This window comes from Salminus brasiliensis, chromosome 2, assembly GCF_030463535.1.
Source record: "Salminus brasiliensis chromosome 2, fSalBra1.hap2, whole genome shotgun sequence".
NCBI lineage: Eukaryota > Metazoa > Chordata > Actinopteri > Characiformes > Bryconidae > Salminus > Salminus brasiliensis.
The window spans coordinates 44,172,982-44,245,070 of NC_132879.1; the positions used below are offsets into that span (position 1 = coordinate 44,172,982).

A 72,089-nucleotide genomic window follows, 5' to 3' on the forward strand; every position below is an offset into this window, starting at 1 on the left:
GCATGTTAGGCCCATGGGCATAAAGTGTGAAATGACATTCTCTGAGACAGGGTAGAATTCATACTTCCCTATTTCCAAGCCATCACACTACCACCGCTCCACTGCAAAAGCAGACAAGTTAACTCCTGAATTTTAACACTGAATAACTCAAATCATTGAGCTATTGAGCTAAACACCTTGACTTGAGTACAAACAAAGTGTTATATGTATTCAAGTAAGGTAAGTGAACAAATGAAGTTGACATTACCCAAATGCACAGTTTAGCAGAGGTCCTCAAACCTGGACCTTGAATTGAGTATCCAGTCCTGATCTGTGTATTCCTTGGTAGGTGTGACTCAACATGGCTAATGGACTGTTCCCGTAACTTCCAGCAAGAACAAAAGCCTGGACTGGAAACAGAATTCAGGGTCCAGATTTTAAGACCTGGGATTTAATAGTTATTTCCACAGTGGAGACAGTGAGTTACTGACAGTTAATAACACAGACTTTTAATAACTGACATTTTAACAATGGCTGTCTCCACGCATGTTGATGGCATAATTCTGCATTAATGTACACTATTGTGAATGCCATTCAGCCAAAATTAAAACCACACTTAGCAGCAGAGAAAGTGGTATTTTCAACATTGAAGCCAGGCACATGTCAACACAATACAGATTACAACTGAACACATAGGGGAAGGTAGCCTTGGGGGGATGACTAAGCACTGATGGTGAGTGAGAGGGGAAAGACATGGCCAATGTAAAAAAAAAAATGCTGTGCTCCTCCTAACGCCTTTGTGTTTTACTTTTTTCTGTATGCCCTTTTCCGGCTGTTAAGCTATCTGGCTCTGGATCCTCACCTCACTTCATTCTCGCCTGCAGGTACTTTACCATTACCCTTAAATTTTCTTCACATTTTTTTCTTTATGGCTTGATGTCACATTTGCCACAGCTCTTAATTTACTATTGTTTCTTGTTGTTCTGTTATTTTATATGCCATCTGCTGTCAATCAGAGGGGGACCAATTCCAGAAGTCTTGGTTCCTTAAGTGTCTTACTTTTGATCTGAGAGAGTTTTCCTTGCCACTGTTGCATGTGGCTTGCTCAGAAGAGGCTTGGACCCATATCTCTGTAAAGCTCCTTTGTGACAGCATTCATTGTGAAAAGTGATAGATAAATAGATGCCAGGAGCCAATGGTAAAGTTGTGAGATTTGCTCATCAAGGTTGCACTGCCCAAACATAAGGCACACCCTAAAGGTACTTCTCATTTCCCTAAAGGTAATAAACCATATTTAATAGAAGTAACTAATTTCACTCAGTCATTTCAGTCAACTCAATTGAATAAATTTACCTTAATTCAAAATATGCCAAATTGCTGAAACACAAATGTGTGTAGCAGTTAAAGTTAATTTATGAGTTAGTTTAAATGTTTTATTAGGTAGTGCAGTTAGGTTTTTTTTAAATAAAGCAGTGTCAGAGCTTCAAATCCCATTCAGTGTTATTCTTGGTTATTCTTATTATTCTTTGGTTCTTCCTGGATGATGTAATGCTTGCTTTCTTGGGGACATCATGCCTGTTAACCGTTTAAAGCTTTTAAACAGTATGGTTCTGATTGTAGTTTCGTGGAGCACTAGAGTCCTAAAAATGTATTTGTATGTATTTCCCAGACTGACAGGTGTATTTTTGATCATTCAACCCATAGCTATGTAACCAAAAATGATAATCATAGATAATTACATGATTTTGTCATTTTTTAATTTCTTGATCATAGTAATGTTCTACAGAACATACTCTATTTTAAAAAAGTTTTAGAAAGGCCAGTCTACAACCTCTGGATATTATCACAGCAAAAACAGTTGACATCTTATTTCATACAATGTCTGGCTGTTGCATGGAAAGTCATTCACAACTAGTGGTAAGGGGTAGCAGGATATCTCAATAAAGTCTGTAATCCTTTGAATTCAGTGTGTGGTTACAGTTCTGAGCACGCAATACATCTTGTGAAGTGAATACGCAACCTTTCTCTTCCTGCCAAAATACTGAATATGCCCTACAGTGCCGACAGATCAAATTTAGACTTTGGTATGTTTCTGCATAGAGTAATGTGCCAACAGAATTGAGAAGGAAAGATATGCCCAAAGGTGGTGAAAGGTCCTAACACCTCCATGTGCAAAGGTTATATGAGGATACTTGCTTTATGAAGTAGGAGGCTGAATGAAACATTATTCTAAGGATAGATACAAATTTCAGCCTTACAGTCACCTTAAAGGAAATATTTACAGACCCAAAAATGACAAAACCCACCAAATGCGCAAATCAAGCAGTTTTTTGACGCCAAATATTTTTTTCCACTTTAGCACAAGCATAGTTTATCAGCAAAACACCACACACTTGCCTTAAACCACATTGAGTTGTCTTGTAATTTTGGATACTGTATGATGTACTAAGGTCTATGAAATGTTTTAAGGCCTCTCCTACTTTTTTAGCTTTCTGTGAACTTTCCATGCATTAAAAAAAATAAATCTGACCAGCAAATTGTTTCCATTACAATGAATTCTAAATATAAAAATGCCTTATCCATAAAATTGAATGTTTTTGACATAAGTAGTGGGACACCAGCTCATGTATTGTTTCTTCTAAAATTAAATATATTAAAAAGTGTTCATCTTGCTTTTGTTGGGGTAACTACCTCTATTATCCAGGAAAGGCTTTCAAACTAGATTTTGGAGCAATGCTGTGAGCATTTGATTGCATTCAGCGACAAGAGTGTTAGTGAGGTCAGGATGTTGGATGATCACCACCCCACCTCATCCACAACTCCCCAGCTTATCCCAAAAGTATTGGATGGAGCACCAACTATCATTCCAGAGATCACAGCTCCACTGCTCCTGCCACACCTGGCATTAGACATGGTGCCAACAGGTTCATGTTTATCTGATCTTCCCTTTAAGAGTCTGGTGCGGCCAGACTTTGGCGGATTGCTATTTCAATGGGGGTGTACGTGCATTGTGCACACGCTTGAGTTGACAATTCACTGCTAAGATAGCAATGAACGTTGGACTGTTGACACCTGCCTAGGTTCTTTTCAGTCAGTGGCACAGCTGTCAAGATAGCAACATGCCAGCAATTTACCTAAACACACCTCATTTCAAGACCACCACCCCCTTTGGCATAGATATATTCGGAACCACCATTGCTAATTAAACGAAGCAGGTGGAAAGCATCGCACGCACTTTGCACAGGGTGTAAGATAGGGCCCATTATCACTACCTATCATCTACCTACCTAATGTTGTTACCTTCAACAAAACTAGAAGCGACCATGCGTTCCTTGACTGGTTGACATTTTGGGTAGGGAGAGGACAGTGTATTTTGGAACTTCTGTACAGACAGGTGGGGCTATTCTTTGGTAATAGAAGTTTGTAATAACACTTTTGGCCCACTGGCAGACCATAGGCTATTTAACAAGAGTAAAGGGCAACTCTTAAAACAAAATATTATCAGATCAGTTTACGTGACATGAGCTGATATGACATGTTTTGTTAAATGTCTCTTCTCGGACACATTTACAGACACTTTTACTGCTTATCTTTTGGGTGTTTTTTGTGTGTACAGTTGGCCAAATTACATGAGTCATACTTCCTCAAAATCTTGATGTTGCACAGATGTCTCTAAAAAACATTTAAATGCATTCATAAGGGGTTAGTCATAACCATAAGACTGTGAAACAGTTGTTAACATACTTATACACTATAAGGACAAATGTTTTGGTACATGTGTTCATTAATTGTTTCATCTGAAATCAAGAAAAAAAAAAAATAGTTTATCCTTTGTTGGGGTAACTGTTTCTACTGTCCCCAACTGTCACCCCAACTCATCCCAAATATAGAGTTGGATAGAGAGCTATCATTACAGAGAACACAGTTCCACTGCTTCACAGCTCAATGTTGGGGGGCTTTATACCCCTCTAGCCCATGCCTGGCATTAGGCATGGTGCCAATAGGTTAATCTCCAGAGAGTCCAATTCTATTGACTATACTTTTTTTCATTGACTAGAAGGCATTCATAAGAAGGGGAGTCCACAAACATTTGTCCATATAGTGTACATATCTTTTGCAGTAAAGAGCCTCTTGTGATGAACTGGCTGCAAATGTACAATGCTATGACAGCAAAGCTCCTACTGTGAGAATTTCATAGCATTTTTCAAAACTACAAAACGTGGTCTGTTGTTTTCCGTCGCTGGCTTCTGGCATGGCTGGTCATAGAACTCTTTTCATGAGGCCAAGAGGCACTTGGTGAAGGAAAAGTGAGTTACTGGCAGTAATATAGCCATTTGGCAGTGTGTGACTGAGGGCAATAAATCAAAACCAGACTGAACCAGAGAGACTTGGTCCAATTATCAATCAATGGGCAAAAGCCGCACAGTTGTTCTCGAACACAGCCACCAAACATGCTGAAGTGTTTTGTCTGAATCTGTGATTACAAATTTCCATGACTTCAAGCAGACCAACATTGACAACTGGGCATGTTATGGGAACATGAAATGATATGATAGAATTTAGGGTATAACATGAATTTACAATAAAACAGTGCATGACATGAAATATACACAAAACGAAGCTTGAGGTTGAAGAAATGAAGGCTTCTAGCTAAGGCAGGAAAACATGCTGTGTGTTTATTGAAGACCTATAACAGTCTGCCCTGAAGTCTTTCACACACAAGAACATTCAGGCTCATGGACAGACAACAAAGTGGACCTGGGACCCAGCCTGAGCTCTTTTAATCACTCTCATGCTGAGGACGGGAGGATACTCCGATTATAAAATCCACTTGTTTACATAGTTTGGAAAATCCTGCTAATAAAGCAGAGGCTTTGAGCCTTGCAAGCTGTGCATGAGAACAGATGGGTGGACACAAGGCCTATGACACTAGACTATCAGCAGTGGGCCTTTCAGTTCATTAAAATCTAGAATCTGAGTCATAAAAATGTTGAGGAACCAGTGCTGCCAAAAGTGTGTTCATGTGTAGAGGTGACCCATACATTTTAGATGGCTACTATACATTTTCCATTCCATATGGAATGTTAGGTATCTACCACAACTTGCCTAGGATCCACTGTGAATTGTACATTATCTACTATGAATTATTTGGTATCCAGTTTGGAGTATTCTCTGAAATGATGCAGTATCTACTATACATTTTTAGTATCTACTAGCAATTTTTTAGTAGTTGCTCTAATCTATAGTGTGTAGGTTATGCCATTTTATAAGTGAGTATAGCCAACTTACACACAGATCTTTAGTGTTAAAAGTAGGGATTTAAATATTTTTGGCTGGATCTGGTCATAATTTTTAAAATATTTGTTAAGCATGGGTTGGGTTTTGTACTAAGGGTTGTCACAGCCCTACATACATCATTTACGCCCCATGGGTTTTGAGGAAGCTTATAAAGCACTTCCTGCTCGGTGAAAACATGGAAATGTGAAATGTGGAAATGCTTCTGGTATCTTAACCTTTGCATAATCTCAGTATATCATTTTTAGTATAAAGTCCAAAATACAGTGAATCATGATGTTGAAAAGAAACACTTCTTATTCTCTTCTTATGGAATTTTCTGTTCCTCCTTAAATGATCCAGAAGCTACAGGTGCCACAAGGGAACCTGCAACCCCATGCTGTGGGGTTAGCAGATGGTTAATAGTTTTATAGTATCATCATGAAATTATATTTCACACATTCTCAGTAAATACAAGAATCAGAAGTCATGAAGTGTCACGTAATGTCACTATTTGATTAAAATATGCAGGTCCTGCTGATTGCCCATACATTCCAGCAGAAAATGTAAAGCCAAAGCTGTGTAATGGTGACATTCTGCAACTGCAGTTACACATGTGCTAAAACAACTCACTCTGGACAGACTGTTGCCAGAATTCACTTGTCAAAGGGTTAAACAAAAACACACACAAAAAAATAATGTATAATTACAGTAATTTAGTTGTAGGAGCACCCTCAATTTTGTCACATTATGCAGTACAATATGTAAAGATGTTGGCAAACACGGTGCATTCATTTGGAGAGTTTCCTATAGCAAATGTAACAGTTATGCATGGTGTGTTGTACTTGATAAACCTGACTGAGTTGTGCTTATGCTATAGATACAGCTTTTACATTTTAATGTGTTTTTTTTTTCAACAAAGCACACAGAACTAAACTCTATTACACTCTCTATTAAACAACTTTGAGGGCCCAATTGGCCCAGTGCTGTCACTTTAACCAGGGAATCCCTGGTTCAAATCCCGGTCATGCTGCTCATCCCCGAGAGAGCATAATTGGCTTTTCTCTCTCTAAGTGTGGGGAGCATTGCATGTGATAGGGAGAGAATATGTATGAACTGGGTAATTGGTGATCCAAATTGGGGAGAAAATGTAACAAAATCTGAAATAAAACTAAAAGTAAACAACAATTAAAAAATACAAAAAGTGACACAACAAGTCTGCCTCGAAAAATGATTGAGAAAACAGTTTCGGTGCAGCTACATTCATGCTGCTTTTTCCTACTATGTAACTTCTATAAAGGGAAGAAGAACTTTGCATTGTACTATGGCTGAGTTTAGGGTTAGAGTAAGCGAGAGTAAGAGTTCTTCAGGCTCTTCAGGTAATACAATTTTTAATAAAAAGCAAATTGGTTGCTTTTGTAACATTCTCTGTTCAAAAAGTTTAATTGCTTCTTGTGGCTGAGTTTAGTACTTTGTGTAAATGCAAGAATTGCTTGTTAAATTCCTTGAAAGACAAATCCAAACCCCCATTTGACCTTAAAAGATCTTCAGGAACCTTTGGCAAACTTGCAGCAGTGGTGGTGCACTATTCTACTGTGCAGCGAGGACTGCACAAAAATGATGAGATTCTATTTTATCTATTTTATCTTTATATGATATCATATTGTTTCATGTGAGCGGGCAGTAATCAAAGCATTCCAGTGCTAGTTGTACCGTATAACACTGTATATGTGACAAATAAACTTTGACCTTGACTTTGGCTTGAATTGGATGGTATAGAAGACCACAAAGCTCAGTGTCAGATGTTGTCTAAGGAATATCTAAGCCTGGAAGAAAAGGGTAAAGAAGTTTAAAAAAGAATATTTCTCCAACTGGTAAGCTCTGGAGTGGATCAATCATTCGTTGGGGTTGTGTTGCAATCAGTGGACCAAACTTTCAGACCCAGTTAAAGCAAGTTTGTGTTCTTCTCTTTCTAGTGTATTCCTGTTTACGTTTGTATTGCTCTGTCTACATGTTATCCACCTCTAACCTTAACATCAATGAGCAAAAGCCTGGTGACATTTGGGCTACAAAAAGAGCTCAGCACACTGCCACACACACACACAGATCTGTGTTTCACCACAATTCATCATTTGCATACATACTGAAGCTGTGTGTGGTGTTTCTTGGAAAATGCTGAGTCATACATGCAAGGTAAAAGTCTTGCTGATGAATGGAGCAGGTCAGACACAAAAAATAACACTCAGCTGGATTTGTGTGGTCAGACCTAAGAAAGCTTATTTCAAAATTAAAGAAGTGTATCTAATCCATTGTATGAACAAATCAAGCCTATGTACTGAATAAAGGCCTTCAGCCACAGGCTCTGTCTCCTTTGGGCAATGTGTTCTGCATCAGTAGCATGATTCTGCAGAAAACAGAAGACAAAAAAACAGAGAGATTCAACAGAAGGGAGATGAATCTGTGCTCTCAGTCTACAGTATGGATTATAAATTGCTGTTTAAAGTGTAATGGTGCAAAGCAGCCATGGGATTACTGACTCAGCTGACACGGTGCCTTTTTATATGTGTGAACGTACAGGGAAATCAATGTTTTTTTTTTCTCCCTTTTTCATTTGACCACCACAGACTTCAAAACCAAGATTTTCCAAAGAGCTGGTTTCATTGTCCCACTAATGACATAGTTGGTGCGTTTTATTTTGCCATAATGGTTTATCAGGCTGCTGTGTCGGTCTGTGAGAGCTAAACAGCGTTGTTGCGCAAGCACTGAAAAGACCAGACAGCCACATTGGAAGCGGTTGTCCATTGTCAAGAAATGAAAGATAAACTGAAAGCACCGGACCAACTGGACACAATTATTTTCCCACAGCGGTTCTGGCTTCAGATGGATTCTGACCGCTGTCAAACTCGTCTTTTTTATTTTATTGTTTTGAAACCCTTTAACCTTGGCCTTATTTTCCAATTATGTTATTACTGCAGATAGACATCAATCAGACATAACATTAGTACACAGGTGAAGTGAAAACATTGTCCTTATATACAGTGGCATTAGGGGTGGGGATATTAGGCAGCGAGTAAACAGTCAGTTCTTGAATGTGATGTGTTAAAAGTAGGAAAATGGGCAACAATAAAGATCTCAGACACTTTGGTTTGGGTGACAGGGTTGTACAATTTAACATGGACTTACCTGTTAATATCACAAGAATATCACAGAAAAACAAGCATGGGGTAAAATCTAATATGTAATTTTTCTTGACTGTGGTCATTTTCTTGTATTGCAAAGACCATTGCAAAGGCCATTGACACCATTAACAAAAATATCAAAAGTGTTTTTAAATGATTAAACGATGAATGATACTTTGTGTGTTTGGGTCACATTATTCACTCCAAATGTTTGGGCATCTCAGTTTCTGTGAATAGCTAAGCAAGTTAAAGAATACCTGATTTCCATTACATTTCTTTAAACTTTTAAGCAAGAGGCTTTTTTTTTTAATTTACAGCTTTTACAGTTTCAAAATAACAAAAAAGAAAATGCCATTACAATTTCCAGTCAGTACGTCTTGCAAACAAATCCTGGTTCTGTAACAATGGTGTTTAGGTCAGGGCACCGTGAGGGGCATGACAAATCCTTTAGCTTGATCCTATTGAGGTAGTATACTGTGTTTTGTTTAGTGTGTAGGATCATTATTCTGCTGTAGAAGTCACCTTCCTTTCATATACAGTGTGATATTTGCTGATCCTAATTGAATCCACTCTTCCCTCTCCAATCAAATGGTTTACCAGTGGCGCTAGCTGCAACACAAGCCCAAAGCATTACCAGTTCACCTAGAAGTGTTGCAACACCATTTATTCTCTAAACATACCTTTGGTCTTGATGGCTAATTTAAACATTATCAATACCTGATGTTTTGAAAATGCTTCAAACTTCTAATGCTAAATAGTGAGGTAACATGCAGGAAAGGTTTGTTTTCCCGACTCTTTCATGAAAGTCATATTTGTGTAGGTATGGCTGCACAGTGGAATAGTGCAACACCCCACTTTTAAGGTCAAATAGGTTGATTGGCCTTTCTAGCAATCTTATGGGCATTTTTTCACCATTCACAGTTTATATATACACTTACACTGTTTCTTGTAGAAGGCTTAGCTGTAAAACTGTATATAAATCCATGTATGTATATGTCCATATCTTAGTATATTAACAGAGAAAAGCCTTTGTACACAAAAATACCTTGCACAAAAAAATTAAGAAAAGAAAATCTTTTTTAACTATTATTTTAAACTTATTTAGCCAAAATCGTAAAGTGTAAGGCTGCTACTTTGGAATTTGTACAACTTATATAGCTAATACCAAGGACTTACGAAACTGTAGAGTTATGGTTTACCTCATGTTGAACATTGAACTGGCATGGAACTTATTTGTCTGTCTCACTCTGTGTGATTCAGTGGGTGGGGATGTTCACATTTTAGCTCCTCTGCTCTAGCGTTTAAGACTGCTCTTTACAAACAGTCGTTTCACAAAGATCCTGATGGCTCTAACAGACTCCATCTCAGCTACTGTCTCGAGCACAGAAGCCCCGTCAACACACATCTCTGCAGGCCTCACTGCAGGTCAACTTTCAGATCTGCAACCCTGCCAAGGCTCGAGCAGACATAACCGCATCACTCAGCCAGTGTTGTTTACCCCCAGATTGAATCCAGATTGTTTGCAGCAACTGAATCAGCAGGCCAGGTTGCAGACTCATGCTGTGCACCTAACCGCTGAGAGCTTATGGGCTCTTACAGAATGTGTTTGCGTAATAATGATTAGTAATTGGAAAGCACCACACTCATGCTAAGCTAAAGGAACGCATATTAAGTTCTGTAATATACACTTGCTGTCAGGCAAAAATCTTGTATCTCCAAAAACACTTTGCTCTTTGGAGTACTGGGACTTTTTCCTGTTTAACTGGACGTCTCGCAAGTTGCCAAGACCTTAGAAATGTGTAAAATGTCCAGGATTTCAATTTGCTTCCAATGATTGCTTCTACATTTTGTGTGATTTTACAGCTTCAAACAGTCCGTTTAAGCCCTGTCTTCTCGCCATCCTTATAAAGGGGAGTACCGGCAGTTTTTGTTCCCCACGTCAAGCACTGGACACAATGTACAAAAAAAAAGAGCAAATATTGAGATTTAAGGTTTGTATATTACAGCAATGATATAATACTGTATATTTTAAATGTGTACTATTTTAATATAAGCAACATAACACGTATTTTTCTAATGCGGATTTATTTGTTTGGCACCATAAGTACTTGATTTGTATCTGTTTCTGGTTATAGTATGCCATCCAGTGTTAACTTCTAGGGCAAAATATAATTTTGTCTCCCGTTGGTTTGTTAGAAAATAAAGTATAAACTATTTTTTTTCCAAATAATTACTATATATATATATATATATATATATATATATATATATATATATATATATATGCTTTGTTCTTGCATAGTAACCAAAGAGTTACCAGTTTCCTTAATGTGGGGTTTCCTTACCTTACCCCTGCAGTTCAACTAAATTCATGGAGGAAGCAAGGTATATTATATGGTTATTGCACATACTGACATTTTAAGTGTTTATAATAGCTTGGTTCATATGCAGTGAATAAGCACAAACACACACACACAAATACACACACACACATACACACATATATACATGCACCCACACATCCATTTATATAATTGCAGGTGTGATAACAGCCTTTCTTAAATGTAATGGCAAAACCACTGCTGTCTGTAGACCTGTAATATCCATGTCAGTCTTTGTTACACTATTCATTAACCTCTATGCTGTAGTGAAGATATGAACCACACAGCAACAGTGTGGAAGAGAGTGGTAAACCAAGGAAGGTATTCATGTGTGTAGTAATTTCCACATATAGTAAATAATCAGTTGTAACACAGCAATAAGTAGTTGCAGCTGATAATTCTGTGTACACATACACACACATCATTGCTGTCTAAAAGCTTTTCTACACAAACAAACAGAGCAGCACCCTTTTACATTTTTTTATTTAATGACAAGCAGACCAATATAAATGTTTATATATATATGAGATTGATAAGATTTTCCATAGTAACATCCTTTCTTTCTTAATAATATTACGGTATTTATGTCAATTATTGTATTTATTCAGAAAAAGCTAACAATTCACAAAATATCAATTGATTACCAAAATACTGCTCCATATTAACACTGGTTATGGACTGGAAAATCTGTTGCTTCAACTCTTAAAGTAGTGTTCTTTATGTATATGTTTTGACACAGAACAATCAATCCAGCTTAGCAGATCCCAACCATGGATCAGCCAAATCTCGCTGATGGGACCATACTTGCATAAAGTTTGCATTCAACATTTGCAGGTATTGTCTATGGAATCTATTTGTCCCTACACTCAACATTGTCACTGGCTGCAACACAACCCCTAAGCATGATAAAAACAGCACTAAAAACACAAAAGAGTGAATGTTATTAAACATCTGTGAGATGTTACTGACACTCTAGAACTGAGACTGCCTTTCAAGTTTGATAAATGGTGCGAGCTGGTGTAATAAAAAGCAGAACAGGCTGCAGAACCAGCGAGAAAAAGGAAGGAAAAATGAAGGGAATAAGTGCAATTGATGGAAAGAGGGTGTGATTCTCTCTCTCTCTCTCTATCTCTCTCTCTCTCTCTCTTCCCCCCTCTTTTCCAGTTCTTTTTAAGGCTTGTGTTTTTTGGAAGCTGGATTGTAGTTACAGACACGCTGGCAGTGGCAAGACTCTACCTGCCTGTTCTCATATAGACAGAGTCTTTGACTGGCAAATGATTTTAATTCATTCTGGCGTTTGGATTTACTCTTCGCTAAAACATGCTATGTGAATTTAGCTGTTGGCAAAGCACTTTGCTTTAAGCTGTGTTTATAAATGAGCCCTTTGAGAGATTCTTTAGAGAAGAGTCATTGTTAAGTTTTTTTTCTTTACTCAGAAAAAAAGGCCCTTCAAAGGTTCTTCAGTAAAGGAAATTAATAATGCAGAACTTTGGCATCTGAAAGAACTATTTGGAGGCTAAAATGGTGCTTTTCCTGGTTAAAGCATTCTTTAGATTGGCAGAATAAAAGATGCTTAATCATAGAATGCTTGAAAATGGTTCTATGTAGCGTCAAATAGCCCTGTTTCAGTACTAAATAGATTTACTTTTGCCAGGATGATCTTCTGTTTTTTTCTTCTGTTAATGTCTCATATCCAGTGTACCAATCACAATGAAGTCTGAACTGTAATTACCACCAAATTGGACAGCTTAAATATACTGAAAGGGTGTTTCTGGGAACATCTTATCATTACATTATTCCATGAGATTTGTGCATTCAAAGTTTCTCCATCCTACAAAATGCTTGTGAATGTTAGCAATTACAGCAAAACTGTGAATGCAAACAGAGGCAACCAGTTTGACTATAGGCTAGCAAACATGCAGCATAAACTGCCCTCAAAAAGACAAATCTACCAGCAGCTTTGTTTTGCTCAAATGGACGCCAGGCGTCCGAAATAAAACAAAAAACACGCTGAAAGCATCATGTGAGTTTAATTGCAATGTTTTGTTTGACATGCCGCTTGGGCAGACAGGAGCCACTTTGCTAGCAAGTTACCAAAAGAGTGTAATAAAAAGGCTAAATTGCTAAACATCTGGATGACATTGTAACAAACATTTAACTGTATTTTAATTTATGTAAGTATGAATATTGCTGGCTAGATAAGTAGCTCCCATAGCAATGTATTTTGTTTAGCATTGTAGCTTAAATGAAAGAACTATGCTAAGAAGGACTGGCAAAAGAGAAAAAAAAGAAAGTGCGAATATCCCAGAGTGCCAGCTCCTGAGCCACTGCTCTGATTTCTCAATGAACGGCCACTATCTTAGTGACCTAGCACGCCTTTTAGTGTCGAAGAGTTGGCGCCATGGCCTCTAGAATCAGTTCTCTCAGTTTCCTGCTTCTCAGTTCTTGGGGCTTCTGCACACCGCTGGCTGAAAGTTTTTTCAATGATTTACAAACATGTGCTAGATAAAGGCTTCCAAATTCCAAAATGTCCCAATGGCCTATATCTATTATAGACTTATTGATAATATTCCCCTTTGTTAACTCAGTGCTAATGAACACCTAAATCCTCATAGACAGGGTTGCAGAAAATTGCATTTCTGTAGCAGTAAAACTACATTTTTAGCAGATCTCTACTGTTTGTTTCCTGACATCAAACCCTTACAGATATGGAAAAAGAGAGATGTGGTTAACATATGTGGTTAATGTACATGTTTCTGAGGTCTGTTTCCCATATTTCACACTCATGTATACCATTACATGAAAATCTGAGTGTCTGGGGTGCAATTGTGACTTAAAACTTAAGTCTTTAGTAGAGAATTGAAGTTTGGTATCATTATTAGCTGATAAAGAATTGAATTACTAGCTAGCATACATGCTAACTAACGTTAGTTTTTTATTTTACCATGTTTTACTTTTTTCTTTAATGAAATCACTTTTATCTGTTTGTCCATAAGACCGAATATTTTTTTCTCTTCTGAACGCTAGATCTATTATTTAAAGTAGTATCAGTATCAACATTACAGCAATGGTGCATAATCGTAGGAAAACTGACAAGCAAAGTCATTTTTAAGATTTCATTCATTTACTGCATGAACGTTGACAGTCTCACCATACTCACTATCATTTTATGGGGTTTAGTGGACGTTTTTGATGGGAAAATCAACTGGTGGACAACAGGCCTCAGATACTGGTGTTTAAGATCCCTGGTCTACAGGAAAGGAAAGCTAAGGAATGCTACTATCATATTCCAGCATATATGGCACATATCTCTTCTGAATCTGCTTAGATGTGTTAAATAAAGATGTAGAAGCTTTCCTTGCAGGATCGTTTCATCACACCCAGGGGAAATTACCATGTGAAGATTGAGTCTGTGGTTTTCTTTTTATTCAGTGACAATTACCACTCTCAGTACCTCAGAAACAAATGGTTTCATCATGAACGCATTGGAAAAGCAGAGATGAACCAGCAGAACTCTGACATTCAGTCTGTTTAAGGAGTTTGAACCTTTGACTTTGTGGTTTTAGATTTGAGACAACTTGCCACAGTGCACTACTGCAGGCCAGACCACAGGATTCTTTTATAAGGGAATCTGTTCAGGAGTGTTTCAATGAGTACTTGTTAATACATGTTCTATCAAAGTGCATACTGAAGTTCATCTATGCTGGAAGTCAGGTTTCCCAAAGATGATTCCTTTTACTCATATCCCTCATAATTCATGACAGGATTGCTTTACTAGTCTCTACATCTGGCTTAATCCTTTCAACCATTTGGCGTAATCATTTTTAGGTTCAGCCCAACAAAAGAATTGTGAATCTTCTCAAGTTAATATGTTCACAATACAACATTCATCTCAACTTCTGCAAATCAATGCACAAGAAACTAATCTTCCAGATTACATATTAAGGTTCAATTTAGGAGCTGAGAAATAATCATACTTTGTATAATTAATACCATATGCCAAGACACAAAAATCATAGCCTAGCTGTAAGAGGAATTCTGAGAGGGGTGGATGAAGAATGGGAGGGAGATTAAAGAAAAAGCAGTTCACCATTCTTAACCTCCTGTGATCTAATGCTGGTGCTAAGTTTCTGTGCATTAAGCTGACTTAAAAATAGATTTTTAAGTGAAAGTGCTAATATTGCTGTTCTTAAAAACTAGAATATCCTCGTTAGCAAGAGGCAAATGAGGGTTGACCCCTCTAACTAGAGATAGGAACATGTCACTGAGTTGTGAAGGAAGAGTAAGTCTTAAATTAAGTTCCAATTTAGTAAAGGCAAGTCCTAAACTTCTTAATCTTAAACAGGTCAATATACATTTATCTGCAAATGTAATAATGCCATTTATAACACTGGATACCAAAACATGTAAATAGTATGAAAGTATATAGAAAATAAATAGTTAAAATGATTAACTTAAATTTTAAAGACTAGAAAGTGTTAGTTATGGTCATTTTGGAAGCCCTTTTAAGTTATTGATGCTCTGTTGAATTTTGCAAAAGGTTACTTTTTCCCTTTTTATCATTTAATTTGCATTGTTTAGTGCAGAGCTGATAATCAGTTTATGAAATCAGTGGGTCAGTACATGTTTTGAAAGCAGTGTTGCTTAATGATCTAAGTTAATGTTTTGACTCAAGTGTATGCTTTTGTCAGAAAGAGATGCATTATGGTAAATTAAGTTTTTAAATTTGTCTTTAAGGAGTTAGAAAACAGAGATGTGGCTTCAGAAAATGTGTTTTATCATGGTGAACTTCACTGTCATTTAGACTATACAGCTGGAGTGCATAGCTAAATGAGATTGCATTTCTCCAGGCTCCAATGTGCAAATATAACAAAAAATTATTATGCTAGACACGTAGACATATCACACAGCACCGACAGACATACAATAAAAATACATAGAATAGGATAAATAGAACCTACAAGGCAGAGTTACTGTATATATGAGTATGTAGACATCAACTGCATGACTGAATTATTGTGTATATGAATATGTAAACATCAACTGCATGACAGGGGTACAGTATTTATGAATACGTAAACATCAGTTGTCCGTGAAAGTTATTGTATATATGAGTATATATACAGTATAGACTGAGTAGACCAAGTGAACAGAGTACATAGAACTACAAGTCTAAAGTATTGTGAAGTTATCAGCATGAGAAGTACAAATCTGGACTCGCTAATGGCTCCTGGCAAGTAACAGGTGCTGGCAATACACATTCAACCAGTTTATATAGGAAAAGGTTGGCTTTGTCTTTGTGTTTGTATACCACACTAAGCATGTGCAAGAGTTTACAGTCCATGGCACTGTAGCTAACATCCCTGGACGTGGACAGAAAATAAAAATGAATGTAAAATTGCTACAATAGATTGTTCTTCCAAACAAATTCAAACTGACCTGTAGACCCAAAGTACAACAATGTCAGCAAGCACTATCCGTTGCCATTTGAATGAAATAGGACGCAAGAGGACCCCACTGTTAACACAGATAAATATTTTAAAAAAGGCACAGTTCTTCTGGAAGAAAGTCCTACAGACAGATAAGACCAAAATAAAGCTTTTTGGTAAAGCCCATCATTTAACCATTTGCAGAAAATGAATGAGGATCTCAAAGAAAAGAATATGGGCCCTTCAGTCGAACATAACTCAAACAAGGTTCAAAGATGTTTTTTTTTTTTTTGCTGCTTCTTGCTCTGAATGAATATTGGAATGCAATATATCCAATGCAATATATGAGAAAGCTGGGTCAGAGGTCCTGGGTCTTTCAGCAGCAATGACCCAAAGCATACTTCAAAAAGAATCCAGAAATTGTTGAATACAAAGCACTGGGGAGTCCAGATCTAACATAGAACATCTGTGGAGAGATCTCAAAACAGCAGAAGGAACCCCCTTAAATCTTAAGCCATGTTCAAACAGCAGGTAAAAATGGCTCAAATCTGATCATTATCGTCATGCGTGACACAGTTGTGTTATTTGTGTGGAGTGTGGACGGCACCAAACTAATTCACATTCTCAACCTAACAATCCGACATTCTCAAATCCGATTTCGGCTACTTTCATATGTGGTATTGAAAGCCTATCCATATCTGATAGATAAAAGTTTAAAGAAAACAATGACAAAAACCAAAGAAGTGGCCATGGGCAAATAACAAGCACTTTTTACAGCGATCTCAAATGCATTTTCTGTTATAAGCCCACCTGTTAGCTACTGGAACTCCTTGATAGCTCCTATGATGCTGTGATGTGCGTCAGTTTAGGAGCATGAACACTGTTCAGACTAATGGCAGATATAGGTCGCATTAAAAAGATAGTGTGAACAGCTTAAAAAATCTGATTTCTTGAGAAAATCGGATTTGGGAAACTTCTATCTTGCTCTAATCTGGAGCAGTTAGCAAAAGAATAGTGGTCCAAAATTTTGGTAGAGAGGAATATGAAACTCATTTATGGTTACAGGAGGCCAAATAATTTCAGTTATTGTGTACTTCTGCAGTTCTGCATGGAATTATTTTTATGAAATTATGTTGTTTAAACACAAGAAATTAACCCCTTTATGCAGAAAGACTTATTACAAACCATGATGTTTTATTCAGTAACTACAGGGTCTTCTGTGCAAACTGGTGGGGCTATTCTTTGGTATCAGATGTTTATAATAATGGCAAGCTTTTGGAATTGCACCAATGTTCTGTGAGATGTACATATTCTGGAAGCATTTCAAAGATGCCAATATTTTTGGCCATGCCAGGGAAGGATATGTGTTTTATGACTAAGGGCAGTCTATAGACTGTGATGGTGGCTGAGGTGGTCAGACTCCTGCACTGTTAAACTAACTGTGTTCACATGAGCAACCATCAAAAAGGCTTCAAAGCTTGAGGATAGGCAGTGATATTTTAAGAGGATTAAATTAAATCCATTATCCTAATCTCTCGATCTCGGTACAAAAACAAAGTGGAACAAAAAGAAACAGAGAACAGGACGAGGGTGGGGGTTGGGGGTGAGGGGGGAGGACTGTCGTAGCTTGAATGTGGGCCACAGCTTTGGTAACTAGTTTTGACCAAAAGCCAGTTTCTCCTCCCCCTTCATCTCCACTCACCTCATTTCCACATCAAATCGCTCCTGAGTTGTTCCTAACAGCAAGTAAATAGCTCTAATAATGATCTGGATCTCTTTCTCTCTCTTTCTCTCTTTCTTTCTCTCTTTCTTTGTGTGTGTTTGGTTCTCTGAGAAACAAAAGCACAACTGATAGGAATGTTTCCACTGCACAAAAAACAGGGTGCAGAAAGTAAAAGAGAGAGAGAGAGAGAGAGAGAGAGAGAGAGAGAGAGAGAGAGAGAGAGAGAGAGAGAGACTGTGCAGTATTGCTTTCTTCAAACGCAAAATTTAAATGTTGCTAACTTGAAAAGCCAACACAAGCCTGTGAGTAACAGAGATTTCTTAACACAGACAGTGAAAGAGAGAGAGAGAGTCATAAAGTGAGAGTGAGAAAAGAAAGAGAGACTGAGAGAGAGGGAGAAAAAAAAAGACAAAGGGGCAAAGACCTGGTCACCTCATGTGACTAGTATCTGGATTGTGCTGTAATAAGGTTTTAGCCACACCCATTTACACTTGGTACTCAAATGCATCTCGGGTTAGTTAGACTAAAATCTGATTTCTGTGAGGGCCAGACATTTGCAAATTAGCTTATTGCGCGGCAATTATTACTTATCCAGAAAGAATCCTGATAGTGAGAGACAGAGAGGGACAAAAAGAGGCTGCTAGTGTTTACACCTGGCATTAACGTTTTGGTGATCAGATCACATTCAGATTTCACTTGTCTGTGTGAAAAGCCAGGTGTAAACATCCAAGATTATGATCGGATCACTCAAACCCTTTTCGAAGGTGGTCAGAAACGGATCTTGTCCACATTTAATTTAAGTGTAAACGGAATGTGTTTTCTGTGATCAGATTCTGTCAGGAAAGCAGAAATACATCTGTCGAGGAAATTGTTTTAATTATTTTTAATTAATATGAGTAATTATTATTGTATATCTTGGTTTCTCTCTCTCTCTCTGTTTATGTGCTTATTTACCGGTAGATGTGAGCAGTATTACAGAGTTTGTTTCCTTGCAGTTCAAATAGTCTGTTGAGTTTTCTGATAGAGCCGTTATTGGGAATGCAGGAACCATCTATTGTTCTATTGTTGTAGAACACCCAACATTACTCTAAACGGTTCACAGCCTCCCGGAGCAGGACAATTTGGATGGGAAACTATTATTTACAGGGAGTAAAACACATTGGTGTGCTGGAGAGTAAAATCAGACCCCATCCGGCTACACTGGGGAGGCATTTTAATGGCAAGTGTAAACAGAATCCGGTCAAAGGAGATTCAGATACTATCCGAATGCATGATGTAGGTAAATGCCAAGTGTAAACAGGCCCAAAGTAAGAGAAAGAGATTGAATACAAATGAACAGAATGAAAGAAAGAGAAAGGAAAGAGAGAGGGTTGACATTCATATGAAATAAAAAAAGGGGAAAAGGAAAGAAAGAAAGAAAGAAAGAAAGAAAGAAAGAAAGAAAGAAAGAAGAGAAACTGGGCTATGTGTTGAGTCAGGTCCTGCAGTGCTATCACTACCAGATGACACTGTTTGAAAGATGGCCAGTGCAGTCACTGTTCATTGACTGACTGTAGCCTCTCTCTCTTTCCCCCTCCTTTGTCTCAGCTCTAAAACTCAGCCTATCCCTCCCTCTTACTATTCCTTTTCCCTCGAATGACTGCTCCTTTTTTCCTCCTCTTTCAGCTGCTTTTGGAACACTGCATGCAAAGGGGAAGTTCTCCACCAATTATCTCATTGGAGAAGGATTCAAACTCACAAACCAACCCCTCCCCCGCTCTCTCTCTCTCTTCCTCTCTCCTCTCTCTCTCTCTCTCTCTCTCTCTCTCTCTCTCTCTCTCTCTCTCTCTCTCTCTCTCTGGCTGCTCCTCTCTCGTCCCCTCCTCCCTTGCTAGAGCACACCTGCCTGCTGTTGGCTGCAAGTGTCCACACAGTGATCGGCTTTTGGCCTGCCGCGGCGCAGCTCCACTCCCATCACTCTGTCTGGATTTGTGGCTGAACGTCCTCTTCTCTCCACTTTCTGCAAAAAACAGCACAGGTAAGGGCCGCTTCATACTTACCCCCACAATAAAAAACCACCCTTCTCTGTAGCACCTAGCTGACTTGGAGGTAAGGGTTTTGACAGCTTGAGACATAGACCAGCAGTTTGACAGAAGGGCTCCTCACTCTGTAGATTTGTGGTTAAGGGTTAAATATCCCTTGGAAAGTTTGAGAAGTTTGGTTTTTGAAGGGATTTGGAATACTTTGAGAAGATTAGCTATTTGCTTTGAACTGTTTCAGCTGTGAGAGCTGATGCTGGCTTTCTCATGGTTGCATCAGAGATAAGCACAATGATCTGCATGATGTACCTTAGTTTTGGATAGCACTGGATTGAAATATATAGCATAAGCAGAAGGACTGTATGTTTGCATGTACTGTATTTTATTCTTTTTTTGTGTCTCTCTCAGTGTGTGTGTGTGTGTGTGTGTGTGTGTGTGTGTAAGCTTATAAGGGGGTGTGGTGCAGCTGGGACCAGCTGATGCTGCTCTTGTGTGTCTGTGTGCATGTGTGTGTGAGAGCCTGCGTGTTCACTGAATGCATAGTTTTTAACTTTCAGCCCTTGATGTTCACCTCTTTGGTTCGAACCAGAGCATGCAGCACAGCTACTTACTTACTCTACACACAGTCTTCTACTACTTCACAGTCACAGTGCACTATGGATTATTACTGTGGGCAGTGTTTATGTCCAGTACCTATCATCTTGCCTTACAGTGTGTGTGTGAACTCCTTGCAGAGGAAGTAATGTGTGGGACATAAGAGACTCTCTAAAGTTGGGAAAGTGCTTCAACCTTTTCTTTTATCCCCCTCCTGCTCCCCATAATCTGCCTCCAGTGAAAACACTATTAACTTCAATGTACTTTCTCTTCTGGTCCTTTTATCCCAGGTTTTTCCTCATGTGGTCAAGCTGACCTTTAACCCCTTTACCTTCATGGGCCCATCAGTCCACCATTCCATCCCTTACTCAGATAGCTTAACTTACAATTGTTTTTCCATGTGGTGAGTGAATTGTAATCCTTTGCATGAGGATGTGGGCATACAAAATAGCTTGTTGATATTAAGGAGCACACTATGTTGTGTTTTAGTGGAACAATTGTGATGTTCATGTGGGTCATAGCTCATTTTCATAATTCATTTTACATAGCCAGTTCCCTCTTTTTTTGGTAACTCTAACTTTAAGTGCTGATATATGTAAATGAGTTCTGCTCTGATGGTTTGCCCTGTGTTATGCCTCATTCATGAAGCAGCCTGGTTGAAATACTCCTTATAACTTCACCTTGGGTGGGCGGGGCTAGACTTTTGTTGTCTTTTTTTGTGACATCACAATTTATGGCAGTTTAGTCTTAGCAGTTTAGCAGCAGTTTTGCTTGTATGGGCGTGGTCTTCAGAATAAATTAAGTTTCCCAGACAGGGATTATGCTTAGTCCTGGACTGTACAACAGTTGTATGAAGATAAGGATTCTCCACTAGAAGGAGAATTGTCCTGGACTTGGCACAATCCCAGTTTGGGAAGCTGACTATTAAGGCATTTCGGAGTTAAACGTATACAGCCCATAGAATAAGAGGAAACTCTTAAAAGACTATTTCTCAGTAGAAAATGGGTAAAAGGTATTTAATTTAGTAAAGTTAACTATATCAAACATTACATGTGCTGTGACTGCCACTTCTTTCTTAGTCTTGTTTGTTTATTTTCCATTAAACACTCCAATTTCCCATGGCACCACTTTGCCTTCAGCCACACATGCTTGAAAATGCATGCAGATGGTGAAAAGAGGGGGAAGGAAAGAGAAAAAGAGAGAGAGAGATGAGTACCTGGCACCCACATCTCATTAATCCCTTAATGATACTGCTTCCTTCCGACCATAGGCAGATATGACTTTCCAGCACTTCCCAGCAAAGCCGCCACAAAATTCCCAACTAACTCAAAACACAAACGAAGGGTAAGCCCGAGAGAGGGCAGGAGGGAGGGTTGGGGGCTAGGCAATTCCACGCTGGCTTTGGGCTTTACTCTATTTCCCAATTTCGCATGATCTGTCCTGTGAAACAAAAAATTGGGAAATGCTGTTAAACACCACCACTGGGAACATTCTCTGTGTTGACTCTGCTTCCAATGAACGCTAGCAGATTTCAGGGCCCTGTTATTCTTCTCCTGCTGCAGATCATGTTACTGGCCCATGCCACGAATATTATTCTCAAGCCAGATCTCTACATCTGGCCTGTAACTTTCAGAGGTGAAAGTCACTGAAAGAGTAGCCACGCTGGACACTGGCTAGTGTCCTACTTTTTTTTTTCTTTCTTTCCCTTAGAATTACTGGAATAACTGAAATTTCCTTTGCTAGACAGAAGCCAATGTAGTTCTGTTTATTACATTGGGTTGAACGAAAAAATGCTTAATATAAAGGTCAGATGAACAGTAGAGGGTGGGAGAGAAAGAGAAAAAGGACTGTGGGCTACACCAAAAAGTTGGATCTAGCTCTTTGGAGGCTGAATATTGCAGTGGTTAATGGCGTCAACCTTACTGTCTTTTTTCTCTCATGAAATGGTTTTGATGTGGCTTAACAGTTCACATGCCACCCATTAAATTGACCCTAAAACACCCTGAATGCTTTCTCTATTAAACTGGTCACTGAGTGCCAGAAGAGCATTTTGTGGCCATATTGGTGTGGATTCCAAGAGACAACCAATATAAGGGAATTACCCACAGCTCTGTGAGAAAAGGTCTTAATTGTATCTTGACTGTTGTTTTGACTTTGGGTTAGTGGTCTGGAAATGCTCTGACCACTGGACTGCAGAATAATCCAAGAGTCTCATTTTTTTATTAAAGCAATAGTTAAAATACTAACCAGGAGCATATGAACTGGGGTTATCGGGGGGATATATTAAAGATATATCTAGTTTGAATAAATATTTATAACAGGGTAAAATACATTGTGCATGGTTTCACATGTGCACTTGGAAATTATTAATATGGTAATGGGTACTGTGTTCCCTGTTTGAAGTAGTTGAGAAAGTTCTCACAACTAGACAATGTAAAATGTCCTAATTATCATTAGCTAGTCCTTTCATAAGTCACTCATCAGTATTTGTGTGTTTTGAGTTTGGCATTTACTGAGTCTTGAGTTTAATAGCAATGGTTGAAAGCTAACAAGGTTTAGGTTTAGCTAGCTAGACTAGTCTCATTGGCTTTTTGGCAGTTCTGGGCAATGTCAGCACTTACAAGTAGCTGTAGCCCTATGCTCCTCACATTGACTTGTACATCAGTCTTTCTGGTTTGTTTAGATGCATAAGGGGTAAATTAGAGTAAAAGTATATCTCATGTGTCACAGAAATGTAACAAAAAAAAACAGATTTTTGAAGATAATTTATGCAGGTAAGGGAGAAATCATTGCAGATCAGCACATGGTAGGAAATCAGTTCAGAATGGATGGTGATTGGAGGGGAAACGTGGAGTGTTTTGTGGGTGTTGATTGCTTTAAAAGGGGCACACATGTTCTAAATGTCCCGTAGCTTTATAAATACCTTCACTGATTCATTACTGACAGCCCCTCTGGAGACGGACCCCTGAGAATGCTTGGATGGATATGGGTAATTGGAAGTGGGGAATGCATAGATTGAGAATGGCTTATTTCCTACACAACATATTTCAGCATGCATCTCCAAAAATGCGGAGTAAAAGTGTGTTACTGTTGGAGAACTCTCAAAACTGAACATGAACCTCATTGTCAATCTGTTAAAGCTACAGGGACGACAGCAATTGTTAGATCTAGAAGTTTTAAGGCTGTTAGTATGGTTCCAGTTGGACAGAGCTTAAACAAAATGCGTTCAATTGAAAAGCCAAGGGAGAATCTCAGTGACCACAAACAGGGATGCTGGTTAATCAGTGGTATCATCAATCTTACAGTAAAGTGACCTGAATTACTGTTCAGAGATTGCATTAGAGTAGGGTTATACTCATCAGTTAGCAATTTAAAGTAAAAAGCCATGCTGAACTCTTTAAAAATGTGGTACTTGAATCAGTGCTATAGAAGAACCAGTTTTGGGTCTCTTGCCATTGAAAGAATCTTTATAGTATAGTGGTTAATCAGTGGTATCATGCACAGAACCCTTTCTTAAGTCTAGTATTAAGAATTTCTTAATTAAGAAGTTCCTTAAGACAGGCCTCTGAATAACTACAGTACTTCAACCACTATACTCTAGAACTTTTTCATTACCTGTTTCTCCTTTAAGATTACATGTTATTTCCTTCCACCTCTCTCCTGTAATCAGCCTGCATAAAAACCTTCAGGGTGGTGGGTGATGTGGTGAGGTGAGGGCAGATGCTATATCCCTGAAGTAGACCTATCAATCACGATGACAGGGAACCCTATATAAATATTGTACTTTTCATTCCAGCAGACTGGAAGATGAAATTAGCCCTTCTTTCCCTCAGGAGGCATATAAAACCCTATCACAGCTCTAATTACTGTGTAACTTCAGCACAATAACAAACTAATTACATAGCATTTGATGTTAACAATATATGCAGAACTTGTATTATAATTGCAAACACTATGTAGTCCTGCACGCTTAAGAAGGAAGGTGCCTGAGGAGTTCTTTGGAGTGCTATCATAGTGAAGACCACTTTTGATTCCCTAAAGAAGGTTTTGGAAATGGATGTTTTTCAATTTTTCAATCTAATCTGATCTGCTGCATCTGTAGAGTCACAGACCAAAAAAAATTATGTTTTGTTGTGGACGTACAGAGCAGACCACCCACTAAATCAAAACACACTGTCCATTAGCTTGTATTATGAGTGTGTTTTGAGGAACTGGATAGAGATTAGATCAAAACACTGCAGTAAAGAATTATCCATCTTCAAGGCTCAAGGTTTCGTGAACCAAAGAAGCACAATGAGCAACAACACCCCCTTCCCTGTGGCCCTGTGGGTTAGATTTCCCAGCTGGACAAGCACACACTCTACACCAATAAGAATCCTTGGGACTCCTAACACTACATTTGCCTAAAATAAAATGTAAGTTGGTCTGGACAAGAGCTTCAACTAAATGTCATAAATATGGTTCTCATAAATATGGTAGTTGAAATAACATGTTTCTCTGAAGGTCATTCTATGTTTCTTGCTAGTTTTTTGAGAATGTGGAAATCAAGCAATGCTGGCAATCCATCCTTTTACCCCTTTTTTTTACCTGAGGAGACAACTCAGACCTGTGTCTGACTGACTCTATGGTCATTAAAAATGCATTGCCAGAGGATGAAAAAAGAGGAAAAGAGGGAAAGTGAGGGCAAGCTGTTTGTTTAAAGAGTCGCACAGCCCCTTTTCTCACTTATTGTAGGTCTGAGGGGTAGGGGTGAAGCTTTTGGCCAATTTTCTTTACAAGGCCAGGCACGTTTTCAAGGCTGGAAAAAGCCAGCAGCGCGGCTTTGTTGGCTTAAACACACATGTGGCCTTGATTCGATCAGTCTGTCTCCAGGGTCCACAGGAGTGAAGTGCTTTCCATTAGGGTTGAGGAGCTGTAATGATCTCAGAGGATTTGCTAGTTAACACAGCATTCTGATTCTGAAACGGAATACAGACCTAATTAGTTCCTACTAAGATGGTAATCCATTTGTCCAGTAGAGGAAAAGAGTAATAATTTGGTATTGACAGGAAAATTGGGTGTCGGCTCCACCATATAAGGTCCACTGATGATATTTAGAGCGGCTCTTTGTTTTTGTTTATGTTTTCATATACTATATGTGCCAGAGATCACGAGAAATGTCGTTAGAGCTAAATTAATCATTGGTAGCCAACCCAGAAGTTCTCAAAGACTACTTGACACCACATGATCAATCTGCTTATTGCTTTCTGACATCTTTGATTAGCTTAATTAAATGAGCTGGAGGTCAAACCTGCAGGAAGGTAGGTCTCCAGCAGTAGGGTTTGTGACATTGATTGCCTTCCATAAATAACTATTATCATTTATTTAAATAACTTATTTATAAAAGAGATGGCAAAGTTTGAAGCAGTTAAATGTAAAATTTCAAAAAATGGTTTTATGGAACTAAAAATGGTTCTTCTGTAGTATTGCTCAAAAAACCCTTGTGGATATGTCTGGGCGAGGCTTTTCTGAAGTTGGTGAATTGTCTGCTATAAAATCCCTAAAAGAAACAAAAATAAAGACCATCAGAGCTATGCAGGCTGTAAGGTTTAAGGGAAGGGCAAGGTAACTGATCTTTGGGGGAATGAAAGCTTTTAGCAACACATGGAGTATCCAGTATCCATTCCAGTACCACTCTTAGCACCTAGCTAGCAGTTGATAAATCAGTGAATTTCCTTCTATTTTAAGCCACGCTGACTATGCCTGCTCAGACCAACCCAGTCACAACATGCCTGTACCAATACCATGTTGTATTTTTGTGTCAACAATGACAAGGCAACATGAAATCCAGATTTCTTAGTTTTCTTCAGGGTCTCCACCTACTTGCATTGCCAGACTGTGGCTTCATTTCAGTGGCAATACACCCTGCAAGCACAATCATTCCTAAAGACTCGTGGGTGGGGAGGTGGTGGTCAAAAAGCCATGGCAGGAATCCATTAATTTGGGAAGGATGCAAAGGTAAAGCAGTGCTTGAGGCTGAAAACTCTTGTCTCGACCTGTTTGGTGATGGGGAGACCACTTGTAGAACTCCAGGTGCATAGGCTAAGTGGATCTCTATGAGTTCTGTCAGTTGACTGAGCATTTGAGGCATTTCTAAAAGGGATGGGCACCAGCTTTTAATATATATATAAGGATTTCCTACCTGCAGTGCCTTGGATAGAATAATCAAGTGCTGGTTTTTCAAATAATCAATACATTTGTCATCTTTGCAACATTTTCACCATATTGATTAATGACATCTCTGCTTCCAACATGTATCCCTGTAATAAATAGAAAATGTGGAGAGTTGTAGGAACCAAGGGTAACAGGTCACATTGTTGGAGTCTGTCCTGCTGTTTCCATTTGTCATTTTGTATGTGCCTAAAGCCAGCAGGAGTTTGGAACTTGATACATGTGGGACTTTGATTAACCTCGTTCTCTTGGAGGGGAAACAGAGGTTCTCGGTTTCATCCAACTGATTAAGTCAGTGTTTTGGAGCCATGCTGGACGAAAACATATGTTTTGGATCAATGACCTGAGATCAAGGATTGGCCCTGTGCTGTTATTTCTATAATACTTCTTAGGGTGACTATATGCACTTTCAACTTTAGTTGAATGAAATCTTACATGAAACTAAAGGTCAGTTGGGTTGGGTAATGTATATATTCTCCTGTCTTTTTGACAGATTGCAAAAATAAATTGAACAGGAAATGATGTCTTGGAATTTAGCTGCCGGTAATCAGTTGGATTAATTTACAAGTGAGCTAAGACAAGGCACTTTTTTGCCTTGCTGGCCTGCTGTTTCCTGATTTACTACATAGGCCGTTATATATGAATATACTGTGAGTGCAACAGTACAGAAAAGTAATTGCATCATTGCTCTAGCTTGTTGATGAGGTTGTCAGGTTTAAACTCCAGTGCTTCCCAGAGGTCAACATCCAAGAGTTTTGGTGGCTATACTGTAATTACACTGCAGAGGGAGAGAGAGAGAGAGAGAGATAGAATGTAAAGCGAAACTGTTTAAACCTGACATGACCCTGAATTTTACTTACCCAGCAATTTTCCTTTCATTCAAATGGCTCCAGCCCTGCCCAAGACTTTGTCTGTGTGTGCATGTGTGTATGTCTCAAAGTGTGTGTGTCTGAGTGAGGAGGAGGCCTGTACTTGACTGACATGCCAGTTTTATTCTCCTTGACTAAAGGTAGAATGAATTGAGACAGGAGCTGGACTTCACCAAGGTCAAATGCCTTAATCCTGGCCACTGTACTCCTAGGGGTGTTTATTAAAGAGTGATCAGTTGTAGTTGTAGGAATTTCCAAGCCCAGCTCTAATCTTCCAGATCTAACACACCTGACACAACTAATGAACTTCTTCAGGAGCGTCTGACTGCTGGATTCAATTAGTGCTGAAGCTAAACTCTGCAGGCTGCTTTCCTGGGGCAGGTTTTAACACCTTCTTACATTCTTTCATAGATATTTATTACTGATAGGGTATAATTGGGTTTTTTGGCACTATTTGGAGTTTGACACTATTTGTTGGTATTAAGCCAATATTCCAATGTTATTCCAATATTATTAATATTCCATATTTGAACCCTTAGAAATCACAGAAATTGCGTTCGTGAGTAGATAAGGAGAGATTTTGTTATGATCGTTGATACTGAATATAAATCCAATTAACTGTGGCCAAAGCATATGATCTATCTTGAATCTTCAGGTTTTTATTTTTTATTTTTTACAGTTTTTCACTTTTTGACATAATGTGAATGTGGCAGTTGTTCTTTATATTGTGTCACAATTTAATAACGAACGAACCAATAGAAATGTTCCAAAATTAGAATAAAATTACTTGGAATACATTCACTTTCATGGAGAGATAAGAAGGCCTTTTCTCATGGAAAGTTGCCATTTGGAGACACAAGTTTTTTGCATGACAGCGGCAATATGTAAAGCATGGTAGCTTTGCACATTCAGTGCTCTCCAAAAAAGCGAAAGCCCTGAACCCTGTCTCTGCTCCCTAAATTCCTCGCATTCACCTAAGCCTGCTGACTTATCCACTCTATGGCTGCTGCCATGAAAACACCTCAACTGCTGACCTTTGCTGTCTCCTTTGCCCTCCAGGTCACTGACATCATGAGGCTGGCCTGTCTCACCCTGCTCCTGGTGTCCGTCTGCTGGGCCCTACCCTTCCGCCAGTCTGGCTTCCTGGACTTCATGATGGAGGACGAAACTGGTTCAGCTGATCTTCCGGATCTGGGCGAACCCAAATTAGAGGAACCTGCTGGGCCAGTTTGCCCCTTTAGATGCCAGTGCCATCTACGCGTGGTTCAGTGTTCTGATCTTGGTAAGCTCCTTCAACCACAAAATGTTTATTTTACAGTTTAGCAAAAAATAGGACTCTGAGCAGAAGCTCCTTCTAGTGAACATTTAAATATATAGAAAATCCCTGCGTTGTTCTGTGCCCAACTCTCCACATGAATAAAAGCTATTACATCTTGGCAGTACACACGTGTTTTCACTGATTTAACACACACACACACACATATATATATATATATATATATATATATATATATATATATATATATATATATATATACACTATTTGTCCCAATGTTTGTGGACACCCCTTCTTCTATAGAATGCATTCGGTGACTTTAAATTGCACCCATTGCTGACACAGATCTGCAAATACCAATGCAGATAAACATAAACCTATTGTCACCATGCCTAAAATCAGGTGTGGGCTAAAGGGGCATTAAAATGTTCAGCAATGAATATGTGTCCTCTGAAATATTGGTGCTCCTTCCAATACTTTTTTAGGATGAGGTGGGATGATGATAATACAACATCCTGACCACACTGTCGCTGAATACAATCAAATTCTCACTGTGCTACAAAATCCCTTCCCTGTACAGTAGAGACAATTATTCCAACAAAATCAGATGAAACTCTGAAACTCTTTTTCCAGAAGAAATAGTGAATAAACAGGTGTCCCAATACATTTGTCCAAATATATATATATATATATATATATATATATATATATATATATATATATATATATATATATACACACATTAATAAGGTTTGATAAGGTCATATGGTTTAAGGTCATACTTTTTTACATGATCAGCTTCTCTTTATCCCTCAGAATTAAAAATGCTGTTTTCGTTACTGTGCAGACTGATATATCTAAAAGACCTCTGTTTTGATTGGCTGCCGTGGGTTGTGCCCTGTATTCTAATAACAGTGCAGGCTGAAATTGACCCCTTCATGCCATCTTTAACATGACTAGATGGGTTAAACTGCTGTAGGCTAAATAGGCAGACGTATGATGCGTTGATTTTTGTGACAATATAGTATAGGGATTTCCGTGATGGGCCTTTAACCATGAATAATATATATATATATTTTTTAATTAATCCATTGATCCCAGATGCTTTTCAGTAAACTAATATACTGTGAAGGTCCATAACAGTACGCTGCGTCATAGCTTTGATAGGGTTTATGTTACAGGCCTGAGAAAGCCATGGCATTTCGCTGGTTATGAGTTTGAAGTTCGAAGTACCTTAGCAGTCAGATGCGGAGGTGTCATGACTAAAGACTTTCTCCTGCTTGATCTGCCCATCGTCAAGTTGTCGCTTTAATAACGAGCCTGTCTGTAAACCACTGTAAATGGTCTCGCATGCTGTGAACCACACTTCACATCCGTTCACAACCAAGCACTGGCCGCAGGACGGCAGCCTCCTTTTCCTAATTACTTCCACAGACTTGTGTGTGTGTGCGCGCACGTCTGTCTGTCTGCCTGTCTTGTCTGTTTTTCTGTCTGGATCTTCAGGGTCTGTTTTTTGCTGCAGACGTGGCTCATCCTCAGGGTCGAAGAGTTTTTTTTTTTTACTGAACAGTTCCATCATGAACTGCACAGTGCTTTGTTTCCATGTAATTACGAAGATTAACTTCTGAGATTTGTTTAATTGTTCGGGACTTTTCCCGTTTGTTTTCACTGGGTTTTAGCTGTGAGGTCTCAATGTGTTTGTGTTCTACTAAAAGAGACACATTAACTCCTCTACCAAGATCCTCTGCTGTCTTTTTAGAAGGTCTTTAGTGCTTCTGATCATCATTCCTGAGGTTTTTGCTCAAGCTGTGCTTAGGTCTGTGTATTGTGCATTGTGTATTGTGGATGGAAATGCAGCTTTGAAGTCCCATGACGTGATGTTTTAGGGGTGAGTTACATGTAAACTGATTGTTATGTAGGAATGTTAATGAAACAGGTCAACTGTGAGAGGACAATTCCAGATCCCGTATGAATGATAACCAATCTGGAAGCGGGCTGATTCCATTACCAGTCCTCTTTGAGGTATAGTGAAAAATCATGCATATGGAAATCTGAAATCTGAAGTTATACTCAACCCTTCCGTTCTGAGGCCGTTAAATGATTACAGATGTTCAGATGGACAGATGTTGAAGAAGGGCAGGTTCCATTATTTCATAAAGTAACACTGCATTCCCCAGTGGAAAAAGAGAGAAAGAGAGAGCCTGCAGCACTCATCTGTTCTACAGACCCTTTGGCAGGGCTTGGAAGGAGGGGAGGAAAGAGAGCAAAGAAAAGGAACAGAGGAGGGGAAGGGAGGGGGAGAGGAGATTGGATAAGCAGAGGAGGGGAGCTGACGGGCCTGTTCTCCATCTAAACACACCCATTTTTGCAGTGAAAAATGAGTCTCGTTTACACAGCTCCACAGCGGTGTGGAAAACAGTACTGAAAACAGCAGGGGTCCAAGCACTGCTGTTTGTATATGAAGCTTATTTGCTGAGGAAATGTATGGGATCCCTGTCGTTTGTGTGTGTGTGTGTGTGTTTTTGTTGGTGTTGCTTAAGCAACAAACTGGTTGGATAAACTGGAAGGAGAAACACATTTCCATAGGGTTACTAAAGTTAACTAAAGTAAATGTTTAGGGTTGAAACCACCCCACTCCTACACTCACCAAGCTATTATATTAGGAAGACACCTACTCGTTCATGCTGTTATCTATTTAGCCAATGGAATGGCACTAGTGCAATGCATGAAATCATGGAGATATGGGCCAACAGCTTCAGGTAATGTTAAGATCAACCATTAGATAACAATGTGACCTTTAAAGTGTAGGCTTGTTATTTCAAAAAGGGTTAAAGCTCAACAGTCTCAGAATTTACTATCAGAGTTAACTCAGAATGGCGTCATTAAGAAAATTCATCTAGTGAGCGGCAGTTCTGCAGATGGAGATGCCTTGTTGATGAGAGAGGTCAACAGAGAATATCCAGACTGGTTGGAGCTGACAGAAAGGCTACGGTAATTCAGATAAACGCTCTACAAAGTTGTGGTTCTATCAGCCAAGAACAGAAAGCTGAGGCTGCAGTGGGCACAGGGCCGTCAAAACTACACAGACTGAAAAAACGTAGCCTGATCTGATAAACTGGCACCTTTTGGGTCATTTGTACCAGTTGATCACTGCTTAAGTGCATATTTGAGTATTTCTGCTGACCATGTTTGTCCCTTCATGACCACAGTTTATCCACAGACTAAAGTTACTTTTAGTGAGATAATGCACCTTGTCTGATTCATGAACATGATGATGTTCCTCAGTGGCCTTCCCAATTACCGGACCAAAATCTCACTGAATCTCTTTGAAATGTTGTGAAATTGGAAAACATGCACCTGAAAGATCTGAAGGAATTGCATGACACAATCATGTCAACATGGACCACAACCTCAAAGCCCTACCCAGAAGGATGCCCTACCCAGAATGAGGCCCTATCCAGTAATATTGTAGTCTTCTTAATAAATTGTATGTAGTGTTAGTAAAGCAAAAAGCAAATGTTTTTTAAGAAATCTTTTTATATATCGTTTTAAATTCAGTACTACATGAATTACCCTATCTCACTAAGATTGTATGTGCATGTCTATGTGTGTGTGGTAATGCTAGATGTCCTGTAAAACACACAGGCCAGTGTCCAGGCTATAAAACTCTCAGGCCGGTGGCCAGGCTGTAAAACACTTTCTTTTGCTGGTTTGGGGAGCAAAAAGGGGTGACCATAGTTAAAAAAACAGACAAGAAAAAGGAAAATGATTAAACAGCAGAGCAGCTGGACTTCTTTGCTTATCCCCCTCTTACCCTACATTTGACTTATGCCTCAAAAACGTGTTTTATTTTTTTATATGACAAATTTATATGAAATTACAAAACATTATTTCCGTGTTATTTCAGACCTTCATTGCACTCAGTTGATCGTGTGCGATGAGTTTGATCAACATTTCAGAATTGTTTACTGAAGATGGCTGGGCAGGCTTTCTCTCCAGCCCTATTGTGTTGATATAAACTTTGTATTATCTTCAGTAAATCGTGATACGCAGCAAATGCGATCAACATTTCAGAACTGTTTACCTAGAATGGCCAGACAGGCTCTCGCTGCCTCTCTGCTGTGTTATGATGTTGATAAAAACTTTGTATGATCTTCAGTAAATTGTAAAATGCTAATCCATGCAGAGTAAATAGACCATACTTGACCTATATTCATGGCAGTGGTCTGCGCTGAGAGACAAGAGCTCAAAGACTAAACAGAGTAGGCCAAATGGAACATATGCGAGGCATCTTTCATGGACATTGGCTCGTTGAGTGTCTGAGCCCTTCATATTGTGGCCAGCTTTCTGCTGTTATATCATACACTCTGAGAGACAACTCCTCAGACTGTTTATATACCTCCACATAGTGACAGAAAGAGAGAGAGAGATGTTGGGAGAAAAGCTTTTAGGCTCAGTGTTAGGACCTAAACACCTGATGATTTATGTCAAGAATGCTGACATGAATCACTCTTACTCGTCCATCTTTGAATTACATTGTTTGTATACTCTGTGGTATCCTTTAACCCAAGCTATTCAGCAAACAGTACAGTTCACCTCTTTCTTCAAGCAGAACTCTGTGCATACTGACCTCAGAGGCTAGGTATGTGGTGAGGGATTGCCTCTTTAGCCCTTACACCAGATTCCCAGGCCCACTGAAACACACTAATCCAAGAAAATTTGTTTTAAGACCTTTGTCAAGTTTCTAGAATCTGCAATGCACTGCAAGGCCCCCTCATTATGTAAAAAGGCCTTGTTCCAAAATGTATAACCTGGCTAAAAGAAAGTAGCAGTGAAAGTAGCAGTAGCTTACCATGTGCCCTCTGGAATAATCCCTCCTTCTAAACTTTGCCCCAGAAAGACCTTTATATGAAAGAGGGGTTTAAATGGGTTGACACCAATGACATAAAGTTGAGAACCAAGTATTCTTTATATCTTTCCAGCCTTTTTAATTGTTATTTATTTTTTCTAAGCAATGTATTTAATAGATGCTTTACTCATATGTAATGTATGATTTGTTTACATAAAGCCATAAAGAATGTGAAATATTAACTATTTTGTATACCTATATTCTAGTATGTTATATAGAGATTCTTGAAACTTCAAAAAAGGTCTTTATACTTTATACGTACATAAAATAATATTCTCTTAGGCTTTCACTGAAAGGTTCTTTAGGGAATAAAAAGTACATTGTCTATGTCATTCTGCAAAGAATCCTTTTTGCTACCTCTATTTCAGAAGAGTTCAGAAGAGTCAAATATCTTTTTAGATAACAACCAAGAACGTATTAATATGTGACATGTGTGAGAGTATTAAATATAATTTGTGTGACCCATTTCTTAAACATTTACATTTACATTAAAGGCATTTAGCAGATGCTCTTATCCAGAGTGACTTACAAAAGTGCTTTGCTATCTACCCAAGTAAAAACCTCAGCTAGTTTGAATAGACTAATAATTCAAAGATACCTCTAAGCTTAGACATTACTTAACACAAGTCAGTAAGGTGACCACTCTGCTATTCACCCAAGTATTCTCAGAAGAAGTGGGTCTTCAGTCTGTGTTTGAAGACAGCGAGCGTCTCTGCTGTTCGGACACCAAGGGGAAGTTTGTTCCACCACTTTGGTGCCAGGACAGAAAAAAGCCTGGACGCTTGTCTTCCGTGGATTTTGAGGGATGGCAGGTCGAGCCGAGCCGTACTTGAAGCTTTTGACCATTGCCATCAAGTACGGAGGGGCTGGTCCATTCTTGGCTTTGTGGGCCAGCGTCAAGGTTTGTGAAAGTTCTTAAAGGTTCTTAATTGGGACATTTAGGTCTACACCAGGGCTGGACAATTCCTGTACAGTTTTGTGATTTTTCTGCTCAAGCCAAAAGAGTTCCAAACAAGATTCTTTGACTAACTAACTAAGAACAGTTTCTCTATAGAGATCTATATTTCTCTAATAGAGAAGAACCATTTCACCTGACCATTTAAACATTCCAATGGATCTTTTATGGGAATTTCATGGTTGTATCCAGGGGTGCTGGCAAGGATTTTGGGCCCCATGAAAATATATTACACTGGGCCCCACAACTGTAGCAATTCTGCCAAAATACTCAATACATTTTTTAGAGCCCCTGTCAGTCACAGGCCCTTAGAATCATCACACCTTTCCCTCCCCGATTGTATCTATAAAACCATTGCCCATTGAAATACCCTCATAAAACCCACTGATACAAGTCATACAAGTACATTTTGATTATTGACTTTACTATATAACTACATAATGGGTCTTTATTGTGATTATACAATACAACGAATCTCTGTTCTTCACATTTCTTGGCTTAGAAAACTGGGGTCAGACCACAATCCTGTGAGCAATAATATAGTGCTCTAACCACTGAGCCACCACTGTATATAAGGGTTCTCATATATTAATACTGAGGCATATTTTTTCATAGGTTACTTCGGATTTTGCCATCTAGAATATCCTAAAGTCGTCCAGCTGAGGTTTAAAAATCCTTTGCAGCTTTTTCTTCGAGTGGTCAAAAAGGCTGGACTCCACCTCAGGGCTGTCATTACTTTTTGGCTATGGAGTTGATGGAGAGCAGCCGACTCGATCTGTGGCCAATCAGCGCTTTAATGTGGGAAATTCTGGAAACACTCTGGAATCCTCCAAAAACTCACTTTCCCATCAGCCCAAGCTCTCAACTGAACAGAGAAACCTCTGTCTACCAGAAAAGTCCTACTGTAAACAATCAAGTTCCTTCCATCGTGATCACTCACTTCATGGGACAGTTTAACTAGCTGACACATTCAGTGGATGAGCAAGGTTTATTTTATCAGCTCTTGGATGAAAGTAACACTTCAGTGTGGCCTTAAGAAGGGAAGCCATCTTAAGGCAGGTTCCATTTCCTACACTCTACAGCTCTCGTTTTTCCTTCTAATGGCTGAAGTACTGTATGTTTACGAATATCTAGATGTACTTCACTTTATCACGTTCAGTTATTCTGACAGATTTTGCTTTTATCTTCCTTAGGGATGAAGACTGTTCCAGAGGCCATCCCAGCAGACGCCACTCTGTTGGACCTGCAGAACAACAAGATTAGCGAGATCAGAGAGAATGACTTTAAAGGCCTTAAAGGGCTTCATGTAAGCTATCTCTCTCTCTCTCTCTCTCTCTCTCTCTCTCTCCTTATATCTTATTCTGAGTCGTTGCTTTCATTTTCTAAATTGGATGGTCAGAACAAGAATCCTGTCCAACACAGAGGGCTAACACGTAAGGCTTGCCTTATTTGACCTGATGAGAGTGATCAAAAGGAAGGGTGTTCAAAATTAGCTGCACTCCCAGAAAAAGGTACCAACTGTTTCTGGGGCGGTACCTTATATGTCACTTGGGTGGGACTCTTAAAGGTACATCTTCAGTAGCTTTACTTAGGGTACATAGCCATACCTAATCCCTTAGTAATGTACATTTAGGATACACTATTGTACCTCAAAGCAGTATTGTGCGAGAATTGGCATTTCTTGCTCTAGTGGTCCCTCTACAGGTGGGAAGTGAAAATTGGCTTTGAGTCACCACTAAAGGACATGTTTTTCATATGCATTTCTGGACAAGCTGAGGGATGCTGAACCGTCGTTGTAGGTGAAAGAAACATGTGGACTGATGCAGTTAAGTGACATTAAAGAATTAAAAAATTAAACCTGACTTAGGTTACGTAGCATTACTCCTGACCGCTTCACCGAAGTTACATAGTGCAGTGAGCAGCATGCCGAGCCCAGGGTAGAGGCACGGTAGAGGCACTATTCTCCCTATGTGAGAGACAGGGGAGCCTCAACCTGATTTTATAAGATATGTTATAAGATGTAAATGCTACATACTGTTTTGGCTTTAAAGACCATGTTGAGGGTGCATATATACCGTTTCTACCCATGTTCTCAGCACCTTTTATTCTGACATGGAGTGTGTGCACTTTATTATGTGCTCTTAAAAAGCAAATATAGGGAAAAATACCACCGTCCAAAAAATGTTCCTGTTGTTTGGAAACTGGATCCTTAAACACTTTTATCAGCCACAAAAAATGTCAACTAATCCGTTCCAAAAAAATACTTTTAAGAGGGAGTGATTTGCTCCACTGGCGTGTTCCTAAAGGAAGCAGATCAGACAGTGTGTCTGCAGTTTTGCATGGAGACAGGGCACGCTTCCCAAACAACATTAAAATTTTAATGTTTAAAAAGGATAATGGCCAACCAGGTTTTCAAAAACATGAAGAGTGTTGCACAACAGTAGTGCTACAGTAATCTACGTGTTGCTACAAATGCTCGACCGAGGCTTTCTATTGTGATTTAAAACTTTACCTCCCAAATCTCTCCCTTCGCTCTCCACATGGTTCCACATGGCTCAGACCTAACGTATGCCTGCAGTCCCAGGTGCAGGGAGGGGAAACTATCCACTTTTGGAAATCAGCCCTCTGTCTGTACGCTAATAGTGCTTTCTGAAGCACAATAAATACAGACTGCTGTCACAGACCCAGTGCTGTTTCTACAGTACATTGCTTGCCCTTTAAGAAATAACACATTCACAGAATTTCTGCCTGTCTGGATACGTGTCAGCCGAAGTGGGTGGAGGGAGAAATCGTTCATAGTATGTTTTGGAATAGGCTAGCAGCTTCAATCTGCTGGACTCCAGTGGGATTTGAATTTGATTTGAAGAAAAACTTCAATCTACAATGGCTCTGTTTGCCATATCTAATTAGCTTTATGAACTAAGCTCTATAAATGATAATTTTCTGTTCTGAAGTGCTATTAGTTACTGCCATTGGAAAAGACATTGCTGTTAAGTATCTGCCCTTTGTGTTTTTCTGCATAAAGAACAGTCAACAGTTTAACTAAAAGCGCACACTTGCAGTACTCACAGGTCTATTTGACAGCTTGTTTTTCTTTATTTCCCATCTTTCTCATTGAAACCTGATATGTATGCTTTTATCTTATGTGTGCTCCTCCAGGCTCTCATTTTGGTAAACAACAAGATCACCATCATTCACGCTAAGGCCTTTGCTCCCCTGGTCAACCTCCAGAGGCTTTACCTTTCCAAGAACATGCTGAAGGAAATTCCTGCTAACATGCCTAAGAGCCTCCAGGAACTGCGCATCCATGAGAATCAGATCAGCAAGATCAAGAAGGCCTCATTTGCTGGCATGGGGCATGTCATTGTAATGGGTAAGCAGGGTTAAGTCAAGATCTAGGCAAAGTCTAGTTCTTCTTCTCTAGAGGATCACCAGCAGACAGGGTTCAGTATCTTCTTAATGTCTAAAGTCTGTTTGATGTTATCTTACATATATCCTTTATTGTCTTCTGAATGGCCTCTTCTGAAACGACACTTAAACTAAAAGACACATATATGGTAGCATTTGTGATTATTTATATCAGCTGCTGAGAATCATGATGGAAACTATGGGTACTGCATGAACATTCTCACACAAAATATATATTTGGGTATCTATCTATTAATGCTTGGTTTAAGTGTTGATTGTTGGTACAGTTATGATATGACTAGAAAAATCCAAATAAAATGTCTGAACTTACATCTAAACCTAAACTTAATCACCTTAATCTAAACCTATTTCTAAACTGAACACTGAAGCCTTAAGCTGACTGTAACTCTAATCATTTTGTATAAACTCCATAACGGAGAAAATACTGGAATAAAATACAAATTGAAGAATGGAAATTAAGGATTTTCCACCCCTGCTAAGTTGTCTGATACAGTAATGATATTTGCTTGTACATTTTTAAGCTCCAGTTCTAAAACTATGTGAATCACATGGAGCCTTGTGAAAATGACACAGAAACAAAACCCAAACAGAGATTTGATAAAGCTGCATAAGCTTTGGTTTAAGGTTCTACTTTGCCCCATAATTATTGCAGACGGGCCCATTCGTATCTCTGTACCCAAGAATGTGTTAGTGCCTGCGCATGTTTGTGTGTGTTCTCCAGCATACATTCTTACAGAGTTCAGAGTTTTCCACTTCAGCACTGTGCATTTCTAGCCTTCATTCATATGTATTAACCCCTCAGAAACCTTACTTTCCATTTGGACTTGTTCAGCCACGTGTGAAATGCCCATTCCAGCAATGCAAAAATGTCATGGCCCTTGGCTTGGAACACGTCAACCTGTCCCACAGCTTAGGTCTTTATTCTGTGTTGAAAATAAAATATAGTGGAGAATTTTACATTCTGATGCAGTTACACACATGAATAATGAGGTAGGTCACCTGTAAAATGCTTAGGCATCAATCTACTAACCATGTTATCACACATGAATAGTGAGTAAAGTCTTATATAAACAAAAACTGTTCGCGTTTCAGAGCTTGGTTCCAATCCACTGACCAGTTCGGGGGTGGACGGAGGGGCTTTTTCAGATCTTAAGAGGGTGTCCTACATCCGCATCGCTGACACCAACATTACCGCCATCCCCAAAGGTAAACAGCGTAAACACACTGCCTCAATTTTTATTTTTGCATCGTTTATAACCAACACCTGACATGTATCTTTTTTAAGACTGCTATAAAGCCAATGTTAATGAACACCCAAACGCGTTTAAAGAACGCTAGAAACCAATTCTGCTACGCCAACTAATTCCCCTAAAGATTAGGAGGAAAGGGAGGGCCACCCTACCCAGTCATACCCTACCCCTACTCCCAGTCATGGATGGCTGTGGTATCACCAGGGATCCAACTCACAATTTCCAATTTAAGCATAATCTCCTTCATATTAAATTTTGGCACCATGTTGTAAATATAGTAAAATTATAGTTTAACAGTATTATAGCTTAATTCCTAATAATACAGTCAGTGCACTGTTTTTTTCTTTCTTTTCTTTACTCCTGTTATGAATACTTCCAGGCCTGCCCAGCTCTCTGTCAGAGCTTCATCTGGATGGTAACAAAATCACCAAGATCACCTCTGACAGCCTGAAAGGCCTCAAGAACCTTGCCAAGTAAGAACTTGCCTTTGCCATGGATCACTTCAGCCACAAAGAACACAGTCATGCTCACACACAGCTAATCAGCAACATGTCCACATCCAGCTTTTTTTTCCATTGGACAGAGTTGTCACAGTGTATCGGTCAGAGCAAATGACATATCTAATTTAATTATGTGATAATTGTGAGGTTCATATGATGGAGATTAGGTTCAGGGGGGTCTCGCCACGAAGCTAGAAAAATCCCATGAAATTCAAATTACAATTCAGCAGGGTTTCATGGGTTTATTTTGGAAAATGAGGAAAAGGCAGAAAACCGTGTTACTCCCATTTTCCATCTGCACTGCCCAGTTCCACTGGCCAAATCTATGTATTTTAGAAAGTTCATGTAACTCTCCAATGTATCCATTCTGTTATACTTTTGTTCTCTGTTTCGGTGCTGTGTTGTGCAGCTTTTCCCTTGATTGACTACATGAAGGGGCTAAATGGTTGAGCAATGACATCGCTGTGTCCTACTTAGCAGAACAAAGCAATCATTTGGTTTACAATACAGACAATTGCTTTATTACAAATGTTTATTTGTGTGCGTATGTGTCTTATGTGTGTCTGTGTAGGCTGGGCTTGAGCCACAATGAGATCAGTGTTGTGGAGAATGGTTCTTTGGCCAATGTTCCTCACTTGAGGGAGCTCCACCTGGACAACAACGTTCTCACCAGTGTGCCCGCTGGCCTGCCTGAGCACAAGTACATCCAGGTGAGCTGTCAAACCAAAACACACCTAATCCCCCTCCAATGCACACAAACAACCTTTATTAAACATCCCCTCTAGTGTTGTGTAGTGTAGTGAATGTCCCGTTTGATGTGTGGAAAATGGGTTGCAAAGAAGGTGTTAATGATTGGCAAAAGCAGTGATTGCATTTCAGCCCTAGTGTAAAGGAAATAGCTGCATTTACAAGCGTAACAAAGCATACAGTTATAAGGGTCTACCAGCAGTGGCAGTAATCACAGTCTACAGGAAATTCTCATCAGAATTGTGGTCGAAAGACAAAACTGATGGACAGGGTGGGTTTCACGACTGCATGAAAATCGTTTCGCTTCCACGCAAGAATTGCTTCTAGAAGACAACGCAGGTCCTTCACAGCCAGTGTCTCAAAAAACACTCCATACAGAGCTGCATACCATGAACATATGAAGCAGAGTGCCATGAAAGAGGCCTTGCTCACTTCTGCTCAAGAATTATGAAAATCTTTATGATATTTTTGCCACTGCTGGTAGACCCATATGACCGCATGCTAGGCTGCACCAGCAAATCTAGCTACTTCCTTCACACTAAGGCGTTTGGCTCAGCCAAATGTGACTACTCCTTTTTGCCAATCATTAACATCTTTGTTTGTGACCTATTTTTCACACATCAAATGAGACATTCACTGCACTGTAGCAGCTCTTCTTAATCTATAAATCCCGTTGCAAGCATCCTCATGCAACACCTTCTGCAGGAGCCTAAAGTTGATACCACTTTAAACACACAAGGTGGCTAATTTTTTGTTGGGGGGCTTAATTCAATGTAAAATGTGGTATATACAAAGGTTACAGCTCATTTAATGTTTAATTTTTACAATATTTTAAATAGATTTTAATTTTAGAATTAGAATTTTAAATGCAAATAAAGAAGAATCTGACTTTAAACATCCATGGTTATAAACTGCCACACTGTTAAAACATCTAAGGGGCAAAATGTTATCGTAGCCCACCAGTCTGATGAAAAAGGTTCTCCACAAAATAGATTATTTGAAATTAATAAATGGAATGAGTGAAACTCCACTGATTTGAGGTATTTCTCACACCAAACATGCATAAGTTGTACCTTTAACCACTACTGCTCTCTTTCACTAATACCAGGTGATCTATCTCCACGCCAACAAGATAGCTGCTGTTGGAACAGAGGATTTCTGCCCCCCGAGCTACAACACGAAGAAGGCGATGTATTCTGGCATCAGTCTGTTCAGCAACCCCGTGCCTTACTGGGAGGTGCAACCAATCACCTTCCGCTGTGTCTTTGACCGCTCCGCCATTCAGCTGGGCAACTACAGGAAGAAGTAGAGCATCCAATCAGAGTGCCTGATCACTGTTCTTGTCCCACCCCTTTGCCAACAGCACATCGAGTGTGTAACTCAATTCGAATGTCATAACTCGGCTGACTCAAAACGTGTTCTGTGTACACTTGCAAGATGATGAAACAGAAAAGCCTGCTCCATTCAGTAATGCAGTAATTCAGTAATTCAGTAAATGTCCTGAAATTTATCGACAGTACTGGGCAGTAATCTCAAGTAATCTGCAACAAATGGTCAATTAACTTTGCATGTCGTCAAACACACATTGTTTTTCCCTATGCATCCACACAGTGCTACTGGAATTTTAGTAAGTGGAGGAGAATAATCAAATGATATTAGAAGAGTTATTATTATTTTTGAAAAAAAAAAAAAAAAGCCATGACCACTTTATAACCAAGTGCACATAAACATAAGTAGCCCTTTGACTCAGCAGAACGTGATTAATTGAGGATATTTTATATACATATATATACATGAAAAGAAGATCCATTCCTGGCCTTATTGGATCTTCAGGGACTTAAGCCATTTCCTAAACTGAACTCAGATGACTAGTTCAGCCTGCTGAGCGGGCAGTGAAGGGTCAACTCGTGCCAGAGTGCCATGAACAAAAGTTGGTTTCCTAGGTGTACTCAACTATTATTAGCTGTGTAGCAGTAGATGCTCACAGCGTCCTGCTCAAAATGTTGTCGTAATGCTCACGTTTGTTCCATTTTCTCTTCACATAGCAGCAATTTGAATTAGGGAAACCTCCCTTAGCTTCAGATGGGTTTTCTTTTCTTTCATTTTTTGGTTCATTTTATCTCATTTGTTTTCTTACATCATTCTAAACTCCACTGCCATGTAACATAGGATAGAAAATGCAGCCAAGGTGAACATAGCTCTTCAAGAACATAGAATAAACTATATTGTCTTTTTATTGGAAGAAATTCCCAAAGACCTATACTTTGCTTGCTTTTTCTAAAGGGTGGTGTGTTGAGTGCCATGCCATTTGAGTGTGTATGTCTTTATTTTTGGAAAGTCTTTTTCTTCTTCTTCTTCTTCTTCCTCTTTTTTGTCCTTAGTCTGAAGAGGAGTGGACGGAGCACGTGGCCGAACATATCCCACTCTGTCATGTTAGTGATTGTCTCATGTATAGAAGCTGTACATAAATGCTGTATAAAAACCCTCCCTCTCCTTGCTTAAAGCACAAGCACTTACAGTAGTAGTTCAGACCTTAATATATCAGCAATAAAGGTGACCTCTTTCTCGAGAAGGGGCTCATGATCGAAACCAAATAAAGAGTCAAATCTGAAGGCGTACACTCTGTGGGGGCTTCCACCACACACACTCATTCAGACACACATTTCTGGCTCATTTCTTTGGGTTTGGTGTGGTGGTAAGTCCAGGGAATGTGCCATGTGGGTTACTGGTAGTATCACAAATGGACAGAAGACCTGTTAGGAGAACTGAGGACATCTTGGAGCATGAAGATGTATCTGGTAATATGGCAATATGACAATTTCATCAGAGACACCTTCTATATGGAAGCGCTCTGTTGCTGTACAGTCACCCGCAGTCACTCTCTTAGCCATCAATCAGTGAAAAGGGCCTGACATAGGACCACCTTGAGCAGGTACTATTTGAATGGTGTACCACTCTCTGCTCAGCAGAACCGCCAACATAGTAGTGGGGCAAGGGTGTTACAGTTTTAACAATCCTTGAACACTGGAAATACAGCTTATTTGGCTGTAATTGTTTGGGCACATACATTATTTAGCTGAACATTAAAAGGAACCCTGGATAAAAATAAAAATAAAACACACACACACATATATATATATATATATATATATATATATATATATATATATATATATATATATATATATTTTTTATTATTTATTTATTTTATTTTTTACTAGCATTAAAAAAAATTCACATATTCACATATTTACCCTTCAAAAGGGGCCTTTTAAGGTTCCACTTAAGGTTTAAGGGTTCCACTGTCTTTACGAGTTTTAGAAACCTTTTATAGTACTATACAGAACCCTTTTTGCTTACAGTTTAGTAGGCAAACATTTTTTGTTGCTGCATAAAATGCTTACTCTTTTAATCTTGCACTCCCTCTCTTCTTCTTCTCTCTCTCTCTCTCTCTCTCTCTCTCTCTCTCTCTCTCTCTCTCTCTCTCTCATTCCTCTGAGTTAGGAACAGCAATCTAAAAATCTCTTTTAACCTAAATATATCCTTCAGCCTGTCTTGCTACAGCTAGAGCAGAACGTTAACCAAGATAAACACTTTATTTTCTGTAGGATTGAGTCCAGGGCAACCAAATGACATCATTCCAGTGTCCTAGTAGTGGGACGGTGCCTATTTGTAATTTTTTAAATGATGAACATAACATTAAACATTGTATTGTACAACATTTTAAGCTATACAAGTCTTAACAGTCTTAAGAGTTACCCTTAAACCCAATATAAAGCATTACCATCAACAATAAGAATATGCCACACATTAGAGTATTGAACAATATCTTCCTAAGAATTGTGTAAAAAAATAGGTTCCCGAGAAAGGTTCTCACAAAACATCTGATGCATGATGCGTTTTTAAAACGCAAAATTGTTCACAGCTCTGCTTTTATAAAGATGAATCCCATTATCCTCATAAATTACGCAAATGTCGAATAAGAAAGCACTGCTGAATGTCAGAATCTTTGTGAAAACAGCAAATGAGGAATGAGGTACATTGAATCTCAGGAGATAAAGATAAGTAGATTGTGAGCGATTATACTGGTCTGTAATCATGAGAACAGAAGTAAATATATATATGAATATGAATTTTTATTTTAAAAAAAGTATGGATGCAAAGAACAGTCTGCGTGTTCATGTGGCATCCCACTCCTCTCTGTCTCTGTCTTTTCTCTGATGCCCCCTTGTGGGTAAGGGGATGATGTACTCTCCAGTATTAAAGCAATGCCTATTCTCCTCCTTTTCCTTTGCAATATGAGAGTTTAGACCCTCCTCCAGAGCCTAGTTTAGCTAACGTGTGTGCACGTGCGCGTCTGAGGAGGGATACAGTGTATTAGTGTGTGTGTATAAACTCCTTCATTTAGAACTGCAACACGAGAGAGTGGCTCACTTATGTAACCGAAGCAACTTGACCCCTCACTTTTCTTATTCTGCCCTAGAAGAGCTATCCTAACTAAATTCTGCAAGCGTTCTCTCTCTCTGTCTCTCTGTCTCTCTCTGTCTCTCTCTATCTAGCTGCTACTCTCTCATCTTTTCCTCCCCCCCTCTCTCTCACACAAACATATGTGCAAATACAAATTATATAAAACTTACATATAAAATTTAACCACTAATAAAAAAAAGAAGACTACATCCATTATTTATGTAACCCTTTTCAATAATGTTGCTCTATACACATTATTGCAGATGGCATATGCTGTAATGTGTTGCCATGACTATTATTATAATAGTATGTAATATATCGGCACAGTCATGCATGATGTTTTAGGAACATTTCTATTGGTTCATTCTTATTGACACAATGTTAAGTTAAATTGCAGAATTCTATTTATTTGGTCAAAAAGTTGGTAAAGGTTTTTTGATACACTAGTCATGAACAAAAGTATTTGGACATCTGCTCTTTTATTGTTTCTTCTACTAGATTTCAAAGCATTGCTTTGAGGATTGCATTCAGAATCAAAAGTGTTAGTGAGGTCAGGATGTTGGATGTTCACCACCCCAACCTCATCCACAAATCCTCAACTCATCCCGAAAGAATGGGGTGTAGCATCATCATTCAAGTGAACACAGTTCCACTGTTCCACAGCTCAATGCTGGGGGGGAGGCTTTGTACCCCCTCTAGCTCAGTCTGGCATTAGGCAGGGTGCCAATAGTTTTACGTTTATCTTCTTCAGAGAGTCCTATTCTATTGGCAGTACTTCTCTACAGGGATTAGACAAGCCGTGTGTGTGCATTTGCATATCTGTGTCAGCAATGTGTGCATCTTAAAGTAGCTAAATGCAGCCACTGAAAGCGGTGTCCACAAACATTTGAACATACAGTGTAACTGTGACTGCAACTGATGCTTTAATGCCAGATGTTCATTTAAAGTCACAACGGCAATCTTTTATGACATTTACCAACATGACACTGCTAAATTATCATATGTTTATATAACATGTTTATAATATGTTTATAATATGTTCAAGAGCAGTTTTACCAACTTTTCTTTATAGATGCAAAAAGGGCCAAAAAGCTGCTAACAAGATAAGCTAACACACTTAAAGCAAATAAAAATGGTTTTAATGAAAAAGTAAAGCAGCATTCTGAGAGAATTGGTATTTCTTTGAGGCAACGCTAAAGAACACACTTTACACATGCATTTCTGGACAAGCTGCGAGCTGCAGAACCATTGCTCAAGGTGAAAAAATCATGAAGACTGAGACAGTAGAGTAATATTACAGAATGTGACACTACTTTGACTTTTGACTTTGACGCAAATGTTGTCCTGCCTGCTTCATCAAAATTACATGGTACATTTTGCAGTGCGCTGAGCCTGGAGTTGCAATGATAGAACTCTTATTTTTCCTATTTCAACTCAGTGAAGCATCACACTGATTCTAAAGTTGTAGGTAGAAATGCATAATGTTGCTTTAAATTAGAGCATCATTTCAAAATACATTCATTTATCAACTCTAAAACATTAACATGGTCGTAGCCCTGTCTATAAACCAAGCAGAGAAAAACATATTTCTATGTGTATCATTGTTGCAAATACACCTGATGCCTGTGAACGCAAGGCCATGCTTCTACAGTACACCTGAAGCTGTCATTGACAAAAGTGGAGTGATGTGTGGAGCATTAGAGGGAGGGAGGATTACAGCGTGTGCCTTACATCATCCACATGCTACAGCATGCTAGTCTGGTGTCCTCTCAGTCACACTTTAACCAGCTTGCTGTTTCGTTAAGTAGATGTATATTAGCCCCTGCACAGCTTTACACAGCACTCCTGCAGCACATGTGCTAGCATGTGTGTGTACTGAAGTGTGTGTGCTCATGTGCGCATGGTTGAGCGTGTGATGTTCATCCTGGTGAGAGTTTGTCGGTGGCAGACTCAGGTTTAGCAGTACATGTGTTAAAGTGCATTTGGTTATCCTCAGTAAGTGAGTCCACACCTGGCTATATATGGATGTCTTGCGTCTGAACACCTTCCAAGAGATCACATTCTCCATTAATCCTTTTCACTACATACTTACTGTGCTGTTGATGAACCTAAGCCATTGTGAGTTAACTGGACAAATGCAGTTTTTAAATTTCAGAAGCTTGTGATATTTGTATTATTTACATTTATTAGTTATTTATTAGTTATGATTATTATCAGTTATTTCTTTAAACTGCTCCTTTTCTGGGGCTTAATAAGTGTAAAATATTCACCTTTAACAGAAAATGAAGAACTTACAAATCTGGGTTTGATCACATTTATACATAACAGGGTCAAAAATAAGCACACACCCCACCTAATGTGTGGTTAAATGTTCCTCAGGTGCAAATTGCACCTTGACCAGAAGCTTCTGGTAGCCATCAGCAAGCTTCTGGCAGAATTCTGGATGGATATTTGACCACTCCTCTTGGCAGAATTGGAAGAGTTCAATTAAATGTATTGGTTTCCTGGTACAGACCTGATGTTTAAGCACAGTCCACATATTTGAGGTCTGAGCACTTGAGGTCTGAGGTTTAGTGAAAGCTTTTCCAAAACCTTAATGTTAGACTGCTTTATCCATTCCACAACCACCTCTGATGTGTATTTAGGGTCATTGTACTATTGGAACACTCAGTTGTGTCCAGGTTACAACCACCTAGCTGATGGTTTGCGGTTATGCATAATAATTCTGAGGTAGCCTTTCTTTATTCTTATTATTTCACCCATTTTATGCAATTTAACAAAACAGCCATGCTACCACCACCATGCTTAACAGTTGCTACAGAGTTCCTTTAGTTGAATGCCTCGCCTTTACTCTTTGAATATCTCTGTCTTATCTGATAATAAAACTTACCTCCAAAAGGCTTTTACATTGTTCATGTCGTTAAGTACAAACTTAAAAGTCGATCTTGAAAGTGTCCTTTTTGGAGCAGGGGCTTTTTTTCTTGGACTGCAGCCTCTCAGCCCATGGCAATCTAAAACTAGCTTGACTGTAGACAACGACACAGACGTGCCAGCAGCTTGCAGGTCATGGCAGGTGTGTGCCTTGGTACTTCTTAAGTTGTAAGTTTTTGATTTTTAACCATTCAATCTCCTATTAATTGGGGGTGACAGCTTGGGTCCAGACCTTGGCAACATGGCTACACCTCCTGATTAGTTGTACTTATGTTTGCAACCACTAATGTTTAAACTAATAATCTTGGAATCTGCAGTTGTTTCGAAATATTGTGTAATCATGTAAATATTTTCCATTGGACTGTGCATCGGACAGTCCAATAAGTGCCAGGGACTTGGGAAGTGTTCAGTTGCTAAAAGATTATAATACAAAAATACAAACCACCAATGCTAATAAAAAAAAATAATAATCGGAGTTTTCCAGCCTGGCATTTTGGAAAGGAAAGCTTTTCAAGCAGCTTCAAACTAAGTTGGTTTATATGTTGGAAATGGCTTTACTGTGTGAAAGATACGTATAAAGCCCAGTGCTTAATTTGCTGTTCTACTGTAGTAAAGAAGATATTCAGTGAATGGAATAGTTGAATTAAAAAAAATCATATGCTGCTGAAAATTCCAGTACCTCTACCTAAACTTTCTTTCCAAGTCCTATCAAACAAATCCATTTTATGTGGTCACAGAGAAACAACCAACTGTAGTCAATCATGATCACTAACAGAAAGACGAGAAGCCTTGCGCAGGGCAAGGTAAAAGACATTTTGGAACTTTCGGCATTATGTATTTTATAAGGTCTACAAAAACTAAAGAAATAATTAAAATTTCAATAAAACTTTTTTTTATCATGTCATGTCTGTGACTGGTGTATGTAAACATCCAACCACAACTGTATTTAGAGTATATTTCAATTTAAGACTTACCTGTGTTTAAGAGAAGATCTCAACATAAAATGCTTTCTACCAGCAAAATGTAAAATCTAGGAGTGGTACAGTAAAGTAGCCCATTATAGTATAATAATATCAGCCCTGTAATCATTCACAATTTTCTGTCAGCAGTAGTGGGCAATGCAGCAACAAGCAGACATACAGAATATGGACTGTATAAAGTATGTGCTATATACATATTCCAGTAATAACCGACTTGGAATACACTTTTGTAAATGTTAATGCAGGTTATCTGTTTTCTGCTCATAAATGTATTCATTCATAATAATAATTCATTCATCAGCAACTGTTGCCAGTTTGGAAAAGCTTTAGAGAATGCTTATCTTAAATGCTTAACATTGGATTGCAGTTGTTTACAGTTTCTACATAACAATGTATTATCATTTAAAAACTGACCAGTTAGTAATCACTGACTGACACTGCGATCAGTTTTAAAAGACAATGAAATGCATTTATAAAACATCCAAACACACACACACACACACACACACACACACACACTCTCTCTCTCTCTCTCTCTCTCTCTCTCACACACACACACACACACACATATATATATATATATATATATATATATAGTCATTTAGTTGTACTTATATTCAGAATACACACTGGAATATGGCATAGAGAGCTGTTATAACAGTCCAAGAGACAATAATTTACTACCATATAAAAAGGGTTACAGAATAATGAAGCATAATGTATATGGTATGGGAAGATTTGGATAGGGTTTAATAGGATGTCAGGCCACCATTTGCAGCTATAACAGCTTCAACTCCTCTGGGAAGGCTTTCCACAAGGTTTAGGAGGGCGTTTATGGGAATTTTTGACCATTCTTCCAGAAGCGCATTTGTGATGTCAGACAATGACGATGGACGAGAAGGCCTGGCTTGCAGTCTCCGCTCTAATTCATCCCAAAGGTGTTCTATTGAGTTGAGGTCATGACATGAGGTCATGTGCAGGACAGTCAAGTTCTTCTACACCGAACATACTCATCCATGTCTTTATGGACCTTGCTTTGTGCACTGGTACGCAGTGATGTTGGAACAGGAAGGAACCATCCCCAAACTGTTCCCGCAAAGTTGGGAGCATGAAAATGATCAAAATTTCTTGGTATGCTGAAGCATTAAGAGTTCCTTTCACTGGAACTAATGGTCCAAACCCAACTCCTGAAAAACATGTAAAAATGTAAATGATCTGTGTGACAGTTTTAACCCCTTCTAATTAAATTTTAACAGGCCTGACAGCAAAATTGGATAGATTGTGGTGTCACAACTACAGCATTGTTCACCACTATTCATTTATCCAATTCCCAGTAAAAAAGTGTTGTTAACTATGAATATCTTCAACATAATGACTGTTTAGACTGGGGAATTAAATGTAGGGTGGATTTTGGCACAATATTGTTTTTTTACCTAATTGTGTCAGGGCACCTGCTTAGCATTGGCTTTAGCTTATTGCACTTGGCCCTACACTTTGCCTGGTATGAAATCTAGACTACATCATTTAACACACACTGATCACACTGATATATTGAGTAGGTCCCCCTTGCACCTTCAAAACAGCTACGATAGCAGCAGAACCTTAAAGTCCTATATGTATGTATATATGTTGTCAGGTGGGGCCTTAATGGATTGCGTCAATAAGCCTTAGGGGCCCATGGCCCTGTCTCCAGTTTACCATTTGACCTTCCTTGGAGCATGTTTCATAGGTACTAACCACTGCATACCAGGGACACTCAACATGACCTGATGTTTAAGAGTCATTTTAGCACTGGTGCTATTGCAGTTCTGTAACATTCTGCAATGGTAAAATTCAGGTGCCTCCCAGTGAATAGATTTGACAAACCAGTAGAAGTAAAGCTGATTGCTGGGATCCCATTAGTGGGACCATGCTTGTGAGAGGGTTAAAAATGATGCTTAGATGAAACATCAAAGAAACTGAACTAAACTGAAAAGAATAGCATGCAGCTGATCAGGTAATGTTGACTGAAAGATCTAAATGAAAGCCATGCCATTCCTATGAGTGCAGTTTGTCAGGTAGTTTGCGTTCCACAACAAAATAAAAGGCAAAGCTAAGAGGACCATCCCTGTTGCACTGGGACTAAATTGCTGTAAATATACACACTTATTTTTCAGTGAGACCCAAAGAGACACAGTACAACTTATTTTATACAAGTGTAAGAATTAGTTCATTCAAATCAGAAAGATAAATGAACACATATAGCTGATTCATTTTTCCATCCTTTTGGAACTATTCCTTTCATAAGACGTCTGTTTGTATGCAGCTTCAGTGCAGTTCATTTAAATGGCAATTTCCCACTGGGCCAAATGGCCAAATATTTATGAGGTGACATGCTCATAAAGTTTAATGAAAACACTGCAGCTTCAGAGAATGACTGTAGAATGTAGTTAGTTTTTTTCCCTTATTCAGACCAGCAATCAAAGAATGAGGCAATTGAAAAGGTGTTATTTCTGTACACAGAATTATTGTCGCAACTGAAAAAGCAAATCAGTGCATTACTTTATAAGCAACTGAATAATTATCACTGAATCACTAGACATTGATTTGCCAGCAGACTAGAACTGTACAAATTACAATCCATTTATATGCAAATGTATAAAAGGTGTTATATCAATTATATTCTGTATTTTCTTTTTGTGTATTTCTTTATCAATATTTTAATTCCAGTCAACAGAAGAATACTGTACCGATAACCACCAAAGTAATGAGCAAATGCAGGATTTAACAGTTTACAGAGTAACTAACTCAAAAATAGCAACTGCTCAATAATAAAAGCCTTACTTTTTAGCACTGGGTGGAGTTTAAATCTACAGCACCCCTGGCTTTCACCCATTGAGTCTTAGTGGTCAGTGAATGTTTTGTCTCATCCTATTCAAAAGAGTAAACCATATGTCAGTGGCATCTCTTGCATGGAAAAATCCAGAACAACAGCTGAGCTACTGTTTTCCACCTTAAATCGTAAGATGATGGAATGTCTTGTGGAATGGTCGCGTCCAGTAGACTTTTAAAAACTTCAGTACCGTCTCAGTAATGATTTCCCCATGACCTCACTAGATCACTTTTAAATTTATTTCATTTTATTTGATTTTATTTTTTACACAAACTGTAGCCAAGCATATGTTGCCACCAGGTGCATCTAGTAAAAACTCTCTGTAGATGATTATACAATTTAATACAATGTTAGAATATCTCCTAAGTCCTTCTTTGTTGACTCTTCTGATTAGCTCATAGTGGACAAAGCAAGATTCTATTGTCAGTGTGTGTTTTTTGTGATGATCTGGATGAAAGTATTAGATTTAACAGTTTGGATTTGAAGGACTGAATTGTTTTTCTGCAGGAATGCTCAATTACATACTAGTTTTACAACCCCAAAGAAGCAGGAGAGAGAGAGTTGTGTAAAAATTGTTCACAAATTAGAATGCCATGTATCGTGTTAAGGTTTAAATAAGCTTTGTAAGTAAAGTAGTCCCACATTTACTCCTATCCCGGGCTGGGAGGAGATTCTGTCTAGGAGGTTCTTGAGGTCCTGTCTTTATCGTTTTCTTGCATGACTATCAGTCTGTATGAAGAATCCTTTTACGTCCAACCCATCTTTATAATTTGTGATGTTCTTGTCCCTTGCTTCTCTGTACATGGAGCCATTGTTGTATTACAAAGTAGGAAGGGATCGGATAAGCTTAGAAACAGTACTGTAGGCAAGGCCAAGACTAGTTTAGATTCAGGTCAAGACCAAATAATTCCAAATAAGAAGAAGATCAAGTGATTAAGATGCAAAAATCATCATGACCAAGCCAGTTTCCAGTCCAGATTTATTCTTCAAGTCCAGATTAGTTTTCTCATTAAATTTAAAGTGTAACTAAAATCCAGTATACCTATTAACACAAAGTTATTAGAGTTTAAAAATTTGGAATCACTTCTATATTATGGCTATATTGCATAATATACTGGGTTTTTTTTTGGTTTACAAGTGCTTGAAAAAGAGGCACTGTGTGTTGATAACCATTTAGAAAAGAAAAGAAAAATAAGTACATTTACTAAATACCACCTAAATGGTAGTTGATTTAGGTGAGGATAGAATTGAATGAATGAGATCTTCAAAGAACTATATGCTGTATAAACATTGTCTTGGTGTCTTTTTTTGCCTGTTTTTACACATACAGACACTCCAAAATTAAGAAAACAGGTTCACAAATGTCACATCCTCATTGCAAAATACCAAGCCGTGGAGCAGACAGAGTACTTAGTCAAATAAATTCAGACAGGGTGGACAGTAAACAAATGTACGTGAGTGGACATAGTGCAGACCAGCCAATGGAACAGATGTGAAAAACTTTCCATTTTCTAGTTCTTTTTTGGGTTCTGCTGAAAGTAAGTTTCCACTTTTCATCCACTTGCCCTTTTGAAAGAAACATATCCAAAAGGGTGCAGCTGTAAGGTCAATTGAGTAGTGAGAGACTGGACACAGTGGTGGCAGAATGTGTTGCTGAATAGCAATTGTTTGGTTAATTAGATTATCTAGAATTTTTTCACAGGTGTTGAATTTGCCGGTGCATGGCTGTACCTTTCCAAACCTGAATGATCTAGTCCTTTTTAAGGAACTAGTTTGACATATTAATCAAATAATGACTGAAACTACACAGAATAGGTGTCAAAGAAAACTGGAGAATCCCAATGACCTTCCAGGATTCATTTAAATGATTATCTGTGTGTCTTCTCTTGATGCAATCTTAATATGTTACTTCTTTATATATTGCAAAGCAAAACTGTTTGGATGTGTTTGTATTAACTGTGTTTTACCAAATATTAGAAAAACAGGACAATTCAGACATCAATGGGACATTTCGCTGGTCCTCATGAGAGGACACATAGTGGACTTTTTCATTATAAAAAATATATTTCATTTTTGTTATTGTGGTTAAGCGTACAGTTAGACATAGGTGTAAACATCTCAGTAAACGCTCCAGCTACAGAAACATCCACAGTAAATGTAACACCTTGCAAAGACAGTAATACAGGCATGTGTGTGTGCGTGTGTTTGTAATTTGCCATGCCATCTGGTATGAGTTAAAGTCTGCATTTTTTTAGAGCTCTGTGTTAACCTATTTCTAACTGTTTTGAGTAGCCACAAGCATCTAGTCTTGCAGACCATTGTGTAGAAGAATCCTTTTCAAGAAAAACTTTCCCTTAGAGAAAAAAAAGGGTTTTCACTGAGTTTGAGCTTTCTTAATTGATCACAGATTTGCCCAAACTTGCCTCTGCCAGAAGGCCTGAAACATTCACCTATGTGAGAGCCCATATGTTTCACTATTTATCAGCGAGTTTAGAATCAGCCCTGCCTTGGCCATATCATCATCTCTCTTAAAATACCTTAAAAGATACAAATGAATCAAATGAATCCTAGAGCAGTTTCCCTGTTCTGAGAAATTTGACCTCTAAAGGATCTCAAGTACTAACAGATGCCAGTATGGAGGAGGGACTGACAAAGCAGAGCTTAAAACAGAGACACTGGCAGCACACAGCAGTAACAATGATTCTCAAAGTTATAAGTGCAAGATCAAAAATGTTAGTAAGGAATGGTTTACTTACCTTTTTATTAATCTCTAATTCATATCTTGCATATTTCACATTGATTAACTGCTACTCTTTGTGATTCAACTCCTACTTCTCCATGTCCTACTTTCTTTTTTTTTTAACCACAGAACCGCTGCTGGTTCCAGACTTGCATTCCTCACTCCTATAACTTAGGAAACAATTCAGACAGTTTGCATCACTTTCCATGTAAGTACTGTGAATAATAAACTTAAGGATGTAATAAATGTGATAAGGTGATTAAGAGGCTACCTGTTTTGTAATCTTAATAAAGGTGCCAAAAGAATGCCACCTTTCTAAAGAAAGTGTTAACCTCTCATAAAGAATATGGGCTGCTGGCGGGCAAAAAATATTATTTCAAACTTCTGTTACCAAAGAATAGCCCCACCCGCTTGTACAGAAGTCCCTTTAGTTACTGAGGAATACTCTTTAGTGTGTAATAAGCCTTGGAGTGTTAAGGGGTTTAGGACATTTTTGAGGTCTCACGTGCCATATATTGTTATATGTTCCTAAATTGCTTTGTCATCATTTAACCTTTTCACAAGTAAGTTCTGGCTACCCAGAGTCAGTTCCTTTTGTGTAACTTCTGCACCATTTAAGGTGGAACGGAAATTCCTGCATTTTAGTGATTAAACCATTTTGATAAATTTTTGCAAATTCCTTCAAATATGTTAACTAGCTTAATGTGTTATGATCTGCGCTGAGCACTAAAACTCGAGCAAACCAAGCCTTGGTATATTTTTCTCAGATCCAAGATGTAAACTGTTGAAGTGACCTTAACACAGCAAGGCTCATCACACAGGGACATCAGTAAAACCTTGTGGGGCTATTCTTTGGTAGTAGAAGTGTGTAATAACACTTTTGGCCCGCCGGCGGGCCATAGGCTGTTTGAGGGCTTAAATCAGATTATTTTTGACTTTCTCTTAAGCATATCTTCAGCTCATTGCTTCAACTTTAACGTGAGCTTTTCACTGTGCTTATACACTGACTTAAGTACAGTTTTTCTCTATTTTTTCCACTCAGATGTAAAGGTCCTAGTACAACTAAGAGCTTTGGTAGATTTGTATGTCTAAGACAAACAGCATTTAGAAGCCTTTTTTTAAGATTAGAAGCAAGAATGTCTGACGAGATTCATCAAAGCAGTAAGCACATACTGAAGTTGTAAAATCAACGAGACAGTAATAAAAGTTTATGTAAAGTTCGCTTCACCAAAGGTCATATGCAACCAAGCAAAAAAATGTTGAGGCAAAATTCTTCGTTGAAAGAGCTTTCTGGCCCAGACACATCTTAACATCCAGGCACAGTCTAAGATAAAAGCACCAAATAGCACAGCTTGTGTCCTGAAGGCAGCGCAGAGATCTGTGCGTTGATATGGGTGTCGGATGTCCAGGCGTCTACCTTAAGCCCTGGAGGAATGGGACTCCATCTGACCACATGCAGAGAAAGACCCATCTGCGGGTGAAGATGAAAGGATGGCGGCTGCTGATTTACACCCACACATGTGCAGGGAGTTGGACATGCTCTCCTCAGATGCCATGCTCTGCAGACGGTCAGAAGCAGCAACGGTAGTCAACAGTCTTATGTAAGTTTGGTCTGGCCCAGTTTTGGCCTCCTCTTGTCAATTTTTCCAGAAGCTTATTTACAACTGGAGCTCTACTGGTGCAGACTGGGTAGTATAATAGCAGGCACTTGGCATTGCATGCAGCCAAAAAATCCTTTTTTTTACTCCCCTTTTCTCGAATTTCCACATTGTTTCATAAAGTTGTTTTAGGAATATTTGTGTTGTGACCATTTATCTTTTACAAGGAGAATAGGTTTGGCAGGGGCGTGGCCATTCTTTGCACGTCTAGGTGTTTTTTGCCTCTCTACCCCACAATAGCTTGTTTGTTTCAAAGTGCAGTTCAGGATATGTGTGTATGTGAGGTGTGTGTATGTGTGAAACTACATAGGTATATATATTTTGCCAAACCTCCCTGGTGAGTCTTTGCACCCACAGACACTCTGTGGAAGACAACACGTCCCAGGTTGCTTTGGCTGCACCTGCATTTCGTCAGACGCTAGAAGCCACATGCCACAGTAAATAGCCCACCGACCTTCTTTGGAGCCATTTGACTGACTGCTGTTTTCCATCACTCTAGGCCACTGTGGTCTAACTGGGTGAGTCTCTCGCGCTCAATCTCCCTCCTCTCTCTCGCTTTACCTCGCTCGCTCGCTCTCTCCCTCCCTCTCTCTCCCTCCCTCTCTCGTCCTCTCCAGAGACCTCGGGCCGTGCACATCTCCGCCTGCAGCCTGAAACAGTGGGAGAGAGAGTAAGGTAAGTCAGCTCCTACCTGTTAGGCAAAACAGTCGGGAATTCTTGGTAGACTTGATAAAAGTCTTGGAGGTCTCTTCTTTCCTTCTCGTGATCTCTTTTACCTTTCTGTCTGGAGTATATTCACATCTAGGCATAGTCACATCTGGCTTTGGTCTGAGAAAGGTCTGAGAAAGCCTGCAGAAAACTGGATCTGCTGTTCTGCAAATGTAAAGACTGATGGAGGCTGATTCATTCTAAAAATGTGTCTTTTTTGGGTGAGCGTGTTGTGTTTTAACACAACTTCATAGATAATGTGAAGACGTTGTGTGACCATAGGTTCCAGGATTGCAGCAATTTTGCATGGTTTTTGCCTTTTTCATTATCTATAGAAACAGATATACTTGTAAGCTTTACGTGCAACCAACTGTGGGTTGAAATGGTTAGTAGTACTGTGCAGCCTCAACAACACATTGATGATTCTTTGTTGGTTATTCTTGTCAAAGTAGTTCAGTGTCTACTTGTTTGGATATAATTTTGTTTATTATCATTGAGCTTGACTATACTGTATCACACCTGAATGCAATCTAAGAAACTGGGTGGGGTGCATAGACATGCAGATGCAGGCATTGTATGAATTGTAAGGAGGGGCAGGACGATGATGATGATGATGATGATGATGGTGATGTGTTCAGTTTTAGAACCTGTAACCCGATATAAACTTGGATTCAGTGTTGAGCTAATAGACTTCATGACAAACTGCCGTTGGGGCCTCAACAAGACATCTGTGCAGACATCTGTGGAAAGAAAGTGTTGAGAGGAAAATCCTGAAAATACAGTATCAATGTCTAGAGATGGTGTGTTTATACTGTACCCTTGTGATGTTTGTGTATATGTTGAGAAAAATGTGAATGTTTTTCATTCGAGGTTTTTACTTTTATTAAATGTTCTCATCTCTCTCTCTCTCTCTCTCTCTCTCTCTCTCTCTCTCTCTCTCTCTTTCTCTTTTTTGTTCTTTTGTTTACTAGTTTATTTCAGTCTCTGCTGTGCAGCAATGTTCCCTCTTCGCTTTTTGCTTTTTGGTGGCCTGGTCAGTCTCTGCGTCTGCCAGTACTATGACTATGACTACGGACCTGCCCCACAGTCTGTGCCATCCACACCCAACTGTGCCCAGGAGTGCGAATGTCCTATCAACTTCCCCACTGCCATGTACTGTAACGACCGCAACCTGAAATTCGTTCCCATCGTCCCCACTGGAATCAAATACCTCTATCTGCAGAACAACCTAATCGAAGAGATCAAGTCAGGTGTTTTCGACAATGTCACTGATTTGCGCTGGCTCGTCCTTGACAACAACAACATCACCAGTGACAAGATCCAGGCAGGAACCATTGACAAACTGGGCAGCCTGGAGAAGCTCCTGTTCAGCAACAACAAGCTGTCCAAACCACCTAGCCCCCTCTCCAAGTCCCTAGATGAGTTGAAGTTTATTGGCAACCAGCTCACCTCTTTCCCCTCAGGCACGCTGTCCAGCATGGAGAACCTCACTAGCATCCACCTGGCCAAGAACCGGCTCACCTCTGAGAGCATCGCAGGGGCCTTCAAAGGGTTAAAGTCACTGATGTTGCTGGACGTGAGTGAAAACAAGCTGAAGAAGCTCCCATCAGGTGTCCCGCCTTCCCTGCTGATGCTCTATGCTGACAACAACGAAATTGAAAGCATTCCCAGTGGCTACCTGGCCAAACTGCCTGAACTGCAATACCTTCGTGTCTCCCACAACAAACTGGTGGACTCAGGGATTCCAGCAGGTGTGTTCAATGTAAGCTCTCTCTTAGAGCTGGATCTGTCCTTCAACAGGCTTCAGTCCATCCCTGAAGTCAACGAAGGGCTTGAGCACCTGTACCTGCAAGTCAATCAAATTAACAGTGAGTAGATTACCTTTTTTTTGGCTCCTCCCTGTGCTTTTTGTTCTATACAATGGAGGTACAGGTCTTCACTGTGCTGCTTGCTTTCTTTTCTTGCAGAGTTTGACCTGGAAAGCATCTGCAAGTTCACCTCACCTGTAAACTACTCCAAACTGAAGACACTGCGCCTGGACGGGAACAATGTCACCCAGAGTTCCATGCCAGTTGACTCATCCAACTGTCTTCGTCAGGCCTCTGAGATAATTTTTGATTAGGGTCACCCTACCTGTACCTGTACACCTCAACCCCTACTTGCCAGCTCCACCCTTTATATGATCTAATCAGACATTCGATTTTCCAAGTTAAACCCTATCTGTGGTTGCTGAGAATAGCCTACTCTCTTACAGACATCTCAAGTAAACCCCATGTAAACCCAAATGAACAGCTGACCCTTTGCATTAACAACATATTTACTTTTTAGATTTTTACATGCTTGTTTGTGCCACAGTGCGAGAAATGTAGTACCAGCGAAAGTACACTGAGATCTACATTCAGAATCTTGAAATCTTAATCCTTGGCACATAAAATAGGACAGTGTCTTGTATAAGGCACACATGTATTATTCATGTTAAGTTTTGCTAGTGTGTTAGAGAATAGAAAATACATTTGTACTTGTCTCCTCTCTTTTTTGAAGCAAACACACACTTCAAACATTCCAATCTCTAATATTTATATGGATCAAATTCCAATACATAGCCTCATATGCCCTGCAAGTTGTTGTATAGATTGTCTAAATACTTGTATCTTTGAGTTTTTATCGATTCCAACAGGGCACCAACATTCTACAGTTACTGTACACATTACATTAATAAGCCTGCAGGTAAGGAATTTACTTTTTAAAATGTTGGTTGATATTGTTGACATGTTATGAGCTATACCTGTATACCTATCTCTTCTCTGTGTAGAACCTATATCAATTTAAGCAGCAGAGGCATTGGCTATTGTTCCATGTTTCAAATATCTAGAAAACACAGGAAAGTACAGCATTGCTGAATCGTGTCTTGTATTAAATTTCTTGCTTTCTTTTCAGAAGATGGTTTGTCGATGAAACTGCTAAGGTGTAACGTACAAGTATTTTACTGTGAAAAATTGCTATGCAGTTTGAAGTAACTAAAGGTTTAATCAACAGCAGCTTACTACTCTAGAAACTGACCATGTTTATGCATTATCCTAATTTACTTGCATGCAATTCATCATACATTCTTTAACAACAAAATTCATGTTTTATGATAGTGATATAAACTAATTCTACAAGTCATCGCATTGTCAAAATGTCACTCAATATTTGAAACACTGTTTCAGCAACATTGCAGATGTGTTATGTCGAAAGATGAACCTTGATATGTAATGTGTTAAGATACGGTGAATTGTGAATTTAATGGTGAATAAATAAAGTTTCAGATGTTGTGGCCCAAGAAATATATCACAGATGCCCTATGTCAACTTTCCTGCCCATCTCACACTTACTCAGTTCTACTGTTACAGAGAGTTACAGAATTCTAACAACTGACTTGTTCTTGTAAAACTTGAAGGGCTTAAACAACATTGCTGACCTGATGGAATTTGAGTGTACTTACAAATTTGTGTTTATTACATGACTATGACTAAAATCAGCACTAATTTATTTTCCATGTGAAATGACTTTCAACCAAGCATGCTGAATAGACTTTGGTGCATGATAATTTAAATTTACCAGGAGATCATAATTCTTTTCATAGATAATCAAGTCCTCAGGATTACATGCATTTTGTAATAAAATGTCATCTGGAATTCTTTAGCATAGTATCCCACTTTGTGTTTGATTAGTTTAGTCTGCGTACATGCTTTCTACTTCAACTTAGGACAAGAGTATATCAGTTTGAGTCTTGTATCCCATGTGGTAATTTAGCTAAGTTATCTAAGTGTAATAGAGAGAAATTGTGGGATTTATACATTTTAAAATAGCTTAGCACTTACTGATATGCACTACTTAATAGTTCCTCAATGATTGCAGACTGTCATGTTCTTTCTCAGTGGGTCCAAGTGTCTTGAGAGTCATGGTTGATGAATAAACTCCTATCAAGTTAATTATTAGAAAGAATCCTTGAAGCCCAGGCAACATTAGCTTGATCCACCACTGTGGAATCAACCCTCTTACTTGAATGACACAATTCCTGGCCACATAACTACAGGGATTCAAAAAGGGATTCAATGTTTGTTGGCTCTCAAGTACGCAATTAGGCAGATGTAGCTCAACCACACTCTTGCGGGATAGATCAGGCTTTTATCATAAGCCACTGCGAAACACATTCATGTACATCTACCTTGCAGACCAATGTCTCACATATCTGCTGACTGAGGCCCAGTTGACACTTGGTATTAACATGCACTTTCGGTGATTAGATTAGACGCCATTATCCAATCACTTAAAACACATTCTAAGGTGGGCATGGACACATATGAGAACATGGCATGTCTGTTTACTGGATGCCTCCAGGACAACATCGAAGGACAGTGGTATTGTTCATCTGTTCATCTGAGTGTAATTCTTCTCCACCAATAAATCTAGAAAAAAACACATAGCACCTGCTAGGTAAACAGCTATTTCTTTCACTTCCTTTTTCCTTCTATTTTTGCATTGGTTGGCTTTGTCCATTCAGTCTAAACACTTTAAAAAAGCCCTTACAGATATGCAATACAGAGTTTGTAGGACATGTTGTCCAGTTAGTCTTGTTCTGTCATTTGTTGTACTGTTGAGGGTGGGGTTCTCTTTTTTATTCTTGGTTTCTCTCAAGGTTGCCTCAGACACGGATCTCGATAAAACTGCTTTGAAAATAAAATTACATTTTTAACAAAAAACATAATTGAACTAAATATGTTAGGTTCAGAGACCCTGGTGAACTAAGGCCAGTAAAACCACCAGGCAGAATAGTGGTGTGGGGCTTTACCTGTGAGTTACTTACTTATTATATTGTTAATGTTGTTGAGCATGTGTGCACCATTACTGAAATAGTCAAAAATATTAGTACTAGTAGTCACATGTAAATATCTGTCCATCTGAATATCAATTAGTGACTGGATCACTTGAGGCACATGGTAATATTAGGTGAAATGTAGTATACAGTTAGGCCTAACATACAGTTGTAGGTGGAAAAAAGCAGTGAAGCGTTTGGAATGATCTCTCTTTTTTGTAAATGTGATGTGATCTAGTTTAACAACACTTTTTTAAACATATGCCTTATATTATCAGGATGTCTGGTAGAAAAAATATGTGCATGGTAAGTAAATAGTGGAACCTCTTGCTTCATGTACATTTTTTGGTTGAACTGTCTGGTTTTGATCATACCACAGCATGTGGGATTGGGTTTGAGTTCAGGACTCTGACTTGGCCATTCTAAAATTTGGAGTTTGTTCTGTTTTAGCCACTCTGTTGTTAATTTACTCCTGTGTTTTTGATTATTGTCATGTTGCACGACCCAGCATCTTGTCAAATTTAGAAGACAGATAGCCACAGACACCTTTCTCCAGAATTTCTTGAAACAAGTTCATTGGCCCATGAATACAGTAGCTGCAACTGTTTATGCTCTGAGAAAGAACGTTCCCTCTCATTATACTCCCTCTATCATGCTTCACAATATTTTTTTTTTCTTAGCCCAGTGAACACTGTCATGATTTGATGAGGTTTTATGGAAAGCAAGGGCTTTCTGAAACAACCAGGGAACCATGCTTTAAGCTATGAGTGGAATCTGTTCCCCCTTTGTGTTTGGAGAGACACAGTTATATTGCTTACCCAACGTTCCACTAGTGGCACAAAATTCTATGTTGTCTTTAGAGAATGGCTGCATTTCAATTCTGTGAGTGAGAGAGCTACAGTTCCTCCCCATGAATTAGACAAATTACCAAGTCCCATTTGCCATTGTGACCCATTGTAGGCCATGTTATTTTTTCATCAAAAGTGGAAAGGCTTCTATAGTTCTTGGGTTGTAAGAAAGGTACGCACAAAGTGCAAAAACACCCATGTATCAATCCTCTCTTGGATTGGTAGAGATGAAAAAAACAGTCCAGTCTAAACGTTTTGCCTTTTGCATGTACAACCTTCCTTTCAGATCAAATTTCTAAAGGAAATGTCTTCTGTTGTGGCATCCTGCTGTGGTGCAATCTGTGAATACAAAAAGGAAAGATCTTTTTCTTTGTGATTTGTGAGGCTCAAAGGGAGAGCCAGGCAAGTGTTACTGGTACAGAATGGCATAATAGTACATTTCTACTGTATACAAGCCTTTAACCAAAGTTGTGATGCCATTGATTTAAGTGTTCATAGATGTATTAAAGTATCAACACATTTAAAGCATATTAAGCTTTATGTTGCAGTAAAACAAAAACAGTGTTTCTGCAAAACAGCAATCTTACTGGAGGAGGAATAAGCCTTCTCAATTTTCAATAGAAGTCAAAGTAAAAATATAGAAATTGAATTTTACATTGGTCTATTCATGGGATTTTGACTTTATATTAGTATAAAGAAAATTGATTTACAAGATTTTGTGTGACACTGGTATGTTGGTCAACACCAGCACTAGACCAACATAAACCAGCTTAAACCAGCCTGGAATTCATGTTCATGTAAAAGCTGCCAGAAGAAGAACAGCTTATTATTAATATTATTATCACCTAAAGCTAGAGCTAGAGCTATCAACTTTCCATCTGATATTATTAATAACATGTCTGTGCAGAACAAAGTTACACAAAGTTCTTGTGTTTTACCTTCCTAAACTGATTCTGGTTTCTAAAGTGCTCAGTTTTTTATTTTTGCTGTCTCTGATTTAGTGATTAATTGACAGTCTGACTTAATAATAAACTAGCCTTTAAGCTTTAAATTCTGAGGCTTAATGACAGATTTTGCTTTAAAAAGGACTAGATAGCTGTGAAGATTTAGAACCGGAATACTTTATGGGTATTGTATTATTTCTTAGCAAAGCTGGAATCATAAAATCTAGTCAACAAATCAAACCACTTTTTAGAATATCAAATTGAGTACAATGTACAAAAATATTTTGTGAATGAATTTAGTGAATGAAAACACAATACATTGTGTATCAAATTGATTTGCTGTTACCTAAAAGATTCACACCATAGTGTGACATACAGTATAATCACAGAAGCCTACTGAGCCAAAGGAGGTATCCATGATTGGATAACAATAAACAACAGATAGACTTTGGGTATGTCCAAATTACAGACTACAGGTATAGACTATATACTAATCTTAACAATGTGAGTTTGGGAGGTTAGTAGACAAAATCTTAACACACTAATCTGTAACAGGAAGTGATGAGACGTTGCTATGCCAACATATATTATTCTCCTGCCGTCGTCACTGCTGCATTTAAATATTGTCTACCATTTTTTTAAATTTTTCCAGACATCACTAGCTCCTTTCTTTCTATTTGGCATTATATTGTGAGACAACAGTGTCCATTGAACCCATGCAAAAAAATAAAATGCATCGTAGATTTTTGAGTATACTCAGCTTTTACACTTTTCCCTGCACACAGTGCTAAATACTGTTACTCTAGTTAGTATTACTAATTAGTATGTCATTGGAATGCACTCGCTAGCCCTTTATCTTTATCACAATAAGCTGAAACTCCACATGTAGGAGGCCAAGCAAAGAAGCATTATGTAACCTGTTCACAATAGCTCTCACAATAGTTCACAATAATTCTAGGTAGGAATAATGAGTTTGCACATTAACATGTTAATGACAAGTTGCATAATGCTTATATTACCAAATGGCACAGTAAAATCTTTTGTCTGATTCATCTTATGTACTCTATTTGCAGTGTCTAGAAGTTTAAAGCTATAATCCAGACAATGTGGTGCGCCAAGTAGGGTCTAAACTAATCATGTCTGATCACTCTGTGATTATGGGGCTGCCAGTTAGTCATGTCCTGATTATGTGCTCCTTTCAAATGTGACCCAATGTTTAAAGTGTTCCAGTGCAATTTTACTGAGAGAACATTCCTTTTTGATGACTGCAGAGAAAGGACCACTCTAATCTTCAGCTCCAAGCCATATTCTGCCTTACATACAGTTACACAATATTTCCCATTCTGATGTGCAGATCTTTTAACACTTTGCTCATATTTCTGCTCAATCCTTGTATTTTATATGCTGTCTTGTGAAGATAAAATGCACTATAGATGACGGCTGCATTCCAATTGCACACTACACGTGAATACTATAAGGTCTATGCTCTATACATATCTTAATAGCAGTTTAGCACACAAAATATTAACATACTAACAGTAAGTGATGAAGCATTGCTATGCCAACATACACCTTTGTTGGAGCACTTGCATGATAATCCAGTTCTGAGTATACTTCTTGAATATTTCAGTATACTGAAAGCATTCCTCCTTAATAATATATGCATATATAATAATGCAAACATGCTACTGGAGAGCTACCTTCCTTCAGACCCTAAACCACCCCACTTGATCTAACTAATTACTACTGCTACTACCACTGCTCAAGAGGCATATACAAAATACACTCCCGTTACAGTTTACTCATTTCATAAAAGGTAACATTTCTCTTTGGCATTTTGCAGAAAAAATGTGACTTCTCTAATAAGGGAGTGTGTTGTTTTATGTAAATATATTAATGAGCATGTGCTATATGGGAGTCACTTTACAAGATCAACTTCTCAGAGTACAAAAGTACTGTGTAATTGTTGTACAGTAAAGTCAACAATTCAACAGTCAATCCCACATTAATACAGTGTACTGTACTATATCAACACAATCACTGCCTAAAGTAAGTAAACTGTAATTGTACTTCCGCTCTGGGTGGCAGCATATGGGGTGCTCCATTTTGGATTGGCACACACCAGCTACAGCTCTACCCAGACTCTTCTTCAACTCACCTGTGGCCAGGTAGGTAATCATTAACTCTCCCACAAACAACCCATGGTTTGACTTTACTGCTTGTGAAGCCGTGCTATTGTAGACATGTCTGAAATACAAGATACTAGTTCTACCAGGAAGACCACGAGATCCCAAGTCTGTGTGTGAGCATGAAAGAATGATATGATATAGAACATATGAATGAATATAGAATGATATGACATCATATCATATATCTCTGTTATTCATGTTGGTGGTTAAACTCTCAGTCTTAATAAGTGACTAAAAAGATAACCACGAGTCAAAGAAAAAATGTTAATATTAAAATGTACTTGAAAAAAACATAAGTAAGAAGATGGTAAAATAAGAGCATATCAACAGGTCAACCCATTCATCACCCATAGAGAGAGAGAAAAGAGAGAGAGAGAGAAACTGATGCTGATCTCATACTTCCTTGTGCTTTTTGTTTCTCTCTCTCTTCTTTTCTCTTTCTCTCTATGGGTGATGAATGGGTTGACTTAACCAACACAGACCTTATCAAAGCCATTATACTTTTACGTAAATCATTGGTCAAAGTCAAAGCAATCAAATACACTCAAATTTTAGTCACTGTATTATTATATATCAAAAACAGAAACAATATTCAAAGTCTTTATGTTCATCCAAGCTATTATGTAATAGGTAAGAAAAATAAATATATTATACATTTATAAAGCAATTAATAATAAGAGTGTTAGTGAATCCAATCCAATGACTCCCTTCAATGTTCATTCTGTCCACTGTTTTAATCATTCATCAGGAAGGAGGTTCCCAGTTGTTTATGTATTGACCCCTGCCTGTGGCAATGCGTGTTGGACTCCATAAAAAAGCTACCAAATACCACTTCCTCGACATTACCTTGTATAGTATTTTACATAGACATAATCACATACAGGTGCAGACAATATATGTTTGTTTTCTGTGAACATGAACACATTTGAATCATATACATGTTATGCTTTACCTTCCCAGTTCAGAGCATAACCTAGAAAGCTAATTTGAGACTTTGTACAGTGTTAGACAAATCCATGTTTGAAAAGGCTACCAAATAGAACCGGAAACTTGCATACTTAGCAAAAAAGATTCTGTATTAAACTAAGAAAAGATTTTTTTTTTTTTTACTGAACAGAAGATGTATTTTAATGGGTTCTTTACAGAACTAGACACAAGTAATTTCATCAAAGAGAAGAACCATTTAACCAGGTAAATGACCCTTTAAACGTTCAAATCGCCAAAGATCATAGAACCACCGCCTCTACTAAAGGATGCCTGAAGAAGCATTTTTTTCCCATCAAACCATTCAATCTACCATTTAGAAACCTACATCTTGAAGAGAACTTCAAACTTATTTTCAAGTTTATATATTTTTATAATAAGTTATTTATAAGTTTCTGTAAATAAACCGTTCAAGTTTACATTGATATGCATGTTGTTGTTTTTTTTTAAATTTAAATCCATAAAAATGAGAAACTTAAAAAATATTTTTGTCTCATTTTTTTTATTATTATTATTTACACAACTGAATTTGTGAATAATGAGTGTCCTATTATCAAACTCCAACACTTCCTCAGCTAGTCTACTGTACTGAAACGCTCTCTTATAGAAGTGTCACCATAAATTGCTGAGCTTGTCAATCTAGACAGGAGGCCATTTAAAGATCCTGAGGAGATCCCGAGAGCACAATAATTTCCACCACCTTGCCCTTGAAGTCTCCACCTCCTCCTCACTCTATTGACTTGACATTTTTCAGCCTGACATGTCCATGCAATGGCTTTACACCCTTCACAGTCATTCATTGTAAAAAAAACTGATGGATGTGCCCTTTGGCCTGGTTAAATGGAGTGTTTTAAGCAGTGCAACCACCGAGATGCAGCAGAGCAAGGGTTAAATGTCTCCAAGCCACCTGTGACTCTTAAGAGTAGGGCTGCTGGAGTCTAGCCCCCTCCTTTCTCCCATCTCCACGCTACCTCCTACACTTTCTACCACAAAAGAGAAGGGTAAAAAAAAAGTGCTGGGCTGGCAATAAGTAGCCAGGGCACGCTCAGAAGAAGACAAACTTGCACACATTTCCATAACACACACACATATTCACACACCCCCTTTTTCTAGCTCAACCAGCTGTCAGGGGTACAGCCTTGAGGGAATAGCACTAACAACAATACAAATCTAATAAGGCTGTGTCTTCTCATGCATGGACGGGACAGAGTGAGGCTGGAAGAGAGCAGAGTGGACCGGTAGCAGAAGCCTCAAGAAAAGGGGACCAGCAGCCCCAGATCCTGAAACCTACCCTGCACCTCAACCTGCTCAAGCACAGCTAGTCTCTGTGTCTGAAGGAAGCAGGTAATGTATTTTTTTATGTATTTAACATTAAAAAAATCTTTATTAATGTTGGTGATTTTGGGATGACACACCAAAATCTGTTAATGAAGATCTCTGGAAACACCTGTAAAGGTGTCAGAGAGGTTCTTTTGTAAGGTGCTATGGTTGTCTGAAGAAATATTTAACAGAGCACAATCTCTGTAAGTGAAATGTACATGTAAAAGCTTCTATACCAAGGACTATATGTCTAGCCCAAGAACATTTTGGGAGCCTATATTTAAAGAGTGTTCGTCTCTGATTGCAGATGGAGAAGTGTTGTGTGAGAGCAGCCTGTATCAAAATAGCTGTATCAATACACAGCATCAGTAAGCTTGATAAGCAGAGAGATGTTTGTGTGACTGTTGTCTTCTGCAGTTTTACATGATTAGCTATCAAATCTGTGCATGGGTGTATCAGAAGTGAGCACTGTACTACACTCTTGGAATAAAGATCTGTGAAGGGTTCTTTATTAGGGGCAATGGTTCTTTAGAGAACCATGACACTGCAAAGACCAATTTGGTTGCTTAAATTGTTCTTTGCCTGGCTTAAATGTTCTTCAGATTGGTGGGAAAACATCTGTAACTATTTTTTATGGTATGATTCAACACCGAAAATGGTTCCACTATCGCCTTTTGGCTTGGCATGAGGGCTTAATTAAATCTTTGCATTTATGAGAGTAGGGATAAAAATTGGATTTCACCACAGCTGTCGAACAGAACTGCATCCAAGAGCTGAGCTAGCACACAATCACATGTTATTAGCATAACTGGCCAAGTCACAAAGTCTCGTCCAGGAAATGAATCTGATCAGGTTTTGGGGCATGTGGTTCCCTTTAGATGGTACAAGCAAAGGCCAACTCTTGTCTCCACAGACTTTTGTCATTGACATGCAGACTTTTGTTATTGCCCCATTTCTGAGTCAGCAAGTCAGCCCTTGGGCCTAAGCCTCTTGATGTTTTTGAGACCTTTTTCTTTGCTAGGACATGTGAAATAAATTTTTAAAAATGGCACTACAGCAATATGAAATTCATACTCTTAGTCCTAAATCTAATAAGTTTAATTGTATTTTCCTCCTTTCATTCAATCAGCCACTGCCAAAGTAACGTTATTCTCCCACAGGGCCTGGATTACACCTCTACTTTTTGTAGATTTCTGAAGTATTTAACATAGATTCGTACACATTTCCAGCATGTGATTTAAACAATCGCTGAGCAGCAGATACCCACGGTGCAAAGACATCTGTGCATAAGAGTGTTACTCCAAACAGATGTGGATTCCATTGTGGAAACCCATCCAACCACGCCTTTCTGAAACTAGACGTTTAACATAGGATCTCTCTCATAATGTACTCAAGAGGCCTTGCATAAAATCAGCAATACAACAATGTTGAAATGTGTTAATACTCTAAAATGTAAAATATATATATATATATATATTTTTTTATTTATTTATTTTTTTTTTTTTTCGTGTGTGTGTGTGTGTGTGTTTTCAGATGTTCTAACATTATCAGTGCCTACTTGTTGTTTTCCAATGGGATTTGAAGTCTCTAAATATCTAAATCTAAAGTCAGATACATCTGTTAAAGTCTAAGGCTGTGACTGAATTGGATCTCTACTCCCTCAATAGTATTGTGCTATATAGGGAGTGAAGTAGTGGTAGAAACATAAATGAATTCAGACACTTCCTCATCATCATTGTAATGCCGCTGCACCAGTCGCATGAACAAAGCTCCATACACACACCAACTGTATTCTGAATCAGTAAAAGCATTGTACTGTTCATGGAATAATCTGGGATGCTGCTTAGCAACATAAGCCTCCCATTAAGAAACTACATGAGGAAAAAAAAAAAATTCACAGCCTGCGTTTGCTTGTAACCATCTTGTCAACTTCAATTCATTCTGCTGTCTGTTGCTTAGTAATGCCATTCACGATGCATTTTGGTCCCCATTCAGCTGATGTTGTGAGCTACAATGTTTACTAAATATTATGAGTGCCTTGTTGGTGACTATATTAAAGATATCAGAAGAAAAAATGTCTGACATACTCAATAGTGCTCTAAAGCATAAATAGAATGCTGTTTCGGTCACAGCTAAAGTTTGATACATTTGTTAAAAGCATTGAACATTTCTGAAAGAAAAAAAGACTCTAGCAAGGGAGACAATCAAAACTGACCTGGTTAAAAGGTGATAAGTTCAAGTTGCGTTATGAACAAATATTTGAAGATTTGAAAGTATAAAAAGAAATGTAAGAGAGAAAACTTTGGGTTATTTTTTATTCTCACTGCTGCTCATGGGCCTAATCGCTCTACAAGGGCTTAGTGACTTTATACAGTAAGCTGTAAACTCTATGTTGGCCTTTAAAGTACACTGAGAGTTTGGATTTGTCAGTATTCTTCAGGACTTCCTGTTAATAAATGGTTTTAGATTGCACTGTAGGATTAGGTAGCTGTTTACACCATTACAATGTTCCTTTTTCTAATAGTACCACCCTAGACACTCCATGCTGGATAAAGGTTTTGGATTGTGGGTAATCATGGATTAGGATCCTCCTGAGGCTCTGAAAAGCCAGTTATATGGGATTAACAAGGCATTGCACTGTTTAAGTGGCATAAAAGGAAATGAGTACAATCCAATGACAAAATGAGATTTGCAAAGAGCGGTCTATTACACTGTTCCATCATAGGTCAGACTGGGCCCTGTTGCTTTAAAGATTGATATAATGTTAAACACTGAGTGATGGGAAAAGTTGAGAAACACATACTAAAAAGTGAATGCAGTGCTTCATAATGTCACATTCGGCAAGGTCAAAACTATTACCATGAACTAGCCCATGAGAACCAACCAAGACATTAGTTGATAGTGACATGATTTACATTATATGGTTCTTCACACTCATGCGCTTAAGTTTTTTTTTTTTTTGAAGTTTTGTCCATTGAAAAGTTCTTTAGAAAACCAAAAGTGGTCCTTCTAAGGCATCACACCAAAACATCCAGAATTATTATTCAGCAATTACATGAAAAAACACAGAATTGGTTTAATTATTTTTAATAAGAGGTTCTATGGTCTTTAAGAAGGGGTATACTGTGGTGGGTCAGATTATTCACATTAAAAATAAAATACTCCATGTTTCCTATATTTTGTTTGATATTTTGTAATGCAACATCCTCTTTGGTCCCTTACTGAAATAGAATGGGGTCAGAGACTCTGCTCTAAGATGCCCTGAGATTCCTTATACGTTCCCTATTGTGTGACTGAGACACATGTTTGCACAGGAGATGAAAACAAGAAACAGGTGGCAGCGTAAGGGTAAAGAGGAGGATGAAGGGTGTGGTGGAGTGTGGAGGCGCATGGCCTCATTATAACTGGGCCACAGCCCAAGTCCTCTGGTGCCACCCTGACACGCCAGCTTAGACACAATCCAGCATCACGGGATTATGACCCTTGATCTTGAGAGGCTATGATTGGCTGAGAAGGTGTCTAGTGTGTGTGTCTGTAGAGGGATCATTCAGGGCTTCCAACACTACAAATACGAGTAGAGATGAATAGAGGAGCCCAGTGCTGGAACATCATTGCAAAATATACAGGCTTTAGGACAACCTGAGGACAAGAGGACCAAGGTAGGACTGGAATCATTTTGCTGTGTTTGTGCATTAGCAAATAGGGCAGATAGAGTATAGCTTCCCCATGGCAGGAAAAAGACAAGAGGCATTATGGGGTGATTCAATTTATATGTCGTTTTTGAAAGCTGTGATATCCATTTTTGTGAACATATATTTCCATCTTTAATATGCTGTTGTCATCCCGCAGTTAATCTACAGTGATGAGA

The 72,089-nt window shown here is 38.6% G+C and overlaps 3 protein-coding genes across 3 annotated transcripts in view; all 3 read left to right on the forward strand.

Annotated features, from left to right (window-relative positions):
* The first annotated feature begins 19,823 nt into the window (after positions 1-19,823).
* Positions 19,824-43,334, forward strand: dcn (decorin). Its single transcript, XM_072672884.1, has 8 exons — positions 19,824-19,982; positions 28,716-28,938; positions 35,990-36,102; positions 37,956-38,169; positions 39,318-39,431; positions 39,855-39,948; positions 40,547-40,685; positions 41,831-43,334. Exons 2-8 carry the CDS (start codon positions 28,728-28,730, stop codon positions 42,029-42,031), a joined length of 1,086 nt encoding a protein of 361 aa, XP_072528985.1. The 5' UTR covers positions 19,824-19,982; positions 28,716-28,727; the 3' UTR covers positions 42,032-43,334.
* Positions 43,335-56,984: 13,650 nt separating this feature from the next.
* On the forward strand, positions 56,985-60,408 carry lum (lumican). The gene is made up of 3 exons (XM_072673901.1): positions 56,985-57,045; positions 58,050-58,946; positions 59,046-60,408. Exons 2-3 carry the CDS (start codon positions 58,076-58,078, stop codon positions 59,198-59,200), a joined length of 1,026 nt encoding a protein of 341 aa, XP_072530002.1. The 5' UTR covers positions 56,985-57,045; positions 58,050-58,075; the 3' UTR covers positions 59,201-60,408.
* A 7,730-nt stretch (positions 60,409-68,138) lies between these two features.
* Positions 68,139-72,089, forward strand: part of kera (keratocan) — an 8,320-nt gene continuing 4,369 nt past the window's right edge. The window contains exon 1 of the mRNA XM_072673903.1: positions 68,139-68,245. The gene's annotated coding sequence lies outside the window, so the exon portion shown is untranslated. The remainder of the gene's footprint in view (positions 68,246-72,089) is intronic.

Bases quoted from the DNA above. Each gene is read 5' to 3' on its own strand.
- lum (XM_072673901.1), top strand. From the start codon at position 58,076: ATGTTCCCTCTTCGCTTTTTGCTTTTTGGTGGCCTGGTCAGTCTCTGC. The intron at 58,947-59,045 runs GTGAGTAGATTA...CTTTTCTTGCAG, and splicing joins GCAAGTCAATCAAATTAACA to AGTTTGACCTGGAAAGCATC.
- dcn (XM_072672884.1), top strand. From the start codon at position 28,728: ATGAGGCTGGCCTGTCTCACCCTGCTCCTGGTGTCCGTCTGCTGGGCC. The intron at 36,103-37,955 runs GTAAGCTATCTC...GTGCTCCTCCAG, and splicing joins AAGGCCTTAAAGGGCTTCAT to GCTCTCATTTTGGTAAACAA. The intron at 40,686-41,830 runs GTGAGCTGTCAA...CACTAATACCAG, and splicing joins CTGAGCACAAGTACATCCAG to GTGATCTATCTCCACGCCAA.